The following is a 72089-nucleotide window of genomic DNA, read 5'->3' on the forward strand; positions in this document are numbered from 1 at the left end:
AAGTTACAGCAAGATTCTCGCATATGCACTAATGCGTTGTATTAAGTCGCTCATACTCAATGAGACGTCTATTGTTTCTCCATGCTGGCTTGATATATAGCATTTTATTTGTTTTTGTTTTCTTTTATTCTATGGCATATTACTTATCTAGCAAGTTCCTACACTGAATGGGTTAACACGGGAGCTTCCTGGCTTTATCTGGGGAATGCTTTTGCTCTGTTTCCTAGTTCCATTTTGCTAATATAATATCTCCCACAAATGGACAGATAAGAGCTTGGGTACGGTATGTCCTTTTGATAACTCTACTGTGATTCCATAGAGAAACAGCTAGTATTCCACTTCAGTGTAGTTTTAGAACATCAGTGGTCTGCTCTCTAAACGAGAAGGAACAAAATACCTCAGTCCTATGGTTGGGAACATGACTAGTTGTTTAGTTGCTCTAGTAGCTGACACTTATAACTTGGGAAATAAACCATTTTCAAAACTGATGAACTAAATATTTAAAGTCAGGTCATTGGATGGTGTAAATCAGTATTGTTTTTCTCAGTTTAACTTGCAGAGGATCTGGTTTCTAGTGCTGGAGTCTTTTCTATCTTGAAATTAGAAGTTAAGAGCTTGGGTTTAATTTTGGGAGCACATGGTGGATTCCAGGGAAGGGTTTACCCTACCTGTGTTTTAATCTCTTGTTTTATGGTGTTTCAAAGTGTGCCTCTACTCTGAATGGCCACACTATGAGTTTCCATCAAAAGAGAGTTTGCTCATTTGTTTCTTTTTTAATACGTATATTACCAAAAAGCCTTCATATAAACCCTGGAAAGGTGTCATTTACATTTCCACTCAAAACTAGAGTGAATTGCATCAATGCAAAACACAATGAATTAAATTGGGGAATCAACACTAGTAACTAGCTGAGGTGGGAGCAAAGCCCTGACATAGGTTCATGAGCTGCTTTCTGTATCTAATGGTGCAATTATTTTCTCCAAGGGAATTTACTTCCATTTTCTCATGGCTTTCATTTAAATAGGTTGTCTTATTCCAACCCTTCTAAAATGCATGCAAGCTGTTGTGCCTTGGCAGAAAAAGCATGCTTCTCTTGTGTGTTTTTTTATCTGAATGCATAAACATGCAGTTATCTTGGCATGTCCTATTATATTGATTCATTTCTCTGAAGCTTGGTAAGTGGCCCTGGAAAGTCATCTCTCTGGCAACATAAATATTCACACAAACAAAAGCAGGATGTTAAACAGAGTACACACATCCAATACATGTGCATGAGAAATAGGAGCTTCTGTATTGTAGAGCGAAGCACAGTTTGGGGGAAGGGGAGATCTTCAAAAGGTCAGAAATCTGCTTTACCAGAGTACAGTCTAAAGGCCCATTCATTGCCGTGTTGTTCAAGCAGAGTGACAGTGAGCGATTCCAGCAGTGTTATACAGGTATAAAAGGGATACAAAGCAGTGAGTCGGGCCGAGCTCTGGAATCTGCCCTGGTGTCTTGGATTTCTGTTTCTCGTATATTTTCATTAGCCAGGAAATCACCTGAAATTGTCCAAGCACCTTCCATGTGCAAGTAGGCCAAACATTTCAGATGGCAATGATATGTCTGTATATATATATATATATATATATATAGGACAAGGAAGGACTTCAGTATTTCCTGGTACCCAGCTTGAGGCACTTGAAAACAGTCTGATTCGCAGAGGGTAAATGCTTGGTTCTTTCTGGAAAGAATAAAAAAAGGAACACTCCTTTAAGGCACATACAGTTGAGCTCCAAAAAACTCCCGAGTCCCCTAGAAATGACATTAGTGACTTATAAATAGCTTGGACCTGGGCTTAAAATTGAACAAAAACAGGCAAAACATCTAGTTTTGCACTAAGGGTTGAGCAAGTTTGTACCTATATTCAAAGTTTACATTTTTGACACTCACTGCTTTCTTATGCATGGGAGAAATAGACATTCTCTTACCCAAAGGATTGATTGTCGGACAAAAACCAATGACTCGTTTCTACAGTTTGCGTTGTCATGACCCAAGGGTATGATTGTGTGCGCGCTTCGGCACCGCAGAATTATTTCCCGCCACGAGGAGCTTTCTTTGCACGGTGCAATTCTCAGTTGCAAAGAGAAAACCCCAGTGCAAAGGAGTTCCCGCCGTTCGCATGCAAACTTGTGCCCCACTATTGGCTGTTTCTAAATTATTCCCACGTGGTGGCTAGTGATTGGCTTGCTAGCCGTATAAGAGGCTTGAGCGGTTTCCACCCAAGTTGGAGATCTCCGGGGAGGACCTCATTTAGGAGGACTCCACATCCATCTTGTGGAGAACTCTAAGCATGCTGTGGAGCTTAACGAACCCAGCGTGCCTTAGAGGAGGATACAGGGGCCTGATCAACCTCTAGCCTCTCCCCGTCGCCGCCTGATCCCTCGACGTACCCTTCCCTGCGCTTTCGTGGAGAGTCACCTTTTGGACTCTCATAGTGGTATCCAGAGCTCTTTCCGGGTTATTTCAAGAGGCTCGAGTTTTCTACGGGTCTTGTTCGTGCGAGTCTTCTTTTCGTTTGTAACTGCAACTCAAGCAAGTTTTCCTGCCTGCACCGCGACCATCTACGGTGTAAGTAAAATAATCTTTAATCAACCGCTATGAGTTCGCGCCTAATTCTAGTCTGCTGTGCTGAATTCCCTGACCCATGTGCCAGGGCTGCTGGCCACAGCCCGCCGTGCGCCCCCGAAAGCCTCGGACCGCTCCCGGCCTGCACATGCATAAGGCTTTTTCACATCTTTACTCTCAATGTATGTTTGCTCGTTAAACAGTCCCTGGATATTCATTACACCACTATGAAAAATGAATTGAATTGATTAATGAAGTCCTGGTTTGCTGCTACTACCTTTTCATCTATCACTTGAAGCTCTCAGTCTGTACAGAGGCATAGCCAAAGGACTGAATTCATCATCATTCAGCAGTCACTTGTCAGGCCAACCCACATAAATGTAGTTAAGACACAGAGTTCATATAATTTCTGACCTTGTAAACAATGGGTAGGGCCGTGAAATAACAAATAAGTATAATGTATATGTAGTTATACCCTTGTAATAGCAGAATCACTAAAACATTAGATATGCTACTGAATGTATCATTGACTATTTCATTAAATATAATGAATCTCTTCATTATAAATATAAACATATATATATATATATATTATACATTATAAATATAAACATTATAAATATAAACAATCTCTTACCTTAGAGACCTTGGGAAACCTTTGTTAGAAGAATGCTCTTAAAAATGTTTTGCTGTTATGAAGAATTATATTTCTGCAAAATCGCCTTCGATTCCAAATTAGGAAAATAAATTGAATTAACAACAACAACAACAAAGATTTTTTTTTTGTGGGTAATACCTATTATTGGACCAACTGGCCTGTTTGAAGTGTTACTAACAAGCTTTTGGTTCCTACTGTGCCTTCATCAGATCTCAGACCTCCCAAATATGCACCCACAAAAATTCTCACCACTTACATTTTTCCTGGACCATCACAGTTACAAAATCATCCCAACACTAGCAAAAAAAAAATTGTAATGTTTCACATTGGAAATACCAAAACTAAAATCCCCTGTGTTTTTGTCAAAACAATTTGACACCTCAAAATGGAATCTTTGGTTTTCAATGGATGCGTCTGTTATTCTAATCAGAAAATTGCAAGAAAAAATTAATTGAAAATTAGTATTTTCCTTGGAGAACTTCAGTTCGGACAGAACTGAAGTTTTCTGCCAAGACACACAATTTTTTTTTAGTGAGTTGAGCAAAGATTGCAGACTATACTTCTGGATAGAGCATGGTCAAAGCAGGAAATCTAGAGAATCTTTTTTTTTTTTTTTTAATGAAATAAGCATTTGAGAAGTGAAGCTCTGACTGGAGAGAAATTGTCTAGTTGCAACAGAGGATACTGTACCCAAGTAAAAATGTATATCCTGAGCATGAGGATGTGTGTGCAATAGCACAGTGCATGCTGTTTGCCCATCCAACACGTGTTGTCTCATTGTGGTTCCCCAGTTCTTTTAGTTACTATTGGGCAATGTCCAGAGGCTGATGAGTCTCTTCAAATCACAGGTGACAGTTTAGGCTTCTAGGTCAGCGAAAAGGGGTGTAACCATGGGAAATGCTAACCCTAAACTTGATCCCTGCTGCTACATTTGCTGCTACATTCAGTATACAGTTGTTTCCTAAAGTGAAGCCATGTTGGAGAGAGAGTGGCCCTCCTGTGAGAAATGTGCCCCCACCGGTAATTGAGTGTTTCTGTCTTTGATAGATTTCCAGTCTGCGTTCATTCTGGTGCGCAGTTGTTGTTGGGTCTCTCCTACATATCTTCCATCAGGGCATTTGGTGCATTGGATGTAGGAGAGCCCAGACAACAACTGCACACCAGAATGAACGCACACCGGAAATCCATCAAAGACAGAAACACTCAATTACCGGTGGGGGCACATTTCTCACAGGAGGGCCACTCTCTCCCCAATCTCTCAGTCCTGATCCTCAAGGGAAACTTACACAACACTGCCCAGAGATGAGCCTATGAGCTCCATTTCATCAACCTGCTGGATACTAGAGATCATGGACTAAACATAGACATTGGATTTTTGATACATTATAATCTGCCTGGCAACTGACTCCCCAGCCCAGCCCAGCCCAGCCCCTGGCTTCTTTACTTTTCATTCCATCCAGGAAGAGCACACAGCAACTGCTGCAGCTTCCTTAGCGTGACGAAGGGTTTTTGAACCCGAAAGCTCACTTAATAACTATTCTCCAACCATTTGGGTTGGTCTAATAAAAGATATCAAATTCACCCAAGGAACCTTGTTGGTTTCTGGCATTTCAATTTACTGGAGGTGTTACTGGTGTTACTCATCTGTAACTGTTGACTCAGGTGTCACCTGAAGTAAAACTGGTCTGAGGGGTTTACAAGCACATCCCAGAGATGCTTCCACTGGGTTCATTTTTGTTTCTGCAGATGCTGTCATATGGGGTAAATTTTCAGCCTAACTGACTTGAGTGGCCTAGGACTTTACCTATAATGTTTAAATGGCTTCCAGCTTGTTGTTATAGTCATTATGTGCTGCTCTATGTCCTAACCGTTCCAGGAGGAGTCACAGATGACCTGTCAGGTTCTTAGTTCAGACAAACAGGTACATAACTCTTTTGACTTCAGAGGGCCTGATGTGAACACTTTTGGTTACAAACGGAAATGCTGAAGCTAAAACTGGACCTCACCCAGTTAGGCTGCTGAAGATCAGTTCCAAGTCTCTTTGCTGGCAAGAGAGGGAGATTTGGAAGCCAGTGAATGGTAAATGGAAGACTTCTGGTTTCATTGCCAGTGGACCTACCATTTTCAGAAAAATTAACATTTGAAAAAAAAAATGCCTTAAAATTGTTCTGATATACATAACCATGCTCTGTGCTAGGGTGAGACAAAAGTGCCTCGGGAATAGGTTCTCAAAGATGTACCTGTTTCCATCCCTCCCTAGGGAAGTAGAGGGAAGTCCAACTGCAATGTCCTTCCAAGAACTGACTTCCAAAAACCCGACTGTGTCAAGTCAGGGCTCTGCCCATGTCCTGTCTACTTCCCAGCTGGTGGACCATTAATTTCCAATATGCAGAGAAAATGTATTTGGGTGTTTGGCTAAAGTGTCTTTGTTCCAAATACATTAATGATGCATTCTGTGTTTCTCAATCTTGCTTCTCTAGTTGAAAAAAGTCATTCCTTATTTGCACCAGTACAAAAGAGAGGAAAAATTAAGCATCCGCTTATTTTGCTTCCCATGGATTTTGCAACTGTCTTGAAAGAAACAAACAAACCAGAGAAAGGGTACATAAGACAGGCTCTGAAGATGTCTTCCATTGCTAATTAGTTGCTTACCTTACAGTAGCACAGGCCTGGAAAGCAATGATGTATTAAAGAAAGCAAGCAAGTTAGGTCGCTGCATAATGATAATGTAAGGTGTTGAAGGGAATGGTTGAGACTACTACTGAACACCCACAGCATAAGGCAAATCCTTAGTGGGTGTGAAGTGGGAGAGCTCCTACAAAGTTCATGAATCCATGTTGACTTTCACCAGCAGATGATCTGGTCCCACTCCTTTTTAAATGTTTTACTTTTGTGACACTCCAGTGGCGAGAATAATCTGTCAGAAAAGAAAAGCTCAAAGGCACTTTCCACACATTCACCTTTTAAAGATCGTTTTTATCTTTGACTGTGCCGCCAGTTAATTCTCAGCTGTCTTTCAAAAAGGAAGGATCCTGCCTATCACCTGCAGCATTATATCGCAGCCATTAAAACATAAACAGCCCTTTCTGTTGCATTTTTTATCTTGTTTGCATTATATGTAGGGTTTTTTTCCCCTTGTTTTCTGGCAGTAAGTGGATGGAAAAGCCTCTAATTTAGCCCAGGTTATCTGTGTCAACTCATTCTTTTGATCTGTGAAGCTCAGAAGAAGCTGGCACAGAAGCTGCAAGGTAAATTACCTGCTTTTTGCAAAAAACATTTCATGTGATAATTACCTAAAGGCTGGTGCTTTCTAGACCTTTCGCTATACATGTCTCTGGGGTCTTGAGAGGAGAAGAAGAACCTAGCACAAGTGAGGCCAAAATTAAATTGTTTGTCAAAAAAATGAATGTGCTGTGAGTTGAAGTTGTATGGGTACCAGCTGCCACAATCATCTCCCTGGGTTTTACTAGTAAAGGGCAGCTTGACTTAGTTATTTTCTTTCAGAATCAGGGCTTCACCAGCTGCATGACCTGGTGTTGCACAGTGTTATTTAATTAAAGGGTTTTCTTTTCACACAATATGTTACTGGGTATTGAAGATCACCATTCTTTTGTGAGAAGTCGTAATAGTGGTGTTAGCTCCAATGTTCTGGCCATCTTCCAGTTATAGCTAAGCAATTTTTCTCTGAAGTGTCATGAATCTTCATTTCAAGTCTTTGAATGCTGAACATCACCAATGTACATCCTCCAGAGATGCATAAAACCACTGAGTTACCATTCTGTGTTGGAGGGAATTGATATGTATGAGATGTTTCACCCCCAAATTAGCTGGTGAAGTGAGTTAAAGTTTGTAAAACCTTTAGCATCCCTTGGTGCCTCTTAGCTAAGACATGCTTTAAAATTAGTTTGATGTATCAATTTTTGGAGGAATGCATGTTGAGCTTGCCTTGGCTGAAACAGATGATATAACAAGTCTTGCTAACTTTCTTCTGTGATCCTAATGTTGGTCACCGCAGGACAACACTGGTGTAATGACTACTATCAAGTAATTAAATAGACTACTTTGGGGAACAGACATCATTCCTAGTATCTTCCTGAAGTATTGGGCCTATAAATTGTTTTATTGTAGCTAAATTGTTTCATGAACTTGTGCATTACATATATAATATATACTAGCAGCGGGGTTCCTGGAATATTGACCTTTGTTCCTTTATGAGTGTTATTCTTGTAGCATAAAGGAGTCCAGGCTCAAACAATTATGCTTACATGGAGGCAAGTTTCTAATTAAACCAATGATTTTGACTTAAGCCATGATAGATTCTTCTTTCTGTTTGTCTTTGCCATGCCAGTGTAGCAGAAAGCCCCCTTTTCCTCTTGCCTGCATTTGCTCTCCCCTCTTTGGATATGTTTCTCTTTTTCTACCTTTTCTTCCTTCCTCTCTCTTTCACTTTAAGATAAGGAATTGTGTTTTAAAATTTGTATGTGTGCTTTTTGTATCTCCTCTTGTATTTTGGTATTTTTATCTATTTGTGTGCCATGGCATTTGTAGCTTATATTTTATACTCCTCACCATTCAACTTTCAACTAAATGTGTTTTAGTTTCATAAGTAAGTTATACATTGTAACAATGTTAACAAGGGCAGGAATCAAACTGCCCTTCCCTGTATCAGGCTGGCCCCTGAAAGAGCAAGTGAATCAGTGATTGAATGTGTAACACTGTAGCAGGAGACAGCAATTAACACCTGGGACACTGCAGATCAACCAACAGAAGAATTCAATAGAAGACAATATAACAACAGGGAAATCTCTAAACCTCACTGATCAAGGGCTAGAAGCCCTGGCCTGAGTTAATCAACTCTGGGGACTAACTTTTGGGCTGAATATCTCCAGATCACTCCCAGGGCCCTATTCAAAATTCATCAACAGACTCCCAAACCTGCACGTACATGCAGATGACCCCTGGGGCTGACAGATGCCGTCCAGTAGCCACTGATGGGGGGGAAGTCCCACGAAGGTCAACGACCCCTGGATTGGGCAAACCTGAAAACTGGGAAGTCACCAAAGTCTGCCAAGGACAGATAAAAGGCAGTGAAAAGTGACCCTCAGGGGCGTCCTCTTTGATCTCCAACTTGACCAGCACCCGACCTGTCCAGCCAGAAGGACCAGCCGGTGACCCCCTTCTGGAGGATAACACCACACTGAAAGAAGCCTCAACTGGCCATCGACGGCAGACTCCAGTGCTTGTAGGACAGGTATACCTGACTCTGTAGCTTGCCACTGTGTGTGTGTATGTGTGTGTATGTGTGTGGACCAGCCCCAAGGTTTATGATTTAACTCATTACAGTGTTTCAATCCACCTAATAAACTAGAATTTTAAGGATCCCGAGTTGGACATTTGTAGCCAACATTATTTGGTGGAGAACGCAGGCATTATTCTATGATTATTAGTGGATTGGTAATTGGGGAGACTGTGTCTCCAGATAGAACCCACATCCACGGAGGTGGGTGGGCAATAGTCACCCAAGGCAGTGGATTAGGATTTAGACTCATCCAAGGGGGTGGGCAGACTCAAGGAGGGTCTGGATTTAGTAGTCACCCAAGGGGGTGGATTAGGATTTTGACTCACCCAAGGGGGTGGGCAGACTCAAGGAAGGTCTGGATTTAGTTGTCACCTAAGGAGGTGAGCATATACCAAGGAAGGGATTTGGTTGTAGAACTGCAGGGGCAAGGACAGAGTCGGTTGGGAGTGTGAGGGCTTAAGGGAGCTGACAGGCTTGAGGCATGTTGAGGAAAATGTCTTTGTTTAGAGAAAAAACCCTAAGGTTGGAGCAGGAGGCCAAGAAGATAAGTGGGTACGGAGGGAGGAAATTTCCCCTCTCCAAAGGGGATTCTGAAGGGTGGACCCAGCTCATGGAGGGAGGATGTGTGCACCCCAGGCTTTTCCATAGGGGACACTGAATCCCAATTTGAAAGATTTTGCCTTTGTGAAAAACCCTCGGTTCAAAGGCAACACAGTGCCTTGGTCTGGCTGCTATGGCATGCTGTAAAAACAGCAGTTGAGGAAAAGGCTCAGCGAGCCTCTGAAATTGAGGGAAAGGAGGAGCTAATCCAAATTCTAAAGGATAGATGTGTCCAATTTGAAACCAGTAATCAGACTCTAAATGGGTTGTCTTGGAACTTGGAAAATGAGCAATTGAGAAAAATAAATCAGGACAATGCCCAACAATTGGAATTATTGGACCAAGAAAAGGCTAGCAGAGAAGCCTTGCAAAAATTGGTAAAAACAATGGCTAAAGACCAAGCTGAGAAGGGAGCCAAGGCCAAGCATGGCCCCTGTCTAAATACCATTAACTGTTTAAAAAAGGAACTCCAGGAGCTCAGCCTGCAAGTAGCAGCTGTCATCCGGGGAGACCAAGCCAGGGATCCAGACATCCCCTTCAATCCAGGAGAGATTTGGGGTGGGGAGATGTGGGGAAATCCAGAGGATGCAGAGGAGCCCTCTCCTGAAGTCCCTAAGTCAGATCAGGAGAGGACCCTGGTGCCTGAGGTGAGTGCAATCATGCGGACCTCAGTCACCCAGGATGCTCAGGGAAAACCCGCAGAAACCACACAGGTAATGATTCCCCTCAGTGGAGCTGATCTAGCAGTCCTGGGCAAGACCCTGGGATCTGCTAACATTAGGAATTTGGGACAGTGGTTGCAGAAATCCCTGAATGTAGTGGAGTGTGAATCCCTGAGTGTCGGGGAATGGCACCGCCTACTAAGGGCTTGCGCCACCCCAGAGATTCAGGCAGCTATGAATCAGGAGGACAGCTTTGGAGGAGACAATATTCTCCAGAGCATAGTGGGTTTGGGGATCAGTTTGGGGAGAAAGACGTTTAAGGGACAGTTTAGGGCTAGCCACCAGACACCTGGGGAACCTGTTAGGGACTATGTGATTCGGTGTGTTATGTTGGGAATGCTGTCAGGGACGGTTCTGCCCCTAGACAAGGAGAACAAATGGACATCGGACATAAGAAGTATAGATTACCCTCCTGGGTTTTGAAAGGAGGTACAGGAAGGCATGCATGAGCCCATAATTGGACTGATGGGGCCGCTCTGAGAGATCGGGAGATATGTGCTGGGAGAAGTCCTAGCCCGGGCTCAGGATGCAGAGAGGTTAATTGGACATCAAGGACGGGGCTGGGGTGGGGGGAGGGGCGATTGCAGCCACCCAGTTCAAAGAAAAGCTTAATGATACACCAAATTATATGGTTACCTATTCTAATGAAAGTGCCTACCCCAAAACTGATAGGGGGGTTGGGGGCCCAAATTATCACCCCAGACCACACTGGGTTAACCCAAGGGTATCAAAGAGAAGAGAGGGGGAAAATGGGATTCGGTGAGCAGTGTGGAAGTTTTTAATGCAGCATGGGGAACTGAGAGGGAAATGGCATGGAAAGCCTCTAGCCGCGCTGCTTATCAGAATGGCAGAACTGACCGGGGAGGGAGCAGCACCTCCCCTTTCTAACAGGGTAGCAGCCTCAGCCCCGGTCTCCGAGGAGCACTGACAGAGCCCCCGTAATGGGACCCCCAAGCAAAGCCCTGGCTCATGGGATAAATTGGGGACCCTCGATTGGGATCCAGAAGGGAGACCCCGAATACCCGTTACGGTGGGAACTCAAGGGCATACCAGTGCACTCCTGGACACCGGAGCTGCGCTAAATGTATTCAGGAGGAAATGGGACCTGAAGCAATTTGAAACTGATCGAATCACACTCCAATCCTTTACAGGGCAGGAGTCCACTGGGGTGGTGTGCACAGGGGTGACCACCTGCATCCAGTTCCCAGAGGGGCCCCAAGAAATTAGTATAGATGGAGTTCAACAAGAGGGATCCACTGAACAGTTGATTCTGGGAGCCCCCTTGTTCAACTGGGAAGGGTGGATCCTGGATCTAGCCAATGGGGTTGTATGGTGAGCACAGACAGCTGACCCCTGGGAGCCTTTTATGGGTGAGACAAACCCATACTGGAGTTGGGAACGGTGTAAGGAGGTTGGAGCCATTGACTTTGACTCGGGGGATGAGTGGGTGCAGCAGTTCCCTAACGTATGGACTAGGAGTAAAAGTGACTGTGGCTGGATCAACGCCTGCGTTAAGATCATAGGAGATCCAGTGCTTCCTCAAAAACAGTATAGCTTTCCCCAAGCAAGCAGAGGAAGCCATACAGTTAAGTATCACAGACCTACTGCAGCAGGGAGTGTTGATTGAAACCAATTCAGAATTTAATTCCCCCATATGGCCCATCCTAAAGGCAGACCGACCGGGTATCGTGGAGGCTTACTGTTGACTATCGAGCCATTAACAAGGGGACTCGCCTCATGGCGCCTATAGTGGCTAACATGCCTGCCATGCTTAGCAGGGTACAAGAGAGTCCCCGATGGTTTTCTGTAATAGACCTAGCCAATTGCTTCTTTGCAATCCCCCTGCACCCTGAGTCATGGAACCGATTCGCTTTCACCTTTAAAGGGAAACAGTACACCTTTACCCGGGTCCCACAGGGGTTTCACAATGCCCCAGCTATAGCCCACCACCATGTCATATCCATGCTCCAGAGTTTAGCTGGACCCGATCAGGAAAGGGTGGTCTCTTACGTAGATGACATACTGGTATGGGGAGATCAAGAGCGGGAGGTGAAGGAACGCACAGGAAGGGTGCTGGCTCTGATCCAGAAAACTGGGTTCAGGGGCAGCAGACCAAAGGCTCAGTTAGTCATGCAAGAAGTAACCCACTTGGGTATAGGACTGGGGTGGAAGGGAAAAAGATTGATTCCCAAAAGGTCACTGCCCTACTAAACATGCCGGGTCCCAAGGACCCTCACTCCCTGCGAGTGCTGCTTGGAGGTTTTAACTTCCTCCCACATATATCAATTTGCAGAGATCACACTGCCCCTGTGGAGGCTGCCAAAGAAAAAGGTGCAGTGGGAGTGGGGAGACAGCGAGCAAAAGGCTTTTTGTTTACTTAAGGAGGCGTTAATCGCGGCTCCTGCTCTGGCATACCCTAACCCATTGCAGCCTTTCGATATTAAATTGGCAATGAATGAAATAGCTCTATCAGCTGTACTGCTACAAAAAATTCAGACAGTAAACTAGTACCCATAGCTTATGAATCCCGCAAATTGACAGGTCCAGAGATTAATTTTAACCAGTGTGAACGAGAGTGCCTGGCTGCAGTATGGGCTGTTCACAAATGTGAAGGACTCACAGAGATGGCCCCAGTAATCATCCAGTCACATCACTCACCCTTAAAATACATTTTGTCAGGAAACCTGACAGGGTCTAAAGTGTCCAACACCTGGATCGCCCAGTGGGCATTGTTCCTGACTGGACGAGGAGTTGGACACGAAACCCAGTCTAAGGTGGATATGCTCCCCTATACCTTGTTAATAGAAAGCACTACTCACCAGTGCCCTGGTATAGAGCCTTGCCAAGGGAACACAGGGATCACTGAGGCTCCACCACTGGAAGAAAACCCAGCAGTGAAGGATCAGCCTACCTATGTATGGTTTACAGATGGGAGCTCTAGCTTTGAAAATGGAAAGCGTTTTACTGGATATGGAGCGGTGAATTTAAATAATGATCAGATAGGGGGTCCCTTGCCAGCGGGGTACTCAGCTCAAGCTGCTGAAGTATGAGCCCTGAGGGAACTCCTTGAACAGCATAACCCACCTGAAAAGAAATTGTGGATCTATACTGACTCTGACTTCTGTGCTAAGGCTCTGCAATACTGGATATGTAATTGGAACAAAGCTAATTGGCATGCTGCTGATGGCAAAGAAATTGCACAAAAAAGCATCCATCCTCACTATACAGTCGACATGTTAAAGGTCATCAAAAGGCTGATACTTTAGAAGCCAAAATGAACCAATTAGCAGATGCTACAGCAAAGAGAGGAGCACGGGGAGACATTACTGTGGTGCAAACCCGGTCCTCAAACCACCAAAATTGGAAGATTCAGGAGGAGTATGCTGTTCATCAGGAAACTGGAGAAGTTAGATGGGTACCACCTCCAGAGTATAGAGAGGAAATCATAACTGCTTGTCACAGCCTCAGGTACCAGGCATCTGAAGCCACAACAGCTAGGGTGCAGGAAATTGCCTACTGGCCAGGGATGTCCAAAGATGTGAAGGTGTGGGTGCAGAAGTGCTTGCGCTGTGCAGGGGAGGGAGCAAAACCAAAAGACCCCGGACTCTTTTTCCATCAAAAGTTAGTAGGTCCGTGGCAAAGGATCCAAATGGATTACATTGACAAGCTCCCCCTGCACAGCACGAGGAAACCAGTACTTGCTAGTGGTTATAGACTCCTTCAGCGGGTGGGTGGAGGTATTTCCTCTGCGCACCCACAGTGCTGAAGCCACAGCAAAGAAACTTTGGACAGAGGTAATATGCCGATTTGGAGCTCCTAAAATTATAGACTCAGACCGAGGTCCCTATTTCACTGGGGCTGTTGTTAAACAGCTGCTGCAAGCCTTAGGCATCTGGGCAGGTAGAGCAAATGAATAGGACAATTATTCAGCAAGCTCGGCTGCGGATGGACAGGCAGCTCGAACAGCTTCCCAGGCTTTGGGAAATTGGACAGTCAGTCATGTACCTTAGACTTACCCAAAAGGCACATGTCCTGGAGTCCAAATGGATCGGACCCTTCACTATTATCAATTGATTAAGCCCAACTTTGGTCCAAATTGATAAAGGGGAATCAGGAAAATGGGTACATGTGTCCCAAGAAACTGTTTAAGGGGGTGGAATAAATCTAACCCTGAATCTAGCCTTGTTAATAGGAGTCCTTGTGTCATGAGGAGAGCATCCCAGTGACCCAGCTTGGAGAAAAAAAAAAAAAAAGTGAGCCACCAACCACCTGACCCTCAAGGAACAGGGCAACCAATCTTTTAATCTTGCCGGCCACCCTTCTTGGCTAGCAGGAAGGAACGGCTCTGAGCCATTGGAAAATACGCATCGGACAGGCTGATCAGTGCCCACCCTGATGTTGAGGCAGGAAAAGGCCAAAAAAATCCTCAATTTAGGATGGCCACCCTCCTGTAGGTAACTGCTCCACTTTTGCAGTATAAAAGAAAAGCACACCAAGAATGGAAAATGTTGTGTGCACTGCCACTGCACATGTCAGCATTGCACTTTGTAAATATGAATAATCAGCCACTACAAGGAGTTTTCCTTGGCAGGTTTGTGTGTTTTTCTTTTGCAGAAACCACAGTGTAGTCAAAGGTGACCGACAAACCATGAGGCCTCACTACCATCAGCAGCATCTTCCTCATCACAGCCATGGCAAAAATTGTCTTGTCTGTTTGTGGTGTCTTGTTATATGTTTTGTGTTTGTTTGTTTGGTTTGTTTTAAGTTGTCACAGTTTAAATACATATGATATCAGAAAAATATAATAAGGGTAATTGGTAATACCCACTCTAAAAATTTTACCTGTCTGTGGATCCCAGACCAGAACACTTCTGTCCGGTTGGACTGGAAAGTTGTTCTGATATTTGAAACAAGAGCAGCAATTCTCAAAAGGTTTTATATTCCACTTGGTTAGCAAAAGGATATTTATTAAGGGTCATGTGTACTTTGTTTTTTGGGTTTTGTTTTGTTTTTGTTTTTTCTCTGTACTTCTCTTAAAGATTTAAATGCTATTTAGAATATCAGTATAATAAGATGTGTGTAAAAAAACAACAACAAACAACTGCATTCAAAGTCATATTTTAGTAAGCAAAGAGACAACTATACCATTGTAACTGTTCAAATCAACCTCGTTATGTTATTTTCTCTCTCCCAGCCCCCCAAGGCTTTTCTCTTTCAATATCTTTTAACTGCCTAAGTTTTGTTTTAACTTCAAACCAGCTGAAGATGACACACCTCCTGTCTATATAGCTGAACAATGGAGTTCAAACAGTATAGTGACATCACCCTCATGTAAGGCCGATGTCAAGGGGGGGAATAATGTAGCAGAAAGCTTCTTTTTTCTCTTCCCTGCATTTGCTCTCCCCTCTTTGGATATGTTTCTCTTTTTCTACCTTTTCTTCCTTCCTCTCTCTTTCACTTTAAGATAAGGAATTGTGTTTTAAAATTTGTGTGTGTGCTTTTTGTATCTCCCCTTGTATTTTGGTATTTTTATCTATTTGTGTGCCATGGCATTTGTAGCTTATATCTTATACTCCTCACCTTTCAACTAAATGTGTTTTAGTTTCATAAGTAAGTTATACACTGTAACAATGTTAACAAGGGCAGGAATCAAACTGCCCTTCCCTGTATCAGGCTGGCCCCTGAAAGAGCAAGTGAATCAGTGATTGAATGTGTAACACTGTAGCAGGAGACAGCAATTAACACCTGGGACACTGCAGATCAACCAACAGAAGAATTCAATAGAAGACAATGTAACAACCGGGAAATCTCTAAACGCCACTGATCAAGGGCTAGAAGCCCTGGCCTGAATTAATCAATGCCGGGAACCAACTTTTGGGCTGAATATCTCCAGATCACTCCCAGGGCCCTATTCGAAATTCATCAATGGACTCCCAAACCTGTACGTACATGCGAATGACCCCTGGGACTGACAGATGCCGTCCAGTAGCCACTGAGGAGGGGGGAAGTCCCACGAGGGTTGACGACCCCTGGATTGGGCAAACCTGAAAACTGGGGAGTCACCAAAGTCTGCCAAGGACAGATAAAAAGTAGTGAAAAGTGACCCTCAGGGGCACCCTCTTGATCTCCAACTTGACCAGCACCCAACCTGTCCAGCCAGAAGGACCAGCCGGCGACCCCCTTCTGGAGGATAACACCACACTGAAAGAAGCCTTGACTGGCCATCGACGGCAGACTCCAGCGCTTGTAGGATAGGTATACCTGACTCTGTAGCTTGCTACTGTGTGTGTGTATGGGGACCAGCCCCAAGGTTTATGATTTCACTCATTACAGTGTTTCAATCCACCTAATAAACTAGAATTTTAAGGATCCCAAGTTGGACATTTGTAGCCAACATTAGTACTCCGTCATATTTTGGATTCGATAGATATTAGTGTATTAATTTTGAGTGATGTACTTCTCGAAACAAATAATTAATCGTAGCCCATTGAGAGCATTCCCATGAAGTTTGCAAATGACTATGTTTATCAGGATTTTTATGAGAACACTGCATTTCCATTAAAGAGTACTTTTCACTCTAATCTATCAGAAAATGCAACATTGTTTGGTGTATAAAATATTAAAAAGAGGATCTGAATACTCTTCCTAGGCAAGGAAAATTTTCTGCACAATGAAGAGGGTCTGAGTTGTTCTGGTTTTGTTTTTATTTTTATTTCCAAATAGCTTTGTAGTTAGACAAGTCTTTCTGATTTCTCAAAGTATAACCCAATGGAAGTAATGCACAATAAGAAATATTAAATAGTTGCTATATTCAATGTGGACTAAAAAAAATAACCTTGAAAATCCACAGAGTTGACCCACCACTTGTTTTACTAAATAACATCTTTGATATTTGCAATTTATTTCTCCAGCCCCTTTTCCATTCCAATATTCTGTCTGTAAAACAATGCAATTATGTATTATACAACTTGTTTAGGAGATTCACTCTCACCAAGTCTCAGGTGCTGTGATTATGAAAAAGGAAACTGAAATGTATGGTTCCATTATTCCCAATCTATTCATGAGATATAATCTTGTCTTCTGATAAATGGCTGTCAACAACTACGTCCATGCAATTAGCACTCCTAACCTGGGATTCCCTATTTTATTTTCAGCATCCATGATGGGCCTTATATTGAAACATGCAGTTTATTTAAAATCCTTGAAATCCACTAATGTTTTTATTCCCTAGACTTCATCCCAATGAGTAATAAAGAAACCATTCTCCATCCTCAGAAATTGGCAGGGAAGGAGTTAAACTTCTTCCTTGGGTTAGAATAATGGCCACAGGTGTTCCCTCTGGGGGCTGGAGAGGTGATTTGAACCAGGTGTGGGGAATTTAATTAATTGAGTAGTTTGCTGTGTTTGGAGCTGGAGCTGGAGTGCAGCAGTCTGCAGGAGAGAAGTCCTCAAGTGTTTGCTTTTGATTGCTCTGCAAATACTTTGCCAAGGTGAGGCACAATTTATAATACTGCTGTTGTGATTCAGATTGAAGGAAGCTTGGTTGTGTTTGGACATTAAAGGGCAGGACCTTTTTCTGTTTTGTGAAAATAAATCACAGTGATTTTTCCTTTGAATCTTAGAACTGGAGATCCTGGTTAGCTTTGACTAGCTTGGCATGTACCTAATCAGTTTGGGCCTTAACCTTAGCCTGTATCTGCTGCCCTCCTATTCTTCTCTCGCTTTTCTTATCTCTTCATCCATTTTCTTTTCCTGCACAGTAACTGGTACCTTAAAAAAGACATATTCATCCTTCAGCATTGATGATGGGTGCTCATGGTCCTTGTGGTGTTTAAACAAAACATTACTTGAGGTAGAGATCATAAGAAACAAGTTGAGGATTTATTTGCCACAGTCTATTCATGCACAGGTAAGCTGTGTACAAATCTGCAATTACTTTGTATATGAACACTTTGAGCATACTTTTAAGTTCAGCTCAATGTAATGCAGCTAACTCCAGATATCCTCCAGAACTGTTATGGTTCTGCTTAACCTCAACATTGATTTCCAAGCACTACTGTTACAGTAGGGACTTGGTTTTTTGCTAGTTGAGTTTGGGGGGTGGGATTAAATAAATTTTGCTTTGTTTTTAATTGAGCTGAGCTGCATAGAACCCATGCTGGAGCTCTTTCAAATTGTCCATAATGGAAACCAGTGAAGAGTAGTCAGTATGCTGTTAATTCCCACCCTATCTTCCTAGGCAGGCACACAAGTCCTAAACATTGAAACGTTAAACAGCACGTTTACTACATCAGTACCAGACTTTTGTCTCTCATGTTCTCCAGCATGTCCACACTTCATCTTGATGCCAAGTATAAAAATGCCACCTTTACCTTTTACAGTAGTTACTTTCCCTTTTGGGGTTGGTAGTGCAATTTTCTTAAAACAATTTTTCTTCCCTATCCATATGCTCTTAATTGGATTACCTAAATGAAGGTTGTAAAATTCCCATTTTCGGGCTTGATTTCTTTAGTTATTGTTGTTATGCTTTGCTTTGGAAGGGACAAGGTGCTTTCTCGACATTCAAGAAGGGACACTCCAGGAAAACAAAACAGATGTTAAGCAGGGACATGCACGCACATACATGCACATGCATGCACGCACACATATGCATGGATGTGCAGGCATGCACATGGGGTCTGTGTACAAATCGCCAATATTCACAAAGGCAGCAGAATAGATTTTGAGAGGAGCTGAACACCACAGCTTGCCTTGAATGTTGTTGGACTTGTGTTTGTTGGATACCTTGTCAAGGAATTCACCCAGAGTAGGACTGGTTGACTGAAACCTGACCTGACTTGTGTATGTGGTATGGGAAATGGAATGGTTTGAAGTACATCTGCCTAAGCCTGGAGAATTCAGCCTGGCAGGTGTGGCAAACCTCCTTCTGTGTCTAGAAAAGTGTGGTAGTTAGCTGTGTTAGTCTGAAGTCAGGCAGAAGGCAAGGAAGGGTTGCACCTTCAGGTTTGGGCAGACATTTGCACCTGGTCTATGCTCATTTATCTTCCTGTTAAGCTGTGCTGTGACAGATCAGGAGTAGCAAGCGCACACCCTGGCTGGTGCCAGGAATTCCATGTAGGTAATTTGGGGTGGATAGAGGGCCTAGCAGGTGGAGGGAGGGGAGAAGGAAGGACAGATGACCCTGCAGTGGGGAGGGATGTTGATGTCTGTGTGGGGTTGTAGTTCCAGGGGTGGGGGGATTGGGGAACTAAAAACAGCCTAGTCAGAGTTGGGAGGCAGGTAGGAAGAGTGGGGAAGAGTAGCTGAGCTTTACCAGCCCTGGGGCTGTGCTCCAAACGTGAGCAGACATTCAGTAGACCTAACTAAGCCATTCCAGATCTAAGTTGGTTCGCCTCCACAAGTGAACTAGCTTAGATAGGGCCTGGTACTTTTTAATCCAACTAACGTCTGCGCAGATGGTCATTTAGCTTAACCTAACCCCAGTTCGGCCAATCTAAATGTAATGTCTGCATGTACCCACTGCCCCATGCTGCATGGGGGACTCTGTATGAGCCCTCTCAACCCCCCCTGCCAGGGGTCTGCCCTTTAAGAAAAAAAAAAAAAGCAGAGAAAAGCCCCAGGACTCATCACTCCTGGTGCAACCTCTGGGCTTCGGGGACTTGTGCAGAGCCCCCCACATGGCTTGGGGCAGCGGGGATTGCCCCCTGCCAGCAGGAGCAAGATGAGTCCGGGGTTTCTTTGGGTGTGGGGGGGTGTTTTTCTTAAAGGGCCAGAGCTGGCCTGTGTGGGGCACCCGTGAGGGGGCTAGGGGAGGGGTGGGGATGGGAGAGCCCACCCCATGCAGCGTGGAGCAGTGGGGGGGGGGCAAAGGGGAGTGCCCCCCCCACCAACACCTGGGAGGCCAGGGTTTTTTTCCCCCAGGTGCTGGGAGCTGGGTAGGGCAGGGCAGCCATTGCTGGGCTGGGAGAGTGGGCAGGGGATGGGCCTGGCCTGGATGACTCAGAGATTTGGCCGAATCAAATCAGGACAGTGATTCAAATCACCAAATCGAATCGCTGTCTCCCAAATCAGCCGAATCCAAAGCAAATACTACCCACTTCGCACAGGCCTGTTGGCTAACGATCCCTGCAAGTGTTGGCTTGCTTCAGTATCAGCGCTTGGCTCCTCCAACTGGGAACACTTCTGGTTCCTCTCCTTAGCTGCAGTTTGTTCAGGTTAGTTTGTAGAGTGAATCATTACAATTCAGAAGTGTATTTCTTTAGTGGCTTTAATGTGGCACTTGCATTATGCCTTTGAACAAACAAAAGTGTAAGTTATTACACTTCTTGCACAGCTACACTTTAAAAGACCGCTTTATGAGGAATATATCAAAGGATCACAGCCAAGTGCATGCAAAGTCCCATCAAAGCAAATGGCAGTCAGAGCAAACAGGCGAGGCAACAGGTGCCAGCCGAGGTCTTCTACGATTGATTTTTCAAGTCTGAATTGGCAGCCTCAGACACACTTCCAGCCCCTCCGTGGGGTCATTAGAGTCCTGCTGCTGTTTCCTCCATCAGAGAAAGTGTCCCTAGGACTTACTTAAGATGGCAGCTGTTGGCACTGCTTCAGTACAGGCAGGAAGTCTGCTTTACTGCCTGCTGTCTTAATGACACTATGCACAATGCTACCAAGTGGGGTTAGGAATATGATGTACAGCGACTGACTTTCTGGAATGGCTTCCAGTTTGTCTGGCATGTTTTTGCACTTGCAGATATGTGGTTCTGTGCCCAGGTTTCTGTGCGTCCAAGCTTCTGTAGTGCCTGTTATGTGCATACTGTAGATCCAGACTTTCAAATAACCCCAGGATTCCCTTCCAAATGCTATACCACTGACTCTGCTTATCATGTACATCTGGATCATACTCCATATTCTACAGTAGGTGTAGTCCTAGAAAAGGGGTGTATTCAAAGCCTACTTAAGTGACTGGACGGAGTCTTTTCACTGACTTTAATGAGCTTTAGAACCGGCTCTTACAGTGCTTTCATTTTCAAAGGCATTGAGCTATTGTTGAGGTTCAAGAAAAGCAAAATGCTCTTGCTAATTCCTTGTTTTAGACTCATGTTCTATGTGCTGCATAAGTTCTTAAGCTGAAGGAAAGAACCAATCAAGTCCTATTCTTCCTGTCTCTGAATATCCACTACCACTGGGAAATATTCTATGCTGTGTGGCTAAGAAAAATTCATTCAGAAGGCCATTTCTTTCAAGGCCTTGTTATGATGTTCACTGTTATTTTCAGTATTGCCATTCTAAATCTTCATTCCAGACCTCAAAATAAGCAGACAAGCATATTGGGTGTCTAAATGTGTCTGTTCACGGCTGTTTTAAATGGCTGTGGAAACATTTCTTATGCAGATAATAATAGTGAGTACAGCCAGAGAGGTTCCCTTTCAACTCAGGAAAACACAATGCAAAATATGCAGTTGTTTTAGATATTTGTTGCATTAAGATTTCACAGATAGGAATCCTAAATTGAAGCCTAGATCTTTCTGAGTTTCTGGGTTTATTGTTGACACGGTTATAAATGCACTGTAGAAACTATTTACAGTTCGATTCAAAGTGCTAGTCATTCACTCTCATTTTGCAGAGATACCTGCTCTTATTTTTCCTAGCTTGATCATTGAAGTTGCTGTTTGCAATAATAATAAGACAACCCATTAAAAACTTTGGCATACAGTTTCCATGAGTTCAGACCTTTACTTTCATCTTCTTATCCAGCACCAGGAAATACAAAACTTCCTATCTACTTCAAGCCTTTTTTGTAGCTGGAACTGGTATTTGACATTATATTAAGATGATGGCATGCTACAAATAGGCGTGATTTCTAAATGCCTGTGGCATCTTCATATCCTTCAGGAGTATTTTATATCTGGTGCTTTCTCTCAAAGTTGCAATTTATTCATCTCAGTTCACAATTTTAATTCAAATTCTGCTTTCTCAAGAGCTATGCAGAAATGACCTCTGTCTTAATTCAGGTGATCAGCTACCTTGGGTGACTCCTCACATTATGTGACTTGGTACACTAGCATCTGGAGGACCCGGTTGAGGTCAAGACACATTGTCCAAACCTATAGTAAGAGATGCTTCCTGCTCTCCAAATATTATCATAAGAAGATAAGAGTGCATGGACATAGTATACAATTCAGGCAAGCCCATTACTACAATGAAATGTCCAGTTCTGGTGTCTATATTGAAATGCTGGAAAAGATGGAAGAAAAATTAAGAGTGATTTGAGATCTGGGAAATATTCCAAAATAATGACTGACAGAAGAAGTTGTCTGTTCAGTTTGCTGGAGAAAACCTTAAGAGGTGATTTGACTGTGTTCCATAAGTGTCTTTGTGGGTTTCCTGAAAACAGATTGCTTTTTACTGAGCAAAAAATATAGGTTCAAGATGAGAAATAATGGGTTTTTATTGAAGGGGCTAGGTTGCCATTCACCTGGAGGTCCAGTGTGTTCTTTACCAGTTCCTGTTTTCAAATCAATACTGCACACCTTGGGGAAATAAATTCTATAGTACAACTAATAGGGCTGGAGTCTTACTGTAGCTATTACGATCCAGGAAATGTCTGAATTTTGGTATCTTTTATTAAACCATCTATGTAGCTGGCAGAGAGATGTGACAACCTTTTGGGCACAAATCACCCTTCTTCAGGTCTCTGAAAGAAGCAGACCTTTGGCCCTGTATTTCAATGGTAAGTCATGGGGCTGAGGCCAAAATGATTGTGTAAAAAATCTTTGGTCTCTATTATCTTGGAGGTGTAGCCTTAACATCTAAGAGTCTTAGACACAGATCTTTTTTTGCACAGATCCTCCAATGAATTATGCATGTGCTTGGTTGTGAGTAGTATCGGGATCAATGGGATAACTAGCACCAGTGAAATCATGTGTGCATTTGAGCTTTCCTGACTGGGGCCACAACAGGCACAGGACATACCTGATTTATTTCCATGCTGTTAGTTTTTGAGGAACACGCATGGAAAGCATGAAGCCCCCCACCCACACGTGCCAAGTGCTGGAAATGAGGCAGCTAAGCCTCTTCTGAGTGGCCCTGAGCATGGGGTAATGAGCATGCCCATGAGAGAGAGCAGCTCAGGGTGCTCACTTAGCACCGCAGGGAAGGAGTTAGTTCATACAGAGTGCGCACACAGCAGGGTGGCTTATTTCATCAACCATGGGAAACTGAGGCATGGGGCACTTAAGGACCTCAATTTAGAAAGGTGTTTAAGCATGTGTTTAACACTAAGCAGATTAGTAGTCTTATCTGAGGCTAACACTGCACCAAAGGTGAGGTATGTTGGTAAGATAATTTAGATCCGGAGCTAAATAAATTGGTTTAGTAAACCAGGAGGTCACTGGCTGGATTAGGAAATGAGCCCTGCTATTGTGGGCCCAAATGCACAGCTTCAGCTACCAAATCATCCTCTCATTCTTATAATGTACACAATCAACCAAGTTCAATTCCTTATTGTTCTTTGTTGCTTGTGATGGCTTTTGTCCCAGCACATAGTCCAGGGATCGCAGTGTGGGCAGTGGTTGATTTTAAGTAGAAATGTTTTTCAGCATTGTTTATAGTGTTGGGGAAGAATGTAAGTCCCCGGGTGCGTTGGGCAGAGGCTCAGAGGAACCACAACATAAGTTTAAAGACTTGATTTATTAAAGAATGCATTCTGAATGGACAACTGCCCCACAGGGGTATTGCCTGTTGCACATCTCAAATTACACAAAGCATTATATGGGAAACATGACGATATCATCACAGCAACAGCTTCACCAATCAACAATTGCCACTTGCTGCTAATTTAAATTTCCCTTCCTGAGTAACTTAGGGCTGATAAAAGCCAGGTAATTCTAGTTGCGCTGGCCCTACTGTTTCAAATTATGTCTTTCACTTTCTGATAGCTTATGCAGCATACGTGGTCTGTTTGCTTACACATAATGGTGATGAAAGTTTCTATTGTTCTCCTCCAATAGCACAGTAAAATCTTTCTTTATTGACTACTGGTGGAACTAGCCAAAATTGCTTTCCTGTTAGAGATCGTTTTAAAAGACCAAATAAAATTACAGTATAATCATGGTTATTCAAACTGCATGGCTCTCATGTGTTCGACTTTCAGATTCAACCCTAATTGGGAATACCCTCTAGAATATCATCTTTTCCTTACTGCCACCTTTTTAAATGGGTTTTGGAGCCACCCCGTAGATTGTAATAGCATATGGTGTATTCTGTTCTTGAAGCCTACAAAGCCATTCACCAACTTTGTTCTCTCTGAGCCCAGGGGTTTGATTCAGTGCTTCACCACATAGAAAGACAGCATAAAACACATAACCAAGGGCAAACCAGGGTCTGTGGTGAAGTAGAACAATCACTGTGCTTTTCTGATCTTGGACTTCCTTATGGGCTGAGAGAGACACCAGCACAGATGACAGAGCCCATCTAAGAGTTGTCTCCTTGAGCTGCCTTTCGATCCTCATGGCTGCCTGAAATCTCTGCTGTCCGGCCCGCTGAAGACTCTTCCCCTGATGTTTCTTTATGCTGGAGCATTTGAGGGAGATGCTTGGAGGACATCCATGCACCTCTCTTAGGCTGAGCCCATGCCATCATTTTTAAGGAGTGAGGAAAAGTCAGGGAATGAAGATCTCACTTCACAGGGCATTTAGATTATAAGCTTATGCAATTCAGTGGAGCTTTTCTATAAAGGAGATGCTTATTCAACATACAGCTTGAGTAAGTATTTAAATGGGTACAGAATGACTTGGTTGGTAAATGCACTGTTTGCTTAATGATTTCTGTCTGGTGAGGTCTGGAGGCCAGTTATATAAAGAGTATCAGCACATTACTCCAAAATCCATGAGTTGACAACAAAGTAATGGGAAAAAACAGACTGTCAGATCTGCGTCCCTTCCAGTAGACCCTTTTGTTCTTTAAGGAAGCGTTTATGCTGAGTGTTTGTTTTTTGTTGGGTTTTTTTTGCAAAGCAAATGCATCTTATTTAGTTGCCCAAATTAGAGCTGCTTGATACTTAAATGAGAATGCTGTGAGTTTTTGAAGATCTGTACCAAAGTATGGAGTGCAAGAGGTGCCTAATTTTGAATCACTGATGTGAATGGCAGGGCATACACAAGAGTAGATGTACTGTGCACATTGTCGGTCTGTTTGCATTGAATACAGGACCCAGTTAGCTTCTTTCCCAGCCATTTCATAGAATCATAGAAAATTAGGGTTGGGAGGGACCTCAGGAGGTCATTTGCTCAAAATGTATTTATTTAGCCCCAACTAAATCATCCTACCCAAGTCTTTGTATAGACAGGACTTAAAAACCTCCAATGATGCAGAGTCCACAACATCTCTGGGTAACCTGTTCCAGTGCTTTACTACCCTCCTTGTGAAAGAGTTTTTCCTAATATCTAACCTCAAATTCCCTTGTTGCAACTTGAAGCCATTGCTCCTTGTTCTGTCATCTTTCACTGCTGAGAACAGTCCGGCTCCATCCTTTTTGCAACCACCCTTCTGGGAGATGAAGGCTGCTATCAAATCTCCTCTCACTCTGCCCTTCTCCAGATGAAATAAGACCAGTTCCCTGAGCCTCTCCCTATAAGTGATGTGCCCCAGCCCCCTAACTCTTTTCATTACCCTCTGTGGGGCTCTCTCCAGTTGTTCCACATCCTTTCTGTAGCCGGGGGATGGAAGCAAAACTGGACACACTACTCCAGATATGACCTCACCAGTTGTGAATAGAGGGAAGAATCACTTCCCTCAATCTGCTGGCAGCACTTCTACCAATGCATCTGTGTGTGCCATTAGCCTTCTTGGCAACAAAGACACACTTTCTGGCTCATATTCAGCTTCTTGTCCATTGTAACCCCCAGGTCCTTTTCTGCAGAGCTGCTGCCCAGCCAGTCAGTCCCCAGCCTGTACTGGAGCATGGGACTGTTCTGTCCTAAGTGCAGGACTTTGCACTTGTCCTTGTTGAACCTCATGAGATTTCTTTTGGTCCAATCCTCCAGTTTGTTGAGGTCTCTCTTAATCCTAGCCCTACCCTCCAGCATATCTACTGCTCCCCCCACCTTGGTGTCATTTGTTGGTTGCCCCTAACATACCATTTGTACATGAGGTTATGATTGCAGTCTATTTAAAGTATATGTGCATATATTTGGTTGTAAGCCCTGTTCCTGAAAGTGCAAAAGCATATGAATAGCTTTGCTGGAGGCTGATACCAGATATCACTTTTTTGGGAGCCAGTATAATCCAATTTTAGCTATGTTGCTACACTTTAAATAATCAGAAACAGTTTTTCATTGTTTTTAAGCCACTGAACGTGAGAAGCAACAGGGGGTAGGTAGGTCTTTCTACTGTATACTGTGACAAAATAGTTAACATATACCAAAGCTGTGTTTGGAGGAAAAAAGGAAAGCTGTATTTGGACTGTTAATAAAAATGAGCAGCTAAAATAGAGAGAGGAGAATATAGACTCTAGGACTGCGAAGAAGTGTGACACTCTCCTCTCATCCGTTATTTTCACTGGACTGGTGTTCTTTGGGAATATGAAAAATGAAGACCAAACCTGAGGGAATGCAGGTGGTGAACTCATCAGGGCTTGGTTCACTTATGTGCAGGCCATGATGATATGCCTTAGAATAAGTAGCACTTTATCATGTTCCCTACCTTTTATATAGCACTTTTCCATTTTACAAAGGAAGTCACAATCTTTTTCTTTGTTATAGCTGGGGAAACTGAAGCCGAGGGATATGAAATAACTTGGCTCAGTTGACCAGGTGGGTCAGTAGCAGAGATGAGAATATACATGAGGCCTCTGGAGTCCTGTAATTTTTCCCTTAGGTTCTGTTACTTCTCTTAAGTGGTGCCTTCTTGAACTCTTGCCTGCCCAGAGGGTAACTTTCTTGTGCTAGTGAATGTCATAAACAACAATAGAGAAAGAAGGCATTGAAGATACTATGCATTTTGTTATGCTTTTTGTGGTCCACTTCTGGGTCTGCCGCCGAGCACGCTGGAGAGCCCCCCGTGCTCCTGTGAGATGCCCCATCCACCCCACCAGTGCAGCGTTCACAAGTTGTGCCTGGGACCTCAAGGTATGTAGAAAAAGCATGTAAAGCTGTATTGATGTCCAAATCACTGATTTTCTGAATTGGAATTGAATCTTCATATTTAGGTTCAACCAAATCGAATCGGGACAGTGATCTGAATCACGAAATCACTGTCCCCTAAATCCAGCTGAATCCGAATCAAATACTGCCTGCTTTGCACACCCCTACTCTTTGGTATAGTTTTATTTGTTGTATTTTTTTTCTTCTGGTTAATGGGAATAAACTTAAACCACAAAACCATACCGATGGCCACCAAGAAGTTGTCAACTGGTATATTTTGAAGAAAAACCTCTGCTGAAAGCTTTGAGGATATTTTAAGGCTGTCATTTTACTTCTAGGAAACTTTATCCAAAGGATGAAATCCTGGTTGCATTCAAATCCATGCTAGTTTTGACTTTGTCTTCTATGAGGCCAACATTTCAGGTAGGAATAATTGAAATTGGTGGAAAAATTCCCAGGCTTGCTTCATCATGCTGCCAATTGGTATGAATCTCAATTTTGTACACACGGAGACCTCTGCCCCATACACGGAGAGCACCAGTCAGTCGCTTGATGTAAATCATGTCTGGGCACTGTTCCACTGATTTCAATTAATGGTTATCACATTGGTTAGACTAGTTATGCAAACAGTGGTCTCCATGTTTAACTGTTTATTTGCAAGAGTAAAAAGGCTTAGAATATTTCAATCTAACTTCTTCTAGGCAGCATGGCCTCTTTGGAAAAAAATGTTTAGCCAACCACTTGCTTAATTTTCACTTCAAATTGTATTTATATATATTATAGTGTGTATATCCTCTTAAAATTTCAAACTCAGTATTATATTATAGGTTAACAGCATGTCTTGCTCTGTGTAGGTATTTTAAAAGTTGAATGATAAAACAAGTTCCATCATCTCAAAGGGACAGTCAGCCACCTTAGAGACAAATTGATTGCTGCTCCATTTTTGTGCTTGTGTCAGCTAACCTTGGCAAACGGAATCCTACTTGTGTTGGGATGAAACTTGTAAATCTCCCTTCACACTCACACTCATGTCCTCTGGGTTGAAATTTCTTCCAGGACCAGGGTTCAATATTTCCCCCTTTCTTTTCCTTGCCTTTTTCTCCTCTTCTTTAGGTTGCAAGAAGTTAAAGCTTTTATACATAGGAAAGCTTATTAAGACAGCCCTGAGTTGCACATTCCTTTGGTGAAAGAAAGCCTAAGTCAAGAGCCCTAACTTGAAAAAAGGAATTATTTCACTGCGGGACATGTTCAAACATTATTCCAGACAAGACTTTGATAGTATTCAATGACAGTGGAAAAACCCCACAGTTTTAAAAGGCCTTAAAACTCTACAGGAATTAAGCATTAGAACACCATGTAAGAAACACGTTAGAAGTAAGGGTAGTTTAAAATGATCGGACACAATGTTTTTTCCTTCAAAAAACACTTTGTAGAAATAAAAATTTTCACGCTCAGTGAAACTTCATCTAAAAGAACCCAAAACAAGGCATTTAATATTGAAATGTTTGGATCCAACTTTTTCAACTCTTCACATATATATATATTTTTTTATATAATGTAAGCTGTAATGGAAAACAAACTTGAATTGTGAAGGAACATTTCAGTTGACTCCAAATGAAAACTTTCATTTCAAAAGATGCTTTGTTTTAATTCCAGTTCAGAATAGAAACCTTTAAAAAAAAAAATACCCCCTAAGCAGAAATATCCCAGTTACTGCACATCTCCAGTAACTGGCATAAAGCTCGTTGTTCAGATGGATATGCTTTAGGGCACCAATAAATTGAATTATGTTAAAGAGGCTGAACAATGTCTTCTAGGCAGAGTGGGGAGCCCATATGCTTGATTCCTTGTTTTGTTAGGCCTTGGTTTGTTTTGTTGCATATTCATCCTTCATCTTGTGGTCAATTTGCTCTCTGTTTATCAAAGCAATTAATATTTAAACCCAGGCGTGCTCCTTTATAGCTCATTGCATCAGCGCAGCAGTCTGAATTCTGAATTTATAAGAGATGCTCATCACTGCACAGAATTCTGGGATAAGTTGATTTCACCACTGCTTCCCCTACCATTTTCCCTTGGAGAGTACCATAGTAAAAGATAACCTAATGGGGCAGGGGCATCCAAGGCATTTTGTCTTTTCGTTGTCCTGCTGAATGTGCACTCAGTTATGGCTCTTGTGTCCCTGGGCAGTTTATATGGAGGCGCTTGAGCTGCCCAATCAATGACCCCCTCTCAGGCTAGCTGGCTAATCCCAAAGGAAAGATAGAGACTAGTACATTTGGAGCCAGCTTGACTGCAGGAGCTGCTGGTGTGAAGAAGATCTTAACTCCATCTGCCTTTCAGGGCTCCACTTGTGGACTGGTTGCCAATGAAGGCTGGAGAGCCCAGTCCATACTGCCATGGCATCTGCCATTCGGTAGCGTTTCCTCCACCAGGGATAAAGACTCGTACCTCCCCCCAAAGTTGCTTGGTCTCCAAAGCCATTGGCAACATAGAGGTTGCTAAGTTATTTCCCACCACCCAGCATTGTGTTGACAGCTGCAGGTAGTACTGTCTGCCATCATCATGCGATCAGGCTATTTCATGAGTAATACTGGGTTAAGTGTAGTCCTCCATTGCACGTTTCCTTGCCGGTATCATGCTGGCAAGATCTTGCTTTTTGCCTAGTGCAGTGAGGGTGTGAAGCTCCTGTTGAAACAGTTTTGGGCAGCTAGAAATGACCTTTGCTGCTGCTGGGACTGGAGAGGAGAGCAGCCACCTGTGACTTGGGAGCTCAGTTAGGTAACTAATCATGATTGACAACTAGAACCTAGTCTCCAGCAGCAGGGAGAGCTAGGAATAACTAGGGGGGAGTAGCAATCCTCTTCTACGCACTTGCTAAGTGAAATCTTTTTTTCATTGTGAACCTTGGTTGAAGTTTGAACAAAGAAACACCATTGTATTGTATTATTCCTACTTTATGTAGGTGCTTAGAGCTCTTTTGCAACAGGAAACAGACTTCATCTTTATTTAGTTTGTTCTGTTAAAAAAGACAATCATATGTTTTATTTGGTTTAAAAAATGCTGTGACTAGAACTTTTTTCCATGCTTGGAACACTTGGAGAGTGATTAGAGAGAAGATTTTATTTTTTTTTACTCATTTTACTTTTTTCTATCTTGAGTTGAGATGCAACAGTTTCAAGGCACAGTATCAAGTCTCAGCAAGTGAAATAGAAAAAGGAACAAAAATATGCAAAGGCTAAACACTTGCACCTTTTGTGTATGTGTTATATATTACACACCTGTCTGTCTCTATAGACTCATACATAAGGTTTCATATAAATCTTTGGGCTTGGACTTGATTCTCCTGTTGTTTATACTGGGGGGGGGGGGGAAGAAAGGAGAGTAACTCAACAGAAATAAAGGATTTACATCAGTGTAAACCCTGAATAGGGCCCCCCTTGTGTTTAAAGGGAGGGAGTAGGTTACTGGAAAATGGCTCAAGTTTTCCTACTAATGCTTCAAACTAGTGATGGAAAAAAGGGGTCAATGTAGTGAAGGAAATCATACAAAGTGGAAGGTGTATGTGATGTGGAAGGTTTCAAAGTCTTAATGGCTTCTTCGTCTCTATATAGCATATAACATTATGTTGCAATATAATAAATGATAGGGCACTCTCTGTATTCTCTCTGTGTAACGGGCAAGGATTTTTTATGTCATGCTTCATTCACAGCCTGCTACACTGATGTCACAGAGCCAGCATCTATGCTTACACAAAGGGAAGAACAACAATCTTTTTATTGCTGTTAAGCAGATTTACCACAAATTCCTTTTCCACTACAACATCAAAACACCAAGAACAAGGCCACATTCCCTTCAAGGAAATGGATGGGGAGAGAGGAGAAGAAATGCCCTGTGCACGTTGTCATTTGTTTTAAACAATTTTGTCCAGGCATTCATGTTATATTCAAGGCTGTAAGGCTAGGGACAGACACTACACATAAACCAGTTTAAGTGTTCACAAACTGGTTTAAATCTGTAACAAAATGGATAATCAGTGTACTTAAACCAGTTTGAAAATGGCTGAAATGGGTTTGAAATAAACCTGGTTGAATGTAGTTTCAGACTTAACAGATTTGGATCAGACTGGTTCATGCAATGTCTGTTCCAGACCCCTTGCTGGTTTAAGGTAAATCAGACACCCCCAGCATCCTGGCATGCTCTCTGGGCTAGGTGGAGCTCTCTGCTGCACAGTAGGGCTGGCCCCTCCCCTCTGCTCCCTGATTGGAGCTTGGCACAGACTACAGGCATCTGTCTGGCTTCCCCTTTGCCACTCCCTGCTAAGCAGGGATTCTGCCATCCCTTACGCAGACACACAGCATTAGCTAGCAGACCACATGCTGGCTGTGGTGCGTGCTGTGGCAGACCGGACAAAGGGAGAATCAACAGGTAGCTGGTAATGTCCCTGTGTTGTTTTCTTAAGGAGGTGGTGAACACCGAGTTAGAGGAGATAAACACTGTTATCAATTCCTGGCTGGGCACTTCTCTAAAGCTGTCCTTCATTATCAAAGACCACAGACACTGCCAAACAAAATTTAAATGTTGCCTATTAAGAATGCTTATTGAAATGCTGAAAGGAATGTTAACTTTCTGTCCACATTTTAATGAAGATTAAAAATACAAATGCAGATCTGATTTCTATTATTATCAATCAAGTTGGTAAACTCAACATCTGAGCTGTTCAGAAAACGGATCTTTTATCCTAAGTCAGGGTAAATAAAAAGCATTTATGAACTGTTTCTCGTGACAAAATTCCAAAAAAATAAGGGGTCAATTAAAATGCATCATTTTACTACAGTATATGCATTTCATTTTAGTTTCAACATTTTTAATAAAAACATTTCAAAGAGTTCTCATATGAACAAATGTTTTGTCTAAAAATATTTGAAGGAGATGTTATAAAATACACCTCTAACATATTTTTCAAAGAGGAGTTTTGTCAAATTAATAAGACTTCATGAAACCAATCTGTTTTCTCATAATCATAGGGCATTTCTATCAAAAATGGTTTTGAGGAATTTTTTTCTGCCTGGCTCAACTTAGAACTCTGCTGACTGACATTTCTAGGGCAGTTAGCCTCTGTCATTTTACCCATTCCAGCAAGGGGTCTGGGACAGACATTGCATGAATCGGTTTGAGCCGAATCAGTTTAGTCTGACACTACATTCAACAAGGTTTATCTCAAACTGGTTTTGGCCATCTTGAAACTGGTTTATGTGCATTAAACATCTGTTCTGTTACAGGTTTAAACCAGTTTGTGATCACTTAAATTGGTTTATGTGTAATGTCTATCTCTAGCCAAAATGATTTAAATTAAACCAATTCAATTTCTATGTGGCGTCAAGACCTTAGGGGCTGTAAAAAATATTAATTGGTCAATCTGGTGGATTTAATAATATTGAAGGAAACTTTCCTATTGATAGTATTCAGAACATGTTAATACCAGCGTGTGACAGTTCAGAATGTATAGCCCATTTGTTAAGAGATCTTGAAAATACCCTTGACAATGTTGAAACCATTGCAACTGGTGAGCGAATGGAGTTGCATTTGTTATGGATTTATATTAAATATCAGACAGAATCCCATTGCCCCAAATCACAACATGGCAGGGCATTTTTTCTTTCCTGCTAGTCTCCTTAGACTTCTCTCAGAAGAGTTTGCAAATCACCCTTGCCAAAACAGAGTAAATTCATCTTTACTCTAGTTTAAAAATTAATGGGATACAGTGTGGGGGGGGGGGGAGTATACAGGAGCTTTCTAGGCTTGAGGTTTATTTTTTCTCTTGTTATTTACACTTCTTTCTGAAGATGTTTCATCAATTTAAAACATTCATTTTAGTCCTACTATATAAATGTTTCTGGCTGCGTAAAAGAATATGATTGTAAACTGTTTCTTACTAGCCTCTCAGTGACTCCAAGCCACATACAGAAAGGTTAGCTTTCTATAAATGAGGAGTCCCTGATCGGACGTGAGGTTTGGCTAATAACTTTTCTTAAACTCAATTTGGTTGGACTTATGGCCTCTACTTCCTTTGAAGGCAATGGAGCTGCAGATGCTCAACAGAGGTGCCTAAATAATAGAGCTTTGTTTTGAGTTGACTCAAGGTTTCTTATTTACTTTGAGATAAAAATACATATCAAAAGGGAAGTTGAAACGTTGTGCTCCAACAACGGTGAAACAAATTATTTTTAACCTTTCAAAATCCCCCAACCCACACACTCCTTTTTTGTGTGTCCAAAACTAGTAACCTGATATGACCCCAATTCACAAAACGTTTTGCCCTATCCCAAACTGCCTGTTTTTGGCAAAGTATTCACTCCAGGTTTAGACTAATATAGCTACATTTTTAATCTAATGAAAGTCAAATTTGTCATTCTTGCTCCTTTTGCTATCCTTTTTCTACGTTTCCGTTTGACAGTGGCACACTGGATGAAGTGTATTTTTCTTTGCACTTAATAATAAATCTCACGATATTTTATTGTTTTCTATTGATTTTTGGATCTTCTTCACTTTTTGCCAATTCTCTCCCCAAAGCATATTTTCTCATGGTTCTGTTTTAAAGAAAATAACTTACTGACAGATAAAAATATTTTACCTGCCTATATGGTGCTAGGATTGGTATATTTTAAACTGAGACTGTTTGTTGTTTTCTGACGTGAGCTGCAGTTTTTCTTCCTCTTGAGTGTGCACACACAATAGGAGAAGAATTTATTGCCATGTAATTCTTTACGTAGATTGGCTGTGTGTGTGTGTGTGTGTGTGTGAGAGAGAGAGAGAGAGAGAGAGAGAGAGAAAGAGAAATAGACGGATGGAATACTGATGTTGTTTTTTTTTCTTTTCCTTCTCTAATGACAGGATGCTGATTCTACACAAGAGGCCTCCCTTTGAACAATTAATAGATCCCCAAATACATGGATTTCAGTTCTCTTCCTCTTCCGCTTCTTCCAGAAGACCATCTTCTTTTTGAGCGTTGCTGCAGGAAAGGTATGTGCGTACACATGAACAACACTGAATATTTGAAAACAAATGCCTGGACAAGAGAAGAGTTCAGACTTGTGTGGGAACAGATATGTCCCTGTATTCACTCCTCATCTACCTTTAAGCCTACCTAAGTACACATGCAATCAATAATGTTTCGTTAGGCAACCTTTGTCTGTCAGAAGGCAAAGAGAAGGCAAAATCAATGAAAGAGTCATTTAGTAGAAAGTGATGCAGCCCTTGTTAGAACACCTCCTCAAGTGTAATGAAGTTATGTAGTGTGGGTAAAGAGTGAGGGCCAGGTTGTTTTTTGAGTTACCAAAGTGTAAATTAGAACCAACTCTGTGAAAGCTGTTTTGCATAAAGGGACTCCTGGCCCGAGGGGCACTCAATGTAAACAGTTAAAATAGGAGAACTGGGAGCGGGCAGTAAAGTCACATAGCTGAGGTCAGAGAGAGCACCTATGCACGAGCGTGGAGGCTGCTCTAATGCACTGAAATTCCAGCGTGTTGGAACATAGCAAGTACCTCACTCACTAGCCTCCTGCTTCTCCTGAATCGGCATCCTCACACTTGATAATGATGGTGGGGTGCTTGAAGTAAAGTTCATCGAACATACTTTAGTTCAAGTGCTCCCACCACCATTGTTAAGCATGGGGGCACTGATACAGGAGATCCGTGGCACTTTTAATTGGAGCGGATCTCGGAGCCACTTTAATTAAAGCATCCCTCACCTCCACCACTGAAGCACGTGTAAAAGTGCCTATAATGTATCAGGGTTGAAGCTGGGGCTAGAATTAGGTCCCTGAGCAGAGTATTCCCAGGAGCAAACTGATTTTAAAAATATGAGAATAACACTTGTGTTTTATGGCTAAATAAAGACAGTCAAAAAGCCCAAGGCTGAATTGATTAAATCTTTGTAGGTTAGTCTAAGCTACATAGATTGAACTGATAAGCAAATGAACAGACATTCACTTCTGATTCCAGAAATGCAACTCTTTGCCTGCAGTAGCCCAACGCACTAGACTACACCTCCCTGCTCAGCTGGAGCAGACAGCTTGAACCAAGGCTAGGCTGTCCACCCTGTGATGGGGGAGGGGAGGATTTTTTAGGGGAGGTGCAAACCATCCTGGGATGCTGGTGAACTGAGAGTTGACTTGATTCTGGAGAGGATCTGGGACAGAAATTCAATAAACCGATTTAACCAAAATTAGTTGAGTCTACTACTATATCCATCCAGGTTTATCTTAAACTGGTTTCAGCCATTTTGAAAGCAGCATATGTGTACTGCACTTGTGTAACGTTACAGATTTGAACCAGTTTCTGATCACTTATGCCGGCTTATGTGTAATTCCTATCCCTAGCCAAGATTTGTAAATAAGTTGGCAAGCCGCCACCAACCATCTCCTTTTTTCATCAAGGACCCTCATTTGTGACCTTCCTTAAAAAATGACAATATCTGTGTTTGGGCAATATCTAATGCTAGATCCTGGTTAGGGTCTCTGCTACAGTATCTTATAACACGGTACTGCATAGTCACAGTTACACCACCATCTCCAAATGGCAGTGCTCCTAGTGTGAGGGTAGGGGGAGAGTTGTGAATGACACAATCCCTCCCGCGTTCTGATCTACTCGATAAGTACTCTTTCCTTCTATCATACCCCTTTGATTTTTCCTATAGCTTTGGTAAACTTTCCCATAGCATTTAGTTTTAGTCTTCATTTTTACTTGTCAAGGTAAGACATGCCTTGGAAAGCACTCTTGGGACTCTCATTAGAGGCAGGAGAATTAAGCATGTGCATCTGAAAGCAAAACCAGGGCCCAAGTTAGTGGTTGCTTTCTGTAAAGTTTTGGAGGTGAAATCACCCAATTGAGATCAAGGAAGCTTAGACCTGGCTCCCAACCAAAAAGCTCTCAAAGCAAAGCATCCCAGGAGGATAATGTTTTCAACCTTTCAAATCTCAAATGGTTCACTGCACTTCTAAATACAGTCTCCCATCAAAATAACCTCCTATATAGAACGTGTTGAACTGAAATAAAAAAAGTAGTTTTCCTGTACAAAAATCAGACAATTGATTGTGGCCTATAAAGCTGCCAGTTTATAGAAGATTTGCTTGTTGAGTATTTTGAATGTACCACTAAGTACAATTCAGGTTTCCAGGTACAGTCACAGACACTTAGTGCGACTGAACAAATGGCATGTTTTAAACAAGGTGGAGCAATTCACCATGGCTCCAAAAGAGACCCCACTGTAAGCTTTGAATTGACATCGATAGGTCTGGCCAATTAAAGCTTTATGATGATGATTGCATCAGCCCCATCAGCCAAATTTATTCCGTCTCCTTTCAGCATATCACAATTTGAAGCTCCAGGATTTGGTCAATGAAATGCTTCTCCCACTAGCAATGCTGATCTTTGGGAACGTTGCTTCTCAGTCAGTATGTTAAGCTCTCAGTTGACATCACAAAAGGCAGGCAGAATTAGTGAATAGTGTTGAAAAATGGATTGCAATCTAAAGCACATATATGCATACGTGTTTGTGTGTGTGCTTTAGATTGTAATCCATTTTTCAACACTATTCACCAACCCTGTCTACCTTTTGTGATGTCCATTGAGAGCTTTAACTCACTGACTGAGAAGCAAGATTCCCAAAGATCAGCAAATACCAGACCTGTAAGGATGAGAGGTGTGCATGTTATAGCTAGGTAGATAAAATAAACATGCACACTGCTCTTCTACACCTCTCATCCTTAAAGGTCTGATATTTTTTGTCAGGTCCTTGAAATCTGATAGACAAATGCATGCATGTCAGTTAAGATAGGTGCATCATTATCATCACTGTAAGGAAATTGTGACAATTTTGGACAAATGATCCAGTAACAGGCTGCCAACCAGAGAAGGTTGAGCAATGCTGATCTAAAGCATGCTAGGATCAGAAATGGTGTCCTTTATATCCTGTTTTTTGTTGTTTGTTTTTGTTTTTTGAAGCTTTTAATGGGGAAAGGTCTTGTGTGCTGAAATTACTAGCTCTGCCCACCCTGCTTTCTTTTCCTCCTTGCAAGTATTGCAATTTAAAAAGTCAGTGCTGCCTCCCCTGCATTTCATCTCCCCATTAGGTGGGAGACTTGACCAACTGACCTTCTAAATCAGCTTGCACAAGAAACAAGGTGAGACAGTAGGAGAAAGGAAACCAGAATATTTCAGTCTACCTACAAATTGTATTTCTACACAAACTTACTGCTTAAATAAGAACAGCACTCTTAATTTAAGTGCATCCAAATGAGTGTAACCCAGACTGCAAGAGGACAATGAATTGCCTTTGTCTCCACCAACACACTTGGTAATCCAATTAAAAAATGTACGTGGAAGATTTAACAGAAGTAAAGAGAAACTTTTTTCCAAAAACAAGTCTGCTGAAGACAAGGAGTAAGGTTGGACTCATCAGAGTAAGTGAATCAAACTTTTCCTTCTGCTCCTTCCAGGTTCAAGTGCCTAAAAGGGTGCTTTGCTAAACTCTGTATTCTCTAATTGAAATAAAAATTGTTCACCTTCATGCAGAAATTAGTAGGTGAAATGTTCTGCCCTGCGTTAGGTATGCACTAGAGTATATTGTTATAACCATATCCTCTGGGCTTTAAAATCTGCAGTCTCGGTGTAGTGCTATTCACTGGAGTGATGGTTTAGTGATGACTGTCTGAAGAAGACCCTCCAGCAACAGTTATTTATAGCAGCGTGTAGGGTCACCCTCCTTTTGCCTACACTCCTAACACCATACTTCACAGGCTGCTTATGGGGGTGATGCACAAACACTTTTAACATGAAGTACTTGAATTCTGCAGCCCATGAGAGGCTGTGTAAAGATTTTTTTATACCACCACAACTACAGCAGGTACCTAACCCCCTTAGGTTCATCTGCAAATCCTTACCTATATTGCTGCTATGAAATCTTTTCACCCACCTCTGAAGTTCTGTAACAAGAGCCTTATGGCTAATGAAGTTGTCCAGTAAACACTTTTATTTTTCTAATACATGCTGTAACTATTTCTATAGTATGGGAATGAAGTGTGTTGGCAGCAGATGTAAAGAATCCCATTACAGTCTCAGGGGTACGGTTCAGAGGTGGTTAGCTACATTAGTCTGAAGTCAGGCAGCAGACGGCATTGTAGCACCTTTAGATACTAACTGGTTCAGTGGCACCTGCTTTTTTAGGCAACCATCTATTTTGTCAGATGCTACAAATGGGCTCAGGGAAGGGTGGTGTGAGCCTTGCTCATTGCTCAAAGGCTGCCTCCAGTCAATCCAGCTGCAAATAAATAGCTGGTCATGCAGGTCGAAAAGTGGAAAGTAGGCAGATGTAGTTTTAGCCACATCACTGTCCTGTGCTGTTGGCTACAGAAAGTCATGTGTTGTAAGCATGCCAGCCCGATGGGATGCTAGCCTCCATCAGACTTGCATTTCCTTACAATAAGATTTCTGTAGGAAAGTGTTGGTTTTCCATTCTTCACATATTATATAGGAATTTTCTGAGAGGACCTACAATGGTGTCCCCCTACCCCCACATAAAGTTTTTTGTTTTTTGTTTTTTCAGCCTTAGATGTTAATAAGTCAATTGTTGGAACTAAACCATCAGTGCTCCTGGTCGGGGAAGGCTTTGTACATCCTGAAACAGAACAGGATTAGCGTGAGTGCGTGCGCAAATATATTTTAAAGCTAAGCTTCTCAGCAACACCTGCTGCACTATACTGCATTGCACAATTCTCTTGCAACAAATATATCCTCCTTCCAATATTTTAGCATCTCTGATAATACACCTACTCTACTGCCTGCCAGTATAATTACAGCAATCAGCAACTTAGTTCCAAGAGAACTAAAATCACAAAGCTAAACTTTCCTTATTTTTAGGGAGTTCTTGGGCTGCTTCATTTTAAGGCTGTGCTTTGGTCTCTGCTTGCTGTTGGAGTGAACTCAGGCACTTAGGCAGAGGGAGCAGGTTTCCTCCTTCCCTTAGGAATGTCTCAAAATCCGGTTCCCTAAAGAGATGGGATGTCTGCCCTCTGCAGGGCCCATGTTAACCACATTGTCACAGAACAGAGTTTTTGGGGAGAGACAGGTGGCATTCTGCCACACAAAGTATCTATCTGGGTCATAAATCCAGTGCCAACCCCTTCCTCTGCCAGAGAGCCTGTAGGTGAGGCTTGGTAAGTCATGTAAGAAAAACTCTAATAAATGATCATAGAATCATAGATCCAAAAGAGACCTCAGCAGGTTAACCAGTCCCAACCCCCTGCCCGAAGTAGAATTTGCCATGAGTAAACCAACCCAGCTAAGTGTTTGTCTAACCTGGTCTTAAACTTCCAAGGATAGAGATTCAACAACTTCTCCGGGTAGCCTGTTCTGATGCTTACCCACTTAAATAGTGGGAAAGTCCCTCCTAATATGCAACCTATTGACCCAATATGTGTGTTCTGTATTTTGGGGACACTCACTTTTTAAATGTCCCAGATCAGATTGACCAGAGCCCTTGCAATGGAGAATGGGAGCTCCATTCTGAACATAGCATGTGCTGTAAAATGAATCAGGAGCTCAGAAAAATCAAGCCCTAGACTTCTCAACAGGGATGAGTGGCTTTTTTTGGATAATTGTATCTGTGGGTCTCTGCATGTCTAGGAACTCCTTGTGTACGATAGGGACACAATTGGTCTGTTGAGAAGAGAAATTCATCAGTGTTTGTAAAACACTTGGACACTATGATGATAGTGCCATGGAAAATCCTAGTCAGTGACAACAAAAACTGTTGGATGGCAACTACTTTAGCCATAATTGTCTGTCCTAGGCAAAAATTAAGCAAGAGGTCCTGTGAAAAAAATGTGACCACTTCATTTCCAGCAACATATATTATTTACCACACAGTATTTAAAACCTACACTGAATATAGAATTAATCAAATCTGCACATTCATGAGGACAGAAGTACATGGCAATGGCATGTAATGCCAGTTGGAGAAATTGTGTGAAATTTTTAATAAGGAAAGTTGGTGTGCAGAAACTATTAAATACCGTGCATTTTCACTTTTCTTTCTCTATAGTATCACAGGAAAAATGCACATTAGGGACTAAATGGCCTGCAAAATTATAGTTGAGATAAACTGAATGTGATGGAAAGACAAAGCTGAACAGTAGCAAGAAATCCCCAAACATAAATATATATGAGATACTATAAATATGTATGAGGTACTAGTACCTGATATATAATTCTGTTTGGGGTTTCTTTGCTACTGTTAAGCTTTGTGTTTCCACCACATGCGCATCTATCTATCTATCTATCTATCTATCTATCTATCTATCTATCTATCTATCTATCTATCTATCTATCTATCTATCTATCTATCTATCTATCCTAGTCATTTGCTCATCAAGAATGACAGGATGGTGGCTGGCACGGAACGCTGCTACCCACCGGCCCATGCTGCTGCCACTCTGCATCCAATTGCATGCAAACCCTCCCCCCTTGCTCTGTGTTTGGCCCCATGTGCCCCCCCCCCCAATCCCACACACTCAGCCCCACACTCACACAGCCATATGCTGCACACACCCAGGCATGTGCCACGTGCCACGCCATATACCACACAGCACCATGTGTCGCACACAGTGCCACGTGCCACACAGTGGCACATACCACCCCCCCACACACACACCATGCACCCAGCCACAAGCCGTGCACCGAGCCACATGCCACCCACACAGTGCTACACACACACACACTGCACTATGTGCCACACACGTGTGCACAGTGCCACATGCTGCAGCCACATAGCCACAGCCACACACGGTGTCAGGTGCCACACACATGTGCTTTGCTGCTTGGCCTGCCCAGCGCTGGAACTCACATGACGCCATTCTGCACTGCTGTCAAAGTAGCGGCAATGAGGCAGGGAGCAGAGGCTGCAGCCCACCCTTGCCCCATGCACAGGCTGGGGGGTCCCATGCTGCCTCTTTGGTTTCCTGCTGCACCTCTGGAAGAGCCTCTGGGCTCTAAGTGTCCCATGACCCAACCCAGCCAGGTCCCATTCACCAGGAATGGGGTCCCAGCTGGGCCGGGTCATGGGGCAGTCAGAGCCCAGTGGTATGGGGGAGCGGCTGGACTTACCCATCTACCCATGGCCCTGGAGGAGCCACTGGTCTCCTGTGGCAGGCTGCGCTGAGGCTGGGCCCCCCTGCTGGGATCAGCCCAGCCTAGCCTCATCCCAAGGCCCCCCTGCCTTTCCCCTGGCAGCAGCAGCACCACCCCCACTCCCCTTCCCGCTTCCCTCCTCTGCCCCCCTCCCCATCCCTGCTGGCTGTTGTCAGTGTGCTGCGGCATGGCAGCTCCCTGGTCCCCACCCACCTCTACCTCCTGCACTGAGCAGCGATGCAGAGTTGTGCCCGGGCCAGCCAATTGCTGCCTGTCCTCTTGGCCATGCATGTGCAGTTGGCCCAGAGCATTGTGGACAGACAGACTGACTAAGGGTTTTATTATATTAGAATATATATAATATTTATGTTTGGGTTTTTTTGCTACTGTTCAGCTTTGTGTTTCCTTGCGTTCAGTTTATCTCGACTATAATTTTACAGAACCATTTACTCCCTAATGTGGATTTTTCCTGTGATACTGAAAGAGCAGCAAAGGGTGAGAGAAAAGTGTGTGTGTGTGTGTGTGTGTGTGTGTGTGTGTGTACACTAGCTAATTGCCTGTCAAGAACGATGGACTTCAGGGAGTGTTTACATACCTCCCCCTTGCCCCCCCACTCACCCTTCAGGTCCAGCCATGCAAAGACTCCCTCCAACATCACTGCCGCCTCCGGTGCAGGGGCTCCCTCCCCCTGCCTATCTCCACCTCACAGCAGGGCTTCCCCCCAACCTCCCCTCCCTTCCCTGCTCCCCTTCCTCCCTCCCCACCGCTGCCTTCTCCCTACTGGCTCTTGTCAGGACTGGGTGCCGGGAGGGCACCACCACCGTGACCCCCCCCTCCCCTCCCTGCTTCACTCCCTCCCTTCCTTCCCTGCCACTCAGCCCCAAAATCAGCTGCTCCCATGACCACCTCCCCCCAAGCCTGTCTAGGCCCATGCAGCTTCCCTCCCTGCTGCCTCCCCCTTCCTGCCGGCTGCTGTCAGGGTCCCCTTCCAGCTCCACTCCCTCCCCACTGCCCAGCCCTGACAACAGCCACCCCATGGCCCCCCATCGCCTCCCCCCTACCCCACTCCCCTCCTTTCCTGCCCACCGCCTCCCCATCCCTGCCGGCTGTTCTGGGGGGCAGCGGGGATGTGTGACAGGGGGGCACCACCACTGTGACCCCCCCCCTTCACCTTCAGGCAGGGAGACATGGGGGAAGCCTCACTGCTCAGGTGGCTAGGGCATGGTCACCACCACCACAAACTTCCCTGGTAGCGGCTCAAACTTGGGCCCATGCAGCCCAGGCTTGTGCAGCCAATCGCCGCCAGCCCACCCTCTCGGCAGCACATGCACAATTGGCCAAAAGCATTACAGACAGACAGGCTAAGCCCTTTATTATATTGGAATACACACACACACACACACACACACACACACACACACACACACACGATATAGATAAATAAAAGATGGTGAGCTTTGGCTATGACTATATAGAGGAGGGTTTGTTTGGTAGGGGGCGGAGTTCAGATATATGTATTATAATATAAAGCCACACACTTAAACCTTCCATTTGGACATTAAACCTGGCTTTCCCTTCAAACTGGTTTTTTAAAAGGAGAGCCAATGGACTCTGAAAAGAATCCCAATACGATAGATTTCAACTCTTCCTCTTAAAAAATATTGTTTTTCAAATATCCCAATCTAGCAAACCCCCCCAGTTTTTGCTTGTTTGTTTTGTTGTTAAAATGCATTCCCTCCCCTTCCCCAACCATTTCTGACTTTCTCTCTGCCCTCTCTATCCCTTAGAAGCGATTTTAAGTAGTACTAGGTAAGCTAAGCTAAGGTCTTGTATATTATTATTGTAATATGCCCCTTTTTATAGATTGTAAATAGTGTTCTGTTATGTTTGTATTGCTTTTTTTACTGTTTTATATTGTATCATATTGTATTCCTATAATTTGTGCGTTAGTTGTTATTGTTTCATATTAATATTGTATGGTCTAGGCCTGTGTCTGTGAAGTGATGTCAAGTCTTGATTCCCATCTTGTCCCCATACCCTGGTGTGTAAGTATGTTGCACTTCTGTAACCTCTCCCATGTAAATTGGTTTTCCTTGAATGCCTGAAACAAAAGAGTGAATGGATGAGTGAAACACAATGATAGCAGGACCCCCTCCTACATCACCCCACCATCAAAATCAATACCTGGACCAACGACCCAGCCCTTGGAACCACCCTCCGCATTCAAGACAAACGATGAGGCAGCCACCATTGTGCCAAGGCTGCACATGCGCAGTATGAACACCTGGATCCCTCTGGAACAGGACTGACCTTGCCTGGACAGGCCCTCCCCAGAGGAGATCAGAGGTAGTCTGCCCCATTAAAAGGGGTAGTGAAGACTGACCTTTTGGGATGCCATCTTCACCTGGACTAGACAGGCAGCATGACGTGGAGCAGATCAACCAAGAGGCCCTGCCGGTGACCTCCTCTGGACAACACCTGCTGGAGAAAGACCCTGACTGGCCATCGAGGACCCCTTCCCAGCCTGGACAGGTAGCTATCACCCCCACCCTCTCTTCAACCAAGGACTTGGACTATGTTTCTCTTCCCTACCTGGACTCCAACCCTTCCACTGAGTCTCTTTCTGCTGCTGCCATTGTGTGAGTGTGTGTGAGAGTGTTTGCATGAGTGTGTGCGGGAACCAAGCTGTACAGTACAGTGTTCATTTAATAAAACTGTTATTTGGAGCCCTGAGTCAGGGTTTGCTTTACTCTGGCTCTGTCCCTGATCCAATCTGTGCTCCTTGCCCTTCTGACTTCGGTCTTGTTTCTCCCTCTCCTGCTTCTGACTTACCGCCACCTCCAACACCTGTCGCATGCTCCTGTGGCTCCAGCTGCCTGAGCTCCTCTCTGCCACTGGTATTGCCTTATCTCCACTGCCTTTTCCCCTGACCTCTGCCTCTACTATTGCCCCATCCCCACTGCCTTTTTCCCTGATCTCTTTAGTTACCAAGCACCCCAAGCATAGGTACCACAGGCACCAACACACACACACTGTCACCTGAGTCAGTGTTCAGCCTGTGTGTATATGTGTATGTTGTGTATGGTTTTGTGTCATTATCATTAGAGTGTGCATGTGCTTGAATTGGTGATAGGTATGCATGTGCCTAGGCTGATAATTTTGGATGTGTATGTGCCTGGTGGAGGTGTATGCACCTAGAGTGTGTGTGTGCACCTAATTGATTTTTGTGTATGTGTAGTTGTACACCATGTCCTTCTGTTGAACAGCGCGATGTTGAGATCCTGAGCGTTGGCCTGACCCCACAGGGCAACACCGCAGCTTTGGAAAACATTGCAAACCAGGATTCTAGGAAGTAGACCAACCTCCTGTACATAATCTTTCCCCACCCTCACTTCACTCATCAATCAAGGGTAATTTAACAACATAAAAATTCTAGGTACACAAGACAAATAATGGCTTAGAGAAATGTTAATTAACTGGTTGGGAGTTATCTGTCAAAATGCATCTCAATTGGAAAATGCCAATTTGTCGCATGGCAACTTTGAATGGAGCTGGGAAGTGTTTCCTGGTCCTGGGATGAAATTGAGAGGCTGGGAAAGTGGGGAGGAAGAGAGTGCTTCCCAAAGGAGTCAAATGCCAACATCCTTCAGTTAAGGCACACAGCAGAGGGGCAGACTAGCTTAAATCAGGCAGATCATGAACTCAGCATCCCAAGCTTGCCTAACATCTCTCCCAGCTATACACTTGGTCCAATAAAAGATATTGCCATAAAAACCTTGCTTTTCACATATTCTCTGGACCATTACCAGCACAGCAGCTCTTCCTTATGTCGGTGTAGTACAGCTGAATGGCACTGGCTCTCACGGCTTGGGGCTCTGAGATCCTCTACTGTTTGCAAATAGGCCCCAATGCTTGCTGCATCGGAAAGGGTCCCACTTCCACCCCTAGAACCATTCAATCTCCCAGTGATTTGAAGCAAATACCTTCTTGGATTCTAAAATAAGTTCCAAATAGCGAACATCTGCATAGGGACCCACTGACTTCCCTAAGTATGCAGGGAGCCTTGTTGATTTATGCAGTTGGGGCTCATTGTAGATTTGGAGAAAGATTACCACTACCTGGGAAAATAAGTCAAAGTACCATCCACTGCCATCACCTACCTTGTGTTCTTTCCTGAGAGTTGCTATTTTGTTAGATGTTTTCCACTAGGTAAATACTCATTTGCAATGTTCTGGGTTTTATTAGAAGACCCTTTATATTCATGCCATTCAAAGTCCCATCTTCCCAGGTTCTTCCAGTCTATATGAGGGTTAGTGCCCATTCATGGTTGACCCAAGGCCAGTACTCAAATGTTCAGATCTTGAAATACATTTTCATGTCCTGAGAGAGAAGTGCTTATCTGCCAAGAAAGCCCAAGAGTTGAGCTGACTAATACCCAGGCCTTACAATTTACAATGCTCCTATCATCATACCATTCATAGCTGAAAACAGAGGCAGGGAAGGGGGTGGGATGGGAATAAGCCATAAACACAGTTCTTCTTGGAATGACAGCCTGATAAATATATTAGCAAAACTGCATACACCTTTTTTTCTCCCCTGTTATAACTGTATTTCTCAACAAGCAATACAGGCAGTAAAAAAAGCCTAATACTTTTGCATATCTTCTCCCAACTAACTCCTCTTTTGCAGGAATAAATTAATATTAATAATCTGATGGTTTAAAATAGTAATGATGCCTTACTGAGTTCCTGTCTCTCTGTACAACAGAGATAACTTACCTCCACAAAGAACAAGTTTGTGCCCTTCTGACAGGCCACTTCACACAGTATACTTGCATACTTCCGTAAAGCCTTGATTATATCAGATTTTACCTAGTTTGTCAATACTGTAGCCATACATTATTGCCACTGCTGTCAGTGTTTCCCTTGGAAATTCCTGTTCTCTGGGACTTAGAAATTAACAATAATAAAAAAAAAAAAAATCACTGCTGGCTGAAATGTGGCAGACCCAGCCATCATCAGAATGAAACTGGCTTTAAAGATCTGTTCGGCTGAATATTAGACTCTAATAGTAGAGAAGAGATGGAAGCCCTGTTGCTTAAAATCTTTAAAACCAGCTTAGAAGAAATGCTATATAATGGACTGCAGGAACTATCCTTCACTGGCAAAAAGATTACATTGCTGTTTATATAGTAATGGACGTGTGCTGCAAGAAAATATCATATCTGGTATCAAGCAGCAAGTTAGCAACTGGTGTTTTTTAATGAGTATAAAGCTTTACCAAGAGACATTGAATCCCTAGCTAGGCAACAATTAGCCGGCCTTACAAGAGTTTGCCCTTTCTCACAACCTTTATAGCATGACAGCCAAAAGTAGCCAAATAATTTAAATAAATAGATTATAATCAGCTATTTAGCATAAGCGAAAATTATTCCAGCATTCCAAAATTGCATGAAAAATACTTATGCATGAACACTTAGCTTCGTTCAATTTCTGGTCTGTTTGCAGCCTGTCTCAAACATGGCTTGCATACTCATTGCTTCCTGTTTAAAAATGGATGCCATCCCTTTGCTTACCAGTGGAAAGAGCCCAAATGACAGTAGTACTTGGGAGAATACAGGCAGGGTCCAGAGAGTCTGCAGTGCTTGGAGCTTTGTAGACATATAGCCTCTCTCTTAGGATTGCCCTCTGCAGTAATGATTTTTAGCAGGCTGGAATTTGTTGCATGAAGGTTTTGAGCAAGTTTTTTTTTTTTTAAACTAAAACAAAAAATAAAAATCCTTGCAGCTCTCTAATTTCAGAACAGCTGTGCGAACACCATTGAATTATCCTCCTGCCCTGATGAGGTGGCTGCTGCCCCTGTAATGGGTTTAATACAACACCTGCTTATTGCTATGTGCAGGAGGTTGGCCCTGCATCCATCGAGGTTTAAATTATTTCCATATTTGCCTGCTTTTTACCTTGCTCTGAGATGTTATTTGTATCTGAAAATACTAGTCTTTTTCTGTGGAAAACTTTCCCCTGCCCTGGCCTTTTCAGCCTCCACCAGAAAAAGAGTGAACTAGGCATTAAGTGCATATGGTGCTGCTGAAAACCATCAGGTTGTGATGTTTTTGAGCAAGGGCTATCATTTGCTTCATGCACCTGCCACAGCTCCCTTAACCTGCTTGGCTACAAAGCAAAAGGCTCTTCCTTCAAGTTCTTCAGCACACACTTAACTTCATGTACATTAAAATTTCCACTGCATCTGATAGGAGACAGTGTTGCTTGGTAGATTGATCATTAGAGTGGCACACAAGAGATGTAGAATCTATCCCTGCCACCTGTGTGCTTAGTAACCGTAAGCAGGTCATTTTGTTTCATCTCTTTGCTTCAGTAACTGATCTGTGAAAGCAGGCTGATATTGGGCCCCTCTGGAGAGAACTTTACAGTCTGTTGGAGAAACAGAGCTATGGAAGAGCATGGCTGGGTTGTTAGGAGTTTTAGAAAAATCCTGAAAGCCAATCAGTGCAATGTACTCGTATTGCCATGAATCTTTTGGAGGAAGATGAAGCTGAAGTGAACTGTGGCTACTTGACTTCTGAATGGCAGGGGCACCCTGTGGTTTGAAGTGCTTGAATTTGTGGGCACTGTCTTCACATCTTTACTTGGTTTCCTGAGGGCTCCTTTGGGCTAGGTACAGACAGTGAAAAAGCCAGAAGCTGAATCGATGCAATGTTTGCAGGTTAGTCTAGCCGGCATAGATTGAACTGAGAAGCAAGTGAACACACATTCACTTTTGATTCCAGAAATGCAGACACATGCTTGCAGTGGCCTGGGCCAGAAGTTGTGGGGTGCTAGAGCACACTTCCCACCCACTGCCAAAAGGAAGGGAGGAGAGAAGCCCTCCTCTCTTCCTGCTTGAGTGGAGGGGGCCAGGCCAGGCACCAGCCTGGGCCCAGCATGATGTGGCTGGGGAAGGGTAGGGGGCTTTAAACCCCCACTCTGGCCTGCATGGGACCCCAGCCCTGGTTTGCTGGGGGGCAGGGAGGGGGGTGGGCAGCACCTGCCAGGTGAGTGGCCTCAACTCTCTGCTCAAAGTGGGGAGGGGGAGCAGTCCTTGCTAGGTTTTTGCCCTCGTGAGCAGAAGGTGGGGGTGCATGGCTGTGCCCCAGCCAGGGGGCTCCCAGGCTGAGGTGGGAAGGTCCTCCCTGGCTGCATGGGACTGCATGGGTCTGCCTCAGGGGGAGGGGGACAGGTCCTGCCAGGCCCCTGTCCCCTGTTCAAGTGGAGAGCAGGGGCCATGGACATGCCCAAATCAGGGGCTCTTAGGCTGAGGTGGGGAGAGAGGGGGTTTAAACCCCCTCCCTGACCCTGGACCCCAGCTGGGGTTTGCCTAGAGGGGGCAGCCTCTGGAAGGCTTTGGCCCCCACTTGCTACCCACTCTAGTGGAGGGGGGTTGTGGCCATACCCCAGGGCAGGGCTTGCATGCTTAGGTGGGGAGGGAGTAAGGAACCCTGCCCTCACTTGCAGGATCCCTTGCAGGAACACTGCCCTCAGGAAACCAAGTAAGGTGTAAAACCCCCACCCTCAGTGTGCCAGCCCAGGACTGGGACATGACTATGCCCCCTGCTCTCCGCTCCAGTGAGGGAGGAAACCCTGGCAAGGGCTGTACTCTCCCCACCTTGAGTGGGGAATATGGGGCAGAAAACCCTCCAGGGCAAACCCCAACTGGCGTCTGGAACCAGGGAGGGGGGTTAAGCTTCCCTCTCCCCCCTGCAAAAGACCCTAGCTGGGATCTGCCTGGCAGGGGTGAAGCAGCCCCTGTCTGCTTGTCCCCTGCTCCCAGCTTGAACAAAGGGTGGGTGAGGGGAGGGGGCATGTAGCCAGATGCTAGCCAGACAGAACCCCCCTGGAGTCCTTTGTGGGGGGAGAAGTGGCAGTTTAAACTCTCCCCCCCACCCCACCTCAGCATACCAGGCTGGCTGGCATCTGGCCATTCCTCCTGCCCCTCTGCTCAGGCAGGGAGAGGGGAAAATCTAAGCACAGGCTGCTTTGCCCTTGCCAGGCAGACCCTGGCTGGGATTCCTGGCAGGCAGAGGAGCGGGGTGTAAACTCCTCCACCTGAGCCTGCCAGCGTGGCCAGTGTCTGCCCATGCCCCTGCCTCTCTGCTCAAGCATGAAGCAGGGGAAAAGACTGAGGGGTGGCTCTGCCCCTGCCAGGAAGGCACCTGCTAGCATTTAGAGACAGTTTTCCCACCCCCGCCCCCTTCTCCCCTTGGCAGAGCAGTGATAGTGCTCGGGTTAGGCTGTAGAGGGGTGAAGCCAACCTTGCTCTGCTGGAGCAGATAGCACAGCCTAGGGCTACAAAGCATCCTGGGATGCTGGGGTCTGTGAGTTAACTTGAACCAGGAAGGGGTCTGGGACAGAAGTTCCATCAAGTGGTTTGACCTAAATCAGTTAAGTCTGATACGACATCCAAGCAGGTTTATCTTAAACTGGTTTGGGCCATTTTGTAAGTAGTTTAAGCGCACTGAACTTCTGTTCTGTTACAGGTTTAAACCAGTTTCCGATCACTCTGTCCCTAGCCTTGCAGACTAGCCCTCGGTTGTGAGTGAGGGCTCTCAGTACTTCTTGGGATTAGGCCTCTGTTTTGTCAGCTTTTTCAGTATGAGTACAAGAGGAGACTTTTAAAAGAAGGTCCAAAAGAAACTATGTTTGTTTGTTTTTTAAATATAATTAACATTGAAAAGACTTTTCTAATTCTAGTTCCTTCAGTTTGATCATGGGAATGAATAGTTTATTAAGACACAATATCCTTATATTGCCTGCCATCAGTGCAGAGGGGAAATAAGTACACAGATCACTAAATTGCTTCAAAGCTACTTGGCAACTGCAAATTACAGAATTGATCATCAGATGAATTTGTACTTCTTTCAAAGAAGAGAAGACGAAAGAAAACCTATTTAGGATTCTCACAAAGAATAAATCCTCTTGCAAACTGCATTTTAATGGCTCTGTCAGTAAATCTGAGGAATTCAAGGCATTTCAACAGAAAAAGGTGCTGCTGTCCCTTTTGGCTCCGTCCTCTTCCTTTCCTGTGCTCTGAACAGCAGGACAGAGCACGAGCGTTTAACTTGAGTCTTGCTGGCCTAATCCAGAGGCATTTTTTGTTTCCAGCCAGATGGTTTGTGCCTCTGGTCCATAAGAAAGCTTTTTTCATAGGAAGTAAGGGGACAAGTCTCCTTGGCTTTAGCAATTTGCTATGTGGGAGTTGGAGAATGGAGCAAAAACAGCAGGAAGGAAGGGTTTAGCAGAGGCACCAGGAAGTTAGTCTGTGTGCATATGGCTTGAATGCGAGTGGCATTGGTAGACACTGATATCAAGGAAAAGATTGGCACTGACCATAGTGAATTTTGGATGGGCAGGGGAGCTCTGACAGATCTAGGAGGCAGTATCCTCTTGGATAACTGAAGTGATCTGAGAAAGGGCACTTGGTGCCCAAAAACATTTCTAACATTTCTCCCAATCCTATGGAAGTCTGCAGAAGCATGCGGCACAAGGACAGCAGAGAATTGCTTCGGATGTTGTTTTTTTCCCACTGTTTTGTTCATAGATTGTCTTTGTTCTCATATTCTGAGCAGCTTCATGTCTTGCCTTCATCTGCATGCTGTTTTCCTGAATACGTTTGAGGCCGGGGTCTTAGCCTAGTTCCCTGATAGTTCATCACTAGGAATGCTTCTGTTTTGTAGCAGCCATCAATTTGTTCTCTTTTATTTGCAACATTTCCTTGACACACATACCTTGTGGATTTGAAAATCTCTTCCATTGTATGCTCCTATCATGTTAGTGGTACCTCTAATTTATCTCCTTTCTTGGAAGCCTTGGCTCAGGATGCTTCAATATGCTTCAGTGCCCATCTAAAGGCACTTGTCCACATGTCACCTCTCTTGTTTCCATGTTACACTTTTCCTGTGTCCATGTGACAAAAATCACCATTAAGCTAGCTAAACAGCATCTGTGTATCCACGTTATCAGCTGATTTTATCATTTTAGATTTTTTTTTTTTATAGTGGTACTTTAAAACACCTCCAGGCATGTTTTTAGTTTTACCTACTGAATTTCTTCCATGAGGGTTATTTTTATTGTTTTAAATTTGTAACGTGGATCTGACTTATACCCGAAAATGTGACTTTCCCTCCTTTGTGTCTTCTTGCTGGGTATCCACATCAAAGTAATGGTGTCTTGCCAGACTCCCATCAGGGTGTGAGCTGGGCTTGTGTACAGAGCTAACATGTAGGTACACATTTTGGCTGATGATCATAGGTGGTGGAAGGGGGCTGCTAATGCGGCTGAACCCCCCAAACGTAGGGCAGTGATAGGGTTGCAAAGCAGCCTGGCCATGGGCTTCCTTCAGGTGCAGCAGGGAGCCATCGCCCCTCCCCATGTCCCCAGACAAGCCACAGCTCTGTCATGCACCATGCCCCACCTCGCCTTGGCTGTGTAGGGCCTGGCGGGGTGGGCATGTGTGGTCCCAGAAGCTCCATCCCCTCCAGCCCAGTGGCACAGCTGAGGCTGGCCCCACTCCAGCCTCCGGCTCTGGGCCCACCTAGGTGTTATGCAGTTGGGCACGAGGCCCTGGCTGGGGCTGAGGCTGGTGTGGCCAAGCCTGATGTTGGGGAGGCAGCCAGCATGGCCAGGGCCAGGACAGGGAGGCAGCTGGGGCTGGTGTGGCCAGGGCCGGGGCCAGGAGGCAGCCGGGGCTGGTGCAATGCAGCACCAGGCAAAGCCATTCCCCCCCACACCCTTTCCTCTCCCCTCTCTCCCTTTCCTGTGGGTGGCAGGTGGGTATGTTTGTATGTGTACACACTCAGCCCCACCACATTTTTTTTCTTTCATTCATCTGTGTTGACAATCCAGCTTTCATGTAACCCGTTCCATTTTAGACCAAACAAGAATGGGCTTCTGACTTAATAAAATGAAGTAGGCTTTATGTTTATAAAGGGATAAAGAGTTTCCTGTGTCTTAAGGCAAACACAAGCAACTCAAAGGACATGTGAACTTTTATTATAAAAGAGATTGAATAAGATTCATAGTGGAAATACCTTTAAAAAATGACTATTTTTGTATGGTCTTGACAAATGCTGATTAATGACCATGCTGCCTAGACTTAGGATATAACATACTGCTGCAGGTAATATAATTTCTTACATGATTTATATTGCTTTCTTATAACACTTAGCAGTGGTGCCTTATTCTGTTTAGGTGCCCATTCATTTTAAGTGTATGTTAATACTTGACTGACCTGAAATGTTGTTGTTTGATAGTAAGGGCCGGTCAGCTCATTTTACACTTCAGTAGGTGGTTCTGAGGTTCTAAGTTCAGTGATAGATTAAATCTAAATAGTCTATTTTATTTGAAGATTTTGATTGAGCTTGCACATATATGTATGTATATTTATACTTGCTATGTGCCTGTTACATTTAAAATATTGCACATACATGTATCGTGTGTGTTTGTAGTAAATATGCATATCATTGTACTGCCAGAGATGGATGATGGTCAGAATTTGGTCACGTTATGCTAGATGCAATACAAAGCTGGAAAAGGGAAAGTTCTTGTATATCACTAGAGAAACTGGACCTTTTACTAGAGAAACTGGACCTTTTCAGCCTCCACAAGAGAAGGGTGAGAGGCGACCTTGTGGCTGCCTATAAGTTCATCACGGGGGCACAGAAGGGAATTGGTGAGGATTTATTCACCAAGGCGCCCCTGGGGGTTACAAGAAACAATGGCCACAAGCTAGCAGAGAGCAGATTTAGATTGGACATTAGGAAGAACTTCTTCACAGTTCGAGTGGCCAAGGTCTGGAACGGGCTCCCAAGGGACGTGGTACTCTCTCCTACCCTGGGGGTCTTCAAGAGGAGGTTAGATGAGTATCTAGCTGGGGTCATCTAGACCCAGCACTCTTTCCTGCTTATGCAGGGGGTCGGACTCGATGATCTATTGAGGTCCCTTCCGACCCTAACATCTATGAATCTATGAATCTATGTGCATGGGATTTAAACAAAAGCTCATACAGTGCATGCTATCATTGAGCCAAACAGAGTTGGAAAGTAAAGACCTGGAGTCATGAATTGGGAAAAGAAGAAGGAAAGATAAAAGAAGAGAGTAGGCTAAGGCAGAGACAAAAATATCTAGTTATTTAGAAAGGCAAAGTCCTTTGGGTCAATGTGATATCTTTTATTAAACCAATAGTTGGACAAATTATTCTTTGCAAGCTTTGGGGCACAAACTCCCAAAGAACCATGTTTGCCTATGTCCTTAGACTGACACAGCTACAGCCAACACTCCCAAAACAAGGTAGTTCAGAAGGTTTTGACCATTTTGTCCTCCCATACTCTGCCAGGAAGCACCTGTCATGTTAAGAGCGGAGGCTGCTTGAGGAGCAGCCTGCATGTATTGCAGGGGCTAATGAGGGACTCACTTAACCAGGAGAGGGGCTGGGCTTGAACTAAATAAGCCCAGTGCCTGAGCTGGTTAGGCAGTCTAGCCCTGGGAGCTACTGGGAGAGGAGCAGCAGGACTTCTGCCTTAACATCTGACCTGGGGGAAGCAGCACTGAGCCCAGGAACAGGCCAGGGCTTGGAATAGGTAAGTCTGGGAACAAGAGTGAGTGAGTGAGCCCATAGCCTGCAGAGTGGTGGCAGAGAGAGGAGGACCAGGGTGCCTGAATCCCAGTTAGTGAATAGAGCAGTACCCAAGAGGGACGAGACAGGCCTGGGGACAGAGGCACTGGTCCGAGAACGCTGGTGGTTGTGGAAGGGACCGTAGGGGAGGTATGGAGGTCCCAACTGTCTTGGCGAGTGAGAGGGGCCAGAAGAATAGAGAGTCTGGAGTCCAGGGGGGAGAGAACTTGACCCCAGGAGAGACTAGGTACCTCGGAGAAGGTCCAGTGCTTGTGTGGGGGGACCAGGATGGTCTGGTGCCCTGGAGGACTAGGGTGCATCAAGGGAAGCTCCAATGCCTGGGCCTGCCAGAGGGCAGAGAGTCGTGTTAGCAGATCATCTGCGAGGCATGGGAGTGGGTACTGGGGAGGATGGAGCCCGCTAAATTGGTCCTTAAGGCAATAACCACGAGCACCTGCGGTCCTAAGAGTAAGACCAGGTTTGGGAAGCCATGGGGTGGCCTCCCTTCAATCAGAAATTAATAACATGAAAATGTATTGGGTGAGTAACAGGGAGAGGGCCCCAAGGGGAGCCAGGCTGTCAAGGGGTGAGGCCAGCACGGCACATCGTGACCACCCCTGGGATGGGCACTTGCTATACATACCTCTTGAATTCTTGGCCTATCAGTTGACTATAGGAGCAAAAAGGTGTCTCTTGCAGAGACGCACGCTTCCTTTTTCCCTTTTTTCTCTCACTGTGGGGAACCTGACTCTCACCACTAACTTGCTTCTTAACAACCGCAGGACATCCATTAGCTGGTCAAAACTCCTCCCTCTGTATTAAGCATCTGACACCACTGAGCCAGTAAAAGGTCCTGTATCCAATTAAAATCCCCCATTTAGTAAAGTCAGCAGCATCTGGCTCCAGCCTGTTTTTACCATGAAGTAAATGCATGAGTTCTGTTCCACGACTCGGTTGTTGCCGTTGTACACTGGTCTCTTATTATTGTGTATATAATGTGGGATCTTTAGGCCCAATGTGATGAATTCTGCCTCCCTCCCCTTTGCTTCATCCTCCAACTGAGGAGGAAGCTCTTGCTTTCCCCCAGCCATGTCAGTCAGAGTTAAGCCTGCTGTATTTTCAGATTAATTTTTTTGACTCAGCAGGTATGCAGTTTCCTCTTTTTTTTTTGGTTGCAAGGTCTTAGCAGTTTTACAAAATAATCCCCCCCCCATCCCCCTCCAAGGCTTTTAGCTCTTGTTTTTCCCCCATCCTTTTTTCTTTATTGAGAAACTTTTATTTCTTATTTTTGAATGAGGAATAATGGAGCAAACAAGATGCTGTATGATCAGTAAATAATACAGAACATAGATTCATAGATGTTAGGGTCGGAAGGGACCTCAATAGATCATCAAGTCTGACCCCCTGCATAAGCAGGAAAGAGCGCTGGGTCTAGATGACCCCAGCTAGATACTCATCTAACCTCCTCTTGAAGACCCCTAGGGTAGGGGAGAGCACCACCTCCCTTGGGAGTCCGTTCCAGACCTTGGCCACTCAAACTGTGAAGAAGTTCTTCCTAATGTCCAGTCTAAATCTGCTCTCTGCTAGCTTGTGGCCATTGTTTCTTGTGACCCCCGGGGGCACCTTGGTGAATAAATACTCACCAATTCCCTTCTGTGCCCCCGTGATGAACTTATAGGCAGCCACAAGGTCGCCTCTCAACCTTCTCTTGCGGAGGCTGAAAAGGTCCAGTTTCTCTAGTCTCTCCTCATAGGACTTGGTCTGCAGGCCCTTGACCATACGAGTTGCCCTTCTCTGGACCCTCTCCAGGTTATCCGCATCCTTCTTGAAGTGTGGCGCCCAGAATTGCACGCAGTACTCCAACTGCGGTCTGACCAGCGCCCGATAGAGGGGAAGTATCACCTCCCTGGACCTATTTGTCATGCATCTGCTGATGCACGATAAAGTGCCATTGGCTTTTCTGATGGCTTCGTCACACTGCCGGCTCATGTTCATCTTGGAGTCCACTAGGACTCCAAGATCCCTTTCCACCTCTGTGCCACCCAGCAGGTCATTCCCTAGGCTGTAGGTGTGCTGGACATTTTTCCTCCCTAGGTGCAGCACTTTGCATTCCTCCTTGTTGAACTGCATCCTGTTGTTTTCTGCCCACTTGTCCAACCTATCCAGGTCTGCCTGCAGCTGTTCCCTGCCCTCCGGTGTGTCCACTTCTCCCCATAGCTTTGTGTCATCTGCAAACTTGGACAGAGTACATTTGACTCCCTCGTCCAAGTTGCTGATGAAGACATTAAAGAGTATCGGTCCAAGGACCAAACCCTACGGGACCCCACTGCCCACACCCTTCCAGGTCGAGACCGACCCATCTACCACGACTCTCTGGGTGCGACCCTCTAGCCAATTCGCCACCCACCGGACTGTGCAGTCATCCACATCACAGCTTCTTAACTTGTTCACCAGTATGGGGTGGGATACCGTATCGAAGGCCTTCCTGAAGTCTAAGTATACGACATACACCCCTCCTCCTGTGTCCAAGCATTTCATAACCTGGTCATAGAAAGAGACTAGGTTGGTCAGGCACGATCTGCCCGCCACAAACCCATGCTGGTTTCCCCTCAGCATAATTTGCCCTGCCGGGCTCTCACAAATGTGAGCCTTGATAATTTTTTCAAAGACTTTACCAAGGATGGAGGTGAGACTGACCGGCCTATAGTTGCCCGGGTCCTCCTTCCTCCCCTTTTTGAAAATGGGGACCACGTTAGCCCTTTTCCAGTCTTCTGGGACTTGGCCCGTGCGCCACGAGCATTCGAATATTCCTGCCAGTGGCTCTGCAATGATGTCGGCCAGTGCCTTCAGCACCCTCGGATGGAGCCCATCTGGGCCTGCCGACTTAAAGGCATCCAGTTCTTCCAAGTGACTCCGCACCACCTCAGGATCTACGCATGGAAGTCTGGCGCCTTGCTGCTGCCTCTCTACAACCCCAGTGAGAGACTTGTCGCGCCCCTTGCTTAGGAACACTGAGGCAAAGAACTCGTTGAGGAGTTCAGCCTTGTCCCCCCTATCTGTCACCAATTGATTCTGCCCATTTAGCAGGGGTCCTATTCCTCCCTGGGCCTTCCTTTTACTCCCAATATATCTAAAAAACAATTTCTTGTTGTCCTTTACTTGGGCTGCCATCCTCAGCTCCATGGTAGCTTTGGCCCGCCTAACTGCCTCCCTACAAGCACGAGCAGAGGAGGTATATTCGTCTTTAGTGATCTCACCCTGTTTCCACTTTTTATGTGCTCCCCTTTTGGCCCTTAGGCTGCCCTGGATTTCTCTGGTCAGCCATGGAAGCCTCCTGGTCCCTTTCCCTCTTTTGCCTCGCTCGGGGATTGTCTTGCTTTGTGCCCGAAGGATCGTTTCTTTTAGGCACAGCCACCCTTCTTAGGCTCCCATCCCACCAAAACTCCTACTCTGCAGTGCTTCCTTGACTAATCACCTGAGCGCTTTGAGATCAGCTTCATGGGGGAAGAAAAGAAGAAAGCTGCTGAAGGAGGCAAATATAAAAGTAAATGGAATTACATAGCTTTACAAGATGCAGATCCGCTGTGTCAGACATAAATAATGGCAACAGTTTCTGTCATTTGTATTTCGTTTTCAGAATGGACTCATGCTTTTCACTTCCTTCCCCTATTAACCCTTTACTTCACCCTCCATCTGGCATGGGATATGTTGCTTTACATGCTCTCTAAGTGCTTCCATGTCACTACAAAGACTTTTTAATGGCTTTTCTACACTAAGCACACAGAAGCAGTCTGAGAAGCAGAAAGAAACAGGCCTTGTGGATCAGAAACAAAAGAAAGGCACGAGACAAGGACAGCTGTAATGTAAATGAAGCTCAGGACTCAATCCTGCACAGTTAAAAAGGATGTTTGAGGGGGCAGCGAGAAATTATTTTAAGTGCTACTTTGACCTTTCCTCACCACAGTGCGAGAGCTCTTCCTCTGGATTGGGACCTTGAAGCCCCAGTAAGATAAGACAGTATTGTATTCCCCATTTTGTACAGTTGGGGAGTTGAGGCACCAAGAGAGATGAAGTGACTTGCCCAAGTTCTGCAAAAATCTGCAACAAAGATGGAAACTCAATGGAGACATGAGGATTCAGGTTAGCTTCATTTTCCCCTCCTGCATCACTTCCAGAAGGAAGAGGAGCTCGAACTTGCCCTATGTGGAGTGGGATGTCATAATTAGCTGTTGTTTTCAGTCTCTCTCTAATAGTTTAGAAAAGATGTACCGCTACAGAGGCTTTGGGATTGTATGTTTATTTTGGATTAGGGGAATTCTGTCAGGTAAATGCTTGTGGATTCCTACAGCTCTGAAGATTGTTGCTGTCATTTTGATGACATAAATATAGGATTTTGATCAGAGAGGCTGGGAAATGACTTAAATATAGGATTTTGAGAGTCAGGAGGCTGGGGAAATGACTTAAAAAGTCTCTCTCTGTTTTCCATAGGGTGCGAATATCAAGAAGAATGAATAGATGTCCTAAAAGCACAGAACAGACCCTGACATTGTATCTCATTGTTTCACAGTATAAAGAAGAGGAAAATGGTGGAGGCCAAGGTCACAGAAGCTAAGGAAGGAATAGAGAGAAAACAAGAGCACTGAAGCCTGCACAGGCTTGGACCTTTAGACTTCCTTCAGAAAGAATAATCTGTCTAGTGTTAGCTGGTAAATAAAGCACTAGGGCTGTGCGAAGCTTCAGTCCCTGATTCAATTCGGTGGAGATTCGGCCTGATTTGGTGGCTGACTCTCCGAATCCAGATCGAATCAGGAGACCTTTCAATCTCTCTGAATCTAATGGGAACCCTCCAAATCGATGTGGACGGAGTCAGCAATTCGGACATAGACACAGCTTTAAAAATTTTGTTCTACGTACCTCTAGGTAGCAGGGGCTCATGAATGCTGTGATGCTGGGGTGCATGGAGTGCCCCACAGATGCGTGGGGGGCCTCCCAGTGTGCCTGGTAGCAGACCCAGAAGTGGACCAGAAGCACATCCAGTCCACTTTCCGGTCTGCCAGGGAGCACACGGGGGGGGGGCCCCCATGCCCCCCCAGCTCAGCTACTGGTGCCTCCTGGGTCTGGGGGGGCACCTGGAGTCCCCCCATGGCCAACTGCTAAGCCGGAAGGATGTGGAGGGGGAACCTCTTGCTCACTCCCCAGTGGATCTGAAAGTGGACCGGAAGTACGTCTGATCCACTTCCAGGTTCACCCGTGAACACATGGAGGGCCGCCCGCACTCCTGTGGGACCCTCCATCCACCTCAGCATCGCAGCATTCATGAGCCATGCCTGCTACCTCAAGGTACGTAGAAAACACATTTCAAGCTGTGTCTATGTCTGTATAGCTGATTCTCTGAATCAGCATCAAATCTTCAGATTCAGATTTGGCTGAATCAAATCGGGGACAGTGAGCCGAATCAATGAATCAAATCACTGTCCCTGATTCAGGCTGAATTCGAATTGAATAGTTCCTATTTCAGACACCCCTATAAAACACTAAACTAGGATGCAGTTGACCTGGGTTTTGTTCCCAGCTTTGCCACTAGTGTGCTAAATGACCTTTATTCCACAGCGATTTTGAAACTTCTCCCCACAGGGCTATATTTTCCAATATATTCTGACTTTGGCTCTTTCAATTTTCAGGCCCCTAGTCCGAGGCATTTAAAAACAATCTGATTGTTTCAGAAGGCAGGTGTTGGGCCTCTTCAAAATACCTAAAAATGAGCACCTAAAATGAGTAATAATGTAGGATAATCTGGACTGTATACTCTTTCTCTCACATGGACGTGCCTATGTTCTGGGGCCAGAAAACTAGTAATAGAGACTGTCCATAAAGAGAAGCTGTGTATTTTCAGGTGTGCATGCATGTGGGGACACACACACATACGCACATGTACATCCGTACAAAATAAACATCACATTTAAAATCCAGGTTTAAACTTTACATTACTTTTTTTTTTTTTTCCAAAAGATCAAACCTAGGTTCTACTTTATTATTAAGTTTATTATCTGTGTCGAGAACTTTACAATAGTTGTCAACTGCAAGGTAAGTGGTTTTATTTCCTTTGACAATATTTGCTGTTTGGGTTTATTATCTTTCTTCGGGAAAGGTAGCTTTCAAGTAGTAACAAGAATCAAATTTAAGGAATAAATCATCCTCCTTGTGCTGTCAATGTTTGTCACTAGTCGGCAGTGACATTTCACTTCTGGTTCCCTGGTTAGTGGGAGCTAATATGGAACGTGAGTATGTGGCAAAGGTCAGTTTGGCAAAATAATGCCTATTTTTTTCTTTTTCTTTGTCCTTTCTTTTTTTAAATAAATGACTGAGGTGCAATAGCAAGCATGATGCATGCAAATGTAGACAAAGGAATGTAGCACTTTGGCTGTGAACAGATATGATGATTTATCTTCCAACGGACTTATGCATTAGAGAATTTGGTTAGCAGCTAACCTATCCCACATGGCCCAGAGCATAGGATTTGTTAAGGCCTTAAGGTCATACGTATTCAGAAAGCCATTCTCCTCTCCATAGCTTCTTCTTGTGCAAGTTATTTTGACAAAGAAAGAATGGCTTGTCTCTCTCTCACTTTTTTTTATAGCACAAAAATAACGAGCAGCAAACAACACAAATAACAGAGTCCAGAGCCGTGGAAGACAAGTAATCGTCCATGCGCCCTTGAAGGAGGAATTACAATGAGGGGAGTTCAGATGTCTCTCGTGGTTTCTCACCTAGCTGTCACAACATTGCAAAACTCTTCCTTCCACGAGTGAGTGGGAATGTTTGGTTCGTGTTCACTACTGGAGATGCGTGGGTGGACTTTGCCATGTTCACTGCTGTTCTCCATAGGAAATGCAAAACATGGACAAAATCAATCTGTTGCTAGGGGGCTGGTTTTTTTCATATGCTTCATGCTCCTTGCATCATATTTTATGTCTTGATGAGCCACTGGTTCAGTGACCCAGAGCCCCAGCCTTTCTGAAATATTCCTTTTCATTGAAAAATGTGGACACCCCAAATTAAAAAAAAAGAAGCAGCAGGGGAGCAGAATATTGGAAACAATGTTTTACTTCCTGAAAACAAAAAAACAAGCAAACACCCTTTTCTCACTTTGGATGAAAATACAAATGTAGAAAAAAATTGGACTTCTCTATTCTGTTCTCTTTTCTGTTCTGTTCTTCTCTTTCTCAATTTTGTTGACTTTTTTACTGGGAATAGGAATCACTGATAAGCTGTAGTTGCAATTGCTTCTCTCGATAACTACTAATACTTCTGTGTACCACAGTTACTGTCTGGTTGGCCAGTTTAATTTTCATAACTGTTTTAGACTGCTTCCCTTCAGCATTTCTCTCTGCAGTGTCTACCTGTCTTATTAGTTCCCAAAGGCTGAACCAAAGTCTGTTGAAGTCAGCACAAACACTCCTGGATCCATTTCCATGCATCTTTGATGTATGAAAGTATCATTGACCTCGGTGGGTAATCTGCTTCCTGATGACTTGCAAAGGGGGCACCTTCAAAAGCATGTCACAAAGTAGCAGATAAATACAGTACTGTTTTCTTTAAATAACAGATGAAGTATTCTCCCAAGTGTTTAAAGCAATGAGGGTCATCATTTGGATGTATGGCTCCTGTTCCTGGCTCTTCCCAGTAGTGACACAATAATAGTGACAAAACAATCATCTAAAAAAATGATGTCACTTAGCAGAACCGTAAGGACACTTGATTTTTGAAATGTAGGTGCTCAGCAGTATGTGAAAAGCAGGAAACCTTAATGTATCTTAGGATGAGCACCCTAAAATCATGGTACATCTCTGAAACACCTTGAGCTATGTGCCTCAGTTAACCCGTGAATAGACGAGGGGATAATTGTACTTAGTTCAGATGGATGCAGTTGAGATGTAGTCACTCTTTTGCAGAGTGCTCTGAGAACCTGTAATAAGATATAATGCATTAGAAGTGCAAAATATTAATTAGTAGGTGTAGTTCAGACAGTAGCTCCTACCCTGGTTTGGCCAGAAGGGAACCTGTGCGTAGTGGACATTTCTTCCCTGAGGTAGAGGTATTTGACAAGCTCTCTAACTAACTTGTTTCTTCCGATTTAGCTATCCATTTTGTTGCCACATTGGTCTAGAGGAAAAGGCAATCAGGAGTCATAGTAGAGGTAATATCTTTTATTAGACCAACAAGGTTTTTTGCAAAAAAATGTTTTAGTTGCAAGCTTTCAGGCACAGACACCCTTCATCAGGCATTGGAGAAAAGATTGGAAAAGTTCCCCTGGGTACTTTGAAGTGCAGCAGGAAAATAAAGTGTCTGAAGTCAGAAATATCCCAGTCCTTCAGTTTTGTGGCAAATAATTGGCCCTGAAGGAATTGGTTGTTACAGTTGTCCTCTCAGCTGTAGTATGTAAATGTTGCCTCTCTTTTTCCTGCTTGCCTTGCAGCAAACTTTTTGACAGGAACCCCAAGGACTCGTATCTCAAAGGAAGGGGAAAAAGAACAGCCTGAGTTAAGGGGTCGACTTAAAATGATCTAGAGCTTCATTCAGTTAAAACATCCACAACGGCATAAATTCTGAGCACATTAGAACGTTCCCTTATACTTTTAAGAAGGCGCATTCACTACCAGGCTTTTATTGTTCCTCCTATACAGTGTTTAAGGCAGGGGTGGGCAAAATGCGGCCCGGGGGCCAGATGCCGCTCTCCAGGATGTTCTATCCAGCCCGTGGGACCCCTAAAAAATTTAGAAAATTAATATTAATCTGCCCTGAGCTACCTACCATGTAGCCCTCAACGGCTTGCTGAAACTTGGCAAGTGGGCTTCTGCCCCAAATAACTGCCTGCCCCTGGTCTAAGGCATCTCACTTTTACTAGACTTTAAACCTTACAGACAAGTTGCTATTTCACTATACTTATTCAAGTATGCAGATTTGTAAGGTATTTTTAAGCAATATGCATTTATTTTTGAGAAATATTTGTTCTTTTGTAGCATGTGCCATATACTACTTGGTTGGTGTTTCTGCAGTCCCGGACCTTTAAAACTTCACAGTGCAGAGGGCTTCTATTAAACCTCCTTTCCTGAAGGACAAGAGGAATGTTAAGGTTTAACAGGACTGGGGGTAAAATGCTGGCAAGTTCACAAGTGATTTGGGAGCCTTGGTCTTACTGGGAAATATGACTGAGAGGTTTAGGAGGCTGGGAGAGGAAAGCAGGTCCTGCGGTTAGGACTTGAGAGCTGTGTTCAGTTCCTGCTATGCCATAATGTCTGTGTGGTCTGGAGCAGGTCACTGAATGTCTCTGAGTGTCAGATCTGTAAAATGGGGATAACAGAACTTCCCCATCTTCTAGGCCTCATAATGTGAGGTACCGAGACAATTCAGTTATGGGGACCACACAAGTGCTTATTGCAATGAGATTCTTCCTGTTGACTTACAATGCGCTCTAGGTTTCTCAGTGCTGAAGTGACATTTGTACAGTGCATTTAGGGCCCCAAGCCTTGAACAAACACAGTGGGCAGGAGTGTTTGCAGCACTGGTACAGATCCAGGTGACTGAATCTATGTGGTACCTTGTTGATTTAAATAGGACGTACCCTAGCCTAAGAATCCAGATTTATAAATCCAAGTCAAGGATTGAGGTCTCCTGTTTCAAGTGGTACACATTGAATGGATGCACCAGCTGCATAAAGATAGGTAGGTGTCTAACTCCAGGTTGGATTCTTCTTCTTCCCTTGATTGAAAGCAACAAGAGCCAGGGAAGTTTAAAAGAACAACAATAAAACTAAAAAGATTTGCAATTAATATATTGGAGAGCAGCAGTAAATGGCATAAATGTTATCCTCTAGTGGGAGGGAGGGGTTGGGAAGGGAGCTAAATGAAATGAATATCTGCTGCCAGAAGACACTATGTCGCTTTTCCCAATGAACGGCTTGCCTAAAGGAACTCTGATTGCTCACATGCACGGCTCCAGCATAAAGAGAATAGGGAAATGAAGAAGTTGCTAATTCAAATACCAGTGCTGTAGGTCAAACCAGGTGCCCAAGTGGAAATTTAGCCTAAATAACATTAGCATGAATTGGTGCAGCAACTTAATGAATTAATGCTTTCATATCCACCAGTTTGCTTTGGAAGCTCAGCATCCACTGAGGTCACCTTTACTCGGGTATCAACTTGCTCTCATTCCAGAGCAGAGAAAATTAAATTGTGACAAAATTTCCATTATGTTCATTTGGCTAAAGAAGCATTTAATTGTTTCTGCCTCTGCAAACCTGGACCCTTGTCATGCTTATAGCCAGAGGAGTGGTGCCAAGGTCTTTTAGAGCTCATTCCTGCTAAATAGTGAGAACTTCTCACAGAGCAAAATAACTTCTGGCCAAATTTCCAAAGGTGTTTAGGCACCTAAGCATGCAGATTGATGCCTAAAGGGATTTTCTAAGCACCTCATAAAAGATTTTTTAACTTTGGCTCATCTCCTGGGACAGCCAACAAGGTTTCTGGTGAGGACTCACTCCCCATTACTCATAGCTATTGAAACCCTCTACTCATTTCAGCTGAAGTCCTAAGTGTCAGTCAGTTGGCTGCACATATTGGATACTGCTATGTCCTCCTGGATCCTCCTGGTCTCACTGGTTGTTTCGTCTAGATTTCAACCCTGTGTTATTTAACACTTGAAATAATTCAGTTTTCACATCTGCTAGTCCTGGGCTGCTTGGCATTTCAGAGTATTTGTACTAATGTCTACTTGCAGTGATATTTTTGTGTGTTCTGCTACCCATTATCAGAATGAGATCATGTTTCCTTCCTTAAGAGGGGTAATAAAGCAGCAATGAAGTCAGTCACAAACTACGTGGCTCTGAGCAGGGCACCTAGGAAGAGGGAGGATGTGTCCTTAAGAGTATACTGCTCTATAAGTTCATGTTTAAGGGCAAAATAACAGGGAGGAGGTTTGCAAAAACAGTGAAGCTCTTTATGACTTTGTGGACTAGGGAGAGACATTACACATAAACCGGTTTAAGTGTTCAGAAACTGGTTTAAGCCTGTGACAGAACAGACGTTCAGTGAACATAAACCAGTTTCAGAATGGCTGAAACTGCAGGAAGGGGCTTATTCAGCCACTGGTGTCAGAACCAAGTAGTTGTATGCCTATGGCACAGTGGAACATTCCTTTGGTTTGATACATGTGCCTCAGTGGAATCCCCCGCCACAGTGGGAAATCCCGCTGTCAGTCATTCTAAATGCTGTGGCACAGTGGAAAATTCCACTATGTCAGAACCCAGTGACTGTATGCCACAGTAATGGAAAGTTACAGCTTAGAAAAAAGTTCCCGCCAACTTTATGCAAACATGCACACCACCATTGGCTGGTTCCAGATTATTCATATTTGGCGATTAGCAATTGGCTCACTAGCCATATAAAAGTTAAAGCAGTTTCCACCCACGTTGGAGAATTCAGAGAACTCGGAAAGCTCCGCACATTTCTCGGAGTTTGGAGAACTCAGAGAACTCGGAGAACTCTGCTCATTTCTCAGAGTAAACCTGGCGGACTGATCACCCACCAGCGACTCCCCGTCACCGACCTACCTGACGTACCCCCCCCGTCTTGCATGCTTGTTCAGCCGTTTACGGACGTCTCATTCCATTCTTAGAAAGCTTTCATCTTATTCAGACTGCAACTGTAATCTAACTCAGTTCATCTTCCTGCGCTGTATACACCGACGGTGTAAGTAAATAATTTCTTTGTTCAACCAATACGCTTCCGTGCCTAATTCCTCTCCATCTGTCAAAAAGTACCCACCTGCCGTTTCTGGCTACTGGCCAGGGCCTGGCCTACCACTCGACCGCCACAACTGGCACTGCAAAGGATCTGCCCGGCCTGGCTGCAGCTGCCGCTTGGCCTATACTTGGGGCCAGCGGCTGAATGAGCCTTCTCTTGCTGGGATGGGGCTTGCCTCAAGCACAGACCGAGCAGCAGGGCCCGGGCACGCCCCCCCCCCCCCCACTTGGCAGTGAAAGCAGCAAGCAGTAGATGACTGCGCCAGGCAGCAGCCTGTCACAGCTTCCTGGAGAGCAAGCCTCTTCCCGGGAGGGGCCGCTCTGCAGAGCACAGCAGCACTGCAGGGGGCTTGCAGGGCTCTGGCCCGCTCGGGACCCCGGTGCTACTGCGCACAGCCCACTGCAGCTCTGCCAGCCCTGCAGCACAGTGCCCCCACCGGGAAGGGGCTCGCGCTCCCCCACATTATGACAGGGGCTGCTGCCCCCAACAAGGACCCTGCCCTCTCCTGCTGCAAATGTGGGGAGGGGACATGGCCAGATGCTGGCCAGCAGGGTCCCTTGGGATGGGAGGGGCAGGGACAGGGGTTACTCCTCCTCCCTCATCTGCCGGTGGAAGGGACAGCAGGGGGCCTATTCCCACGCAGGGAGCACGGCGGCGAGGGCAGGCAAACCCAGCTACCAGTGGGGGTAGAGGGAAGACTAACTCTCCTGCTTTGCCTCAGTCAAGAGATAACGTTTGTCCTGTTACAAACCAGTTCAGCCTAGCCAGGTTAGACTAACCTGAAAAGGTTGAATCATTCCAGCTCCAGCTTTCTGAATGTCTGCCCCTAGGCCTAATGTCCAATACTTTTCCTAGGTTCTTGCTTCTGAAGGCCATGGAAAATCTCTATACTGTGTGTAAAGGAGTATGATGCATCTAAAGGTAAGGGGCATGAGGGAAGCTTGTCAGTATTATGATATATTTTTCTCTTACACAATGATACTGGTTTTCCATAGTGCATGGGCATCTTGGATTGCTGGAACCACTTGATTTCTCTGTTCAGAAGTGCTACATGTGGGTCAGTGTTCAACCCTTTCTAAGACATTGGGCTCTGTCAGGTTGGCAGGTTTTTCCCTTAGGCCTTGGGTCTTTCATTAATGTGGTGAAATGACCCAATTTTCCTTGTGACTCTGCTTCCTTATCAATCAATTGAACATAATGTGTACTCCTATGAAGTGCTATAAGGTTTGGAGTGAAAATGTAAGCACAAAGAGGGAACTAACTTAGATTTCCAGCTGTATTGCCAGCATCCTGTCTGACCTCTAAGAAGTCCTTTCCCTCCTTCAGTGCCCTTACATCTCGGCAGGAAATACAGATACCCCTTCCATACCTCAGAGGGCTAAGACAATGATCATCTGTGCCAGATCCTGTGGGAGGATTATCTGTGCTGGCCCAATTTTTTAAAGTTACTTAGAAACCAAAATATGAAAACAGGATTTTTAAAAGCAAATCCTGTCATACCTGTATGTTTCATTCTCAGTTAAATCCATGGCAGATAAGTGCTTATGTACTTTTAAGAATCCCCCTTTGCATTTATTTGCAGTAAATATCTTTTAAAAGTGACTTATTGCGAGTTGATTTGTTTTAAGCTCCTACACCATTTAGGTGTTCCTAAATCATTTGGGTATTGAAATGCTGAATACCCTCAACCTTCCGGGGTTAATCACCAGGGATGTGGAGTATCCTCACAAAACTTTTAGATAAATACCAAGTAACTTCCCAGCTTCATCAGTGGCTACCATGCCTGCTATTTTCACCCCCCTGTGCCTTTACATTTACAAGTGACATGAGTTTTTCTTGTCAGCAGCTTGTGGTGCAGTTTCCCAGAAACCCCTTCACCTATCCCCTGGAAACATGGTGAGCTTCATGCCCTCAGAAGGGGCTACCATCCCTGCTATTTTCATTCAAATCTGCTAAAACATGACAAAGTTATAGGCAGTTCTGTGCTTCCCCATTATATCCTAAGGGCGAAACGTCGAAACAGTTGCAATGAAACAAAAAGGAACAGTGCTTTCAAAACAAACCGAAACTCAAAATGAAACACTGTCCCATCGAAATGGCGAAAAAAAAGTAAAAATGAAACGGTGCTGTTTCGCACAGCCCTAGAGAGCATTACTGTACTTAGGGTGTGATTGATGGCAAATAAGACACCAAAAAAGATCAGCAAATGGCAAGAAGAAAAATAGAAGAGTCATTAAACAGCGTAGTGTAAATCAGCTGTGCATGAAATAGAAAGGATTTGTTTCAAGCATCATAAATATTTTTCCAGTCTGTTATGGTCACACACGAATATTGAAGTTCCATTTATAAATAGTTTGTGGCAGGCTAATGACCAAACTGGACAAGGTTTTGTTTTCCCTTCCTTCAAAGGAAAAAAAAATAGAATTGAAAAAAAAATTAAAAAGAAACAAACCTCGCTCTACTGTTTTGGGGATGCAGGGACAAAAAGAGTTGGAGAGACCAAAAGAGTAACTAGAATAATTAACCAATCACCCTCACCCTCCTCCTCCTCCCCCTCAAATAGCACCCACTTGGGAATTGGAGGCACAGATGGTTATCCCCCTCCCCCGCGCTCCCCCCCCCCCCCCCCCGATCCTCCTCAGTCCACGTCATCAGGCAAGTCCTAACCAGCTGTAGTTAATATGTGACTGATGGACATGTTCAGGAATTGTTATCTGTGCCAGAAAGGATGATGTGATCATATGTAGTCTGACTTCTTGTTGTAGAACACAAGAATTGCATCTGCGTACTTCCACGTTGATCCCAAGCAATGTTTGTGGATGATTATAAAGTTTACTGGGTCAAAAGATTACTTATATAACCCCAGCTCTCTAACAACTAAGACTGATAGGGCCTAGCACATACTTCACACCATCTATTCATGTCTGCAGCGTACTTGTAATATCTATTGATCATGTATAAATCATGTTTGGATTGAACTTGAATTTGAAAAGTGACAATTTATAAAGTAATTTTAAACCTTAGACACTGAATACATTGACTCAAATGGATTTTGGCTCACAGCCTATTCTCACCTACTTCCATCCTTTTCTCTAATTTGGGACTCTCCATTTTTCTGTATAAAAGTTTGAGGTGTTTTAGTCCTTATTTACAGAGGAATGGGGAACCTAAAACACTGACTGAACTCAGTTGAAGTACTTCTGTCAAGGATGTCTAGCAGCTGGTGCCAGAGACTCTCAAAAACAGGGGTGGAAATGATTAGAAAACAAATATGCTGAGTTTCTGAAATTTCACTTAATCCCTAACCAGGGTGGAAAATAGGAACCTCAGGATTTTTCACCATGTGCTCTGACTTGATAGAAGTTAAGATTGGACTGAAATAAAATATTTTGACTTGCTCAGAACTGAATGTTGGTTTAATTTTTTTTTTTTTTTTTTTTTACAAAATCAGTACATTCCCAACACATCTTTTTAGATGTTGTCCAAAACATCTTTTCCATTGAAAAGGGTTGCTTGAAAAATTTTAAACCAGTTCTAACTCAAAGCAACATTTTTAGAAGGCATTTGCATTGTTTTCTGGCTTGCTTCTCAAGGACCTATTACCCAGTCAAATGCCAGGCAAGCTTCTGCATGCTTCCTCAGCTGGCGTGTCTTGATCTTGCCATGGGGGAAGAATATTTTGAGGGTTTGAGAGGTTAAATCAGCCTTTGTGGTCATTTTAATGATTTGCTTGTCTGCTGAGAGTGGCAGCGAGGGGTGTCTGGAATGGCCAAATGGAGTGGTGTTTTTACCCATGATAGCTGCCCTGAGACTAAAGAACACATTTTATATGTGACACCTCAGAGCCATCACTTGATGATCTCTTCTGTTCAACTTCCTACCTGAACTGGATTTGAACTGGTGAGGTACTGTTTACAATCTCTGTAGTCATTCCTGGCTTTAAAATTATCCAAGAAAAATAAGGCAACAAATTTGGATCCTGTACCATAGGGCTTTCTTTCTTAATGCGGTCTCTGTGTGCTGATTGTGAGGGCTACACAATTCAGATGGAGACCAAATGCTGTGGAAAATTCACATGACATCCTTGAGCTTCGTTTTCAATCTCAGTGCAAGCTGCAAAACTTAAGCAGGGTACGAAATCATTATTTTAATGATAATAATTTACACTTGCATAGGAGCTTTCATCCCAGAAAGTATTGTGTGAGAATTTTCCATTTATAGTCTCTCCAAGTCATGGTAATTCTACCATGGTAAGTATTATATTTTCTCCTTTGCTGCTGGAGAAGGGAAGAAAATGATTATTATGGCTTGTACTGTTGAATGCTTATTATAGCAATATTTTGCATTTATATAGCATTTTTCTTCTGGGGATGTGCGTGAGCTTTAGAACCATTAGTTTAAGCCTCAGACTATTTCCATGAAATAGCATTAGCCTATCATTTTGTATATGGGTAAACTGAGGCAATGAAAGGCAGTTTTTCAGAAATGCTGCATGCTCATCATCCTGTTTGAAGTGCATGGGAGCTGAAAGTGCTCAGTGTTTCTAAAAAGCAGCTCTTATGTAAATGAGCCAAAATCATGTTACTTGAGTCCATTTCAGCACCAAACTGAAGTCCAGTCTCTTTCTTGGGACTTCTCCTGTGCCTAAAAAGAAGCGTATGCTGTAGTTATTTGTTGAGAGGTGGGTTTAACGCCAGTGCTGATATTAAGTGGTGCCTGAGTTTTGTGGGGATGGAAAGCTTGGGCTCTCATTCCAAATGTCCTTTAACTCCGTGGGAACTTCTTCACTGACTTGAATAGGATTTCAGTCTGTAGGCAACACTGCATAACTTTTACCATTTTCCATACCTGGCAAATAAAGCCGATTTTGCCGTTTTTGATGTGTAATAAATCCCCTGCACAGCAGCTCAGTTCTTTGGCAGCTATTGCCTTTCTGGAGGCTTTCAATAAATATATAAAAGCCGCTTTCTAATTTTATCTCTTTTTTTTTCCTTAAACAATTCTCTATGCACTATTTACTTGTTTAAGAAATGAAAGTGGATTTTTTTCCCTTCTTTTGGAAAGCTGTAGGGAACCTTTCATTCAAACATGTGTAAGTAGCATAAGGCAGACCGATAACACCAAGTCAAAGCCATTTCATAGAAGGTGTTTCATAACTGCTAAATGGGCTTAGACTACTGTACTTTTAATGGAGAAAGTACCCCAAATACAGGATCGGTAGCAAGATTCATTACCTTAATGATATATGACTGCACCGTTCTGGTGTTGGATTTATAGATCAGTTTTAACTGCTAGTCTTGATTATGTCATAACAATTTCATAAATGCTTCTTGCTTTTTTTGTTCTGACAGTAATCTACTTTATTAATGTTAACTGGCGGTTGAGAGTGACAAATATTGATCAAACTTAAACTTTTAATGTATTCCTATTAGTGGATGGATGTGGCATTATTATGTCTAAGTCGATCACTCTCCCAAGTGTTTCATTGCTTTCAAAAAACAGTTTGACTCTGCAGAGATTAGAGAACACTCCAAAGCTGTCATTAAAGATGGAACTATAAGGAGGATTAATTATTTCGGTTACATTTAACTTTCCTTCATGCTCTGCAAAATATTTAAAATATTTATTATAATTTCATATACACAATAAATAGATGCATAATCATACAGGCAGAGATTGCTTTCTGGACTACCTGTGAAGGTTCTTATATGGCTCTCAGCGCCATGGTGTATTAATGTATATCCTATGTTAATGCATTTGTCCTGAAACACTCTTACAAGGTAGAGAGTAGTGTTTATCCCTAATTTACAGATTTAAGGGATAAGGGAGATGAAAACGTCATACCATCTTTCTGGTATGGACTCATATTAACACAGTGGGGTCCTGGTCTGGGATTGGTGCTACTCAGAGACGCTGCCTTGAAAAATAATATCAAATTTTCTAAGATGATAAGCTTTGGGCAAAGCCCATTGTGATACTTGAGGAACAGATACTTAAACGGGATCTGAGTTGTTTTAAAAACCTGGGCCCAGTTGTGGGCACTGAATATTGAAAAATCTGGTTTAAATCACTTGCTGGGATTGTTGGCATAGTTGAGACTCAAATTTAGGTCTCCAGAATCTATGGCTGCCTATATACGTGCTCACTGTGTGGTGGGAGGTGTTTTAATTAAAGCAGTTTCTGGACATCTGCTTTAATTAAAATGGCTCACCGTCATGTGTATTAAGCCCGTGCATATTTCAAAATGTCTGTGGGATGCTTTATCTAGAGCTTTTTCATTGAGATTACATGAAGTGCCCCTGTGGCCATTCTGAAATGCATGGGGGCTTAATACGCATGACACCAAGGCAATGCTGGAGTTTTCTAATTGGAACATGGTGGAGTAGGCTCCATTAATCAAGTCTGCTCCATGTTC

General features: G+C 43.9%; 1 long non-coding RNA gene across 1 annotated transcript; it reads left to right on the plus strand.

Moving 5' to 3' along the window:
• Positions 1 to 17093: 17093 nt before the first annotated feature.
• LOC132243956 (uncharacterized) lies at positions 17094 to 37614 on the plus strand. Its single transcript, XR_009455518.1, has 3 exons — positions 17094 to 17373; positions 33916 to 34044; positions 37154 to 37614. It is a non-coding gene; the product is annotated as an uncharacterized LOC132243956 (long non-coding RNA).
• The last annotated feature ends 34475 nt before the right edge of the window (positions 37615 to 72089 follow it).

The sequence above is a fragment of the Alligator mississippiensis genome, chromosome 11 (assembly GCF_030867095.1).
Source record: "Alligator mississippiensis isolate rAllMis1 chromosome 11, rAllMis1, whole genome shotgun sequence".
NCBI lineage: Eukaryota > Metazoa > Chordata > Crocodylia > Alligatoridae > Alligator > Alligator mississippiensis.